At 37.4% G+C, this 71,918-nt stretch overlaps 2 protein-coding genes across 4 annotated transcripts in view; both read left to right on the forward strand.

Moving 5' to 3' along the window:
- The first annotated feature begins 1,265 nt into the window (after window positions 1-1,265).
- Window positions 1,266-59,342, forward strand: KNDC1 (kinase non-catalytic C-lobe domain containing 1). 3 transcript variants are annotated; one of them, XM_086901202.1, is made up of 31 exons: window positions 1,302-1,528; window positions 6,218-6,416; window positions 8,790-8,852; window positions 9,635-9,693; window positions 24,687-24,833; window positions 26,958-27,075; window positions 27,412-28,433; window positions 35,785-35,899; window positions 38,635-38,706; window positions 38,809-38,870; window positions 41,036-41,194; window positions 41,522-41,599; window positions 42,250-42,340; window positions 42,504-42,666; window positions 42,767-43,611; window positions 43,720-43,864; window positions 45,446-45,537; window positions 46,961-47,358; window positions 49,162-49,255; window positions 49,366-49,463; window positions 49,744-49,955; window positions 51,258-51,371; window positions 51,768-51,915; window positions 52,183-52,362; window positions 53,422-53,637; window positions 53,939-54,021; window positions 55,279-55,429; window positions 55,831-55,953; window positions 56,051-56,110; window positions 56,728-56,885; window positions 57,148-59,342. In XM_086901202.1, the coding sequence occupies exons 5-31, from the start codon at window positions 24,795-24,797 to the stop codon at window positions 57,377-57,379; spliced, it is 5,268 nt and encodes a 1,755-aa protein (XP_086757328.1). In that variant the 5' UTR covers window positions 1,302-1,528; window positions 6,218-6,416; window positions 8,790-8,852; window positions 9,635-9,693; window positions 24,687-24,794; the 3' UTR covers window positions 57,380-59,342. The 3 variants fall into 3 exon arrangements, with proteins under 3 accessions (XP_086757327.1, XP_086757328.1, XP_086757329.1); XM_086901201.1 differs by lacking the exon at window positions 8,790-8,852 and having other exon boundaries at window positions 1,266-1,528; XM_086901203.1 differs by lacking the exons at window positions 1,302-1,528; window positions 6,218-6,416; window positions 8,790-8,852; window positions 9,635-9,693 and adding an exon at window positions 18,328-18,429.
- An 11,865-nt stretch (window positions 59,343-71,207) lies between these two features.
- LOC111922158 (uncharacterized) overlaps window positions 71,208-71,918 on the forward strand; it is a 1,420-nt gene continuing 709 nt past the window's right edge. Inside the window, exons 1-2 of the mRNA XM_086901204.1 lie at window positions 71,208-71,477; window positions 71,743-71,918. The exon at window positions 71,743-71,918 is cut by the window's right edge and continues 39 nt beyond it. Of these exons, the coding sequence (XP_086757330.1) occupies window positions 71,285-71,477; window positions 71,743-71,918 (369 nt within the window). The 5' untranslated portion in view covers window positions 71,208-71,284. The remainder of the gene's footprint in view (window positions 71,478-71,742) is intronic.

Consider the following 71,918-nt stretch of genomic DNA (forward strand, 5'->3'; position numbering starts at 1 on the left):
GGCTTTTATGTCAGTACCATGCCATGACTGTGGAATGTATCCAAATAACATTTAATTGGGAGAAATCTTACAACTGAAAGATGACTTTTGTGGGGCAGTTAATCAACGTACCTTTGTTTACTTCACAGAGTTTGTTAATGTATATTATGTATATTTTAATACAGTAGTAATCTTTTCCATAGAATACTATACACAAAAAAAACTCCAAAACCAACAAACCTCTTGCTTTGCTTGATGCACTATGCACAGATAAATTAACATACTTCATTTTGACACAGAATTACAGATTTAAAGGATAACAGAATAATGAAATTGGCACCATTATTTTCCAGTAGCTCTAAAATTTAATTACAAGAGAAAAGACTATTCTCTCCATCCACCATGCTTTAAAAGATTGTGATAAAAGATTGTGATGTGGTTTAAAGTTAAATCAAGAGACGCCTGCCCAGGGGTTACTTGTCCATTACTGAATGCCGACTCCCATTCCCAGGTTACGGCCTGTTTACTCAAAACAATCTGAGCTTTCCAATGGAGTTTACTTGAATTAAAAACTGGCTTCTGTAGTGGTTTTGAAGGAATCCTTGATCCTGAACCTTCGATTTCAAGGGGTTTTAATGAAGTTACTTGAGGCACCCTAAGCCCCGTGGATAGCAAAAATGGGCCGGTGCTAATGAACGTAAAGCTGGTGACAGCGCCTTGGTTTTTCTTTGTGGTTGTTATGGCTCGAACTGCGTCAAGAGTTATGGCATGAGCGTGCAAATACTTGGCCTCCTCTGTTAATTCTGAACACCGGTTTATCCCGTAAATCCAGCGGTTTGGAGAGCCGGTGGCGGTAACGGGAGCCCGAGGGCTCGGCCAGGCAGGGCGGGGATCATCGGCGGCAGCGCCGGTCCCACTCGGGCACCCTCTCACCAGCCCTCCCTCCGTCCCCGCCGCTCCCGTTCGCCCGCAGAGCGCAGCCGAGAGGGGACCGGCCCCGGCTCCCGCGGGGCCCCGGCGGCCGCAGCTCGCACTGCGGCGGGCGCGCTCCTCAGGGCGCAGGGCCGCGGCACCGCCGCCCCACGGCGGCGAGCGGGAGCCGCGGGGCGCAGGGCACGGGGCGCGGCCGCCGGTGCCGCCCGGGGCGCGGCGGGGGCGGGCGGCGCCGCAGGAGGGCGGGAGCCGCCGCAGTGAGGCCGCGCGGGGAGGCGGCGGCCGTTGCCATGGCAGCGCTGCCCCGGGCCCGGGCCTGAGCGGAGGGGCGGGGGCGCCCCGGGCCGGGCCCGGCAGGGGAGGGGGTTAAAGCGGGCGGGCGGCGCCGCGGGGGTCGCCGCCGGGGGCAGCCCGCAGGCGGGTGTGAGGATGAGCCGCGGCGGGGGCCGAGGGCCGTGCTCCGAGCGCACACGGAGGCTGCGGAGGTGAAGCCTCTGCTCCCTCGCCGGGCGGGATGGACACTCTTGGCGCTGCAGAGGACGTGTTTTATGAGGAGGAGGAGGAGGAGGTGAACGGCTACGACTTTGAGCCCCTGCCGACGCTGCTGGAGGATGAGGTGAGTGAGGCAGGTGCGAGCATGGAGCCGCCGCCCTTGCGCTCACCTGTAGTGTAGCGGCCTCAGGGGCCGCCCGCGGGAGGCGGCCGGGCCGGGGGTGCACCCGCCCCCGGGAGCGGCCAGGCCGCGGCCCCAGCACCGCTCGCTTTCCGTGTGTGCTCCGGCCGCTCCTCGCTGCCTTCTGCCCCGCGGTACCAGCCACCGACTTGGGCTTAGCCCGTTCCCGTGGACCTTCGCCTCACAACAGCAAAGTCATGGTCCTCGAGTGCGGGGTGTCTCGTCACTGCTGTCGTAGCCGTGGGTTAATGCTGCAGTCGGCAAGTACGTGTCCTTGTCGCACCCGATCAGGGGAGTTTTACATGGGCAAAACAGTTTCCCGAAGCTGCCAAACACTTTTTTTTCGTATAACGGTATATTGGTGCCCTGTGCTAAAAGGCCTTTGACACTGGGAAATAAGAACCAAAATATCAAAGTGTTAAATCTGTTTGATTTAGTTGTTGTGCCAAATAACCTGTAGCTAAACCCAGTTCTTGTCATCACATCCGTCTGGCTCCATTATTGATTTTGCCATTGCTTTTTGTTGTTGTTGCTCATCTTTATATCTTTTCACGTGAAGTATGTTTCTTACCCCTTTGTGAATGTTGGGGCCAAATGTTTGAAGAGTTTTTCCTTTTTTAAGTAAAGGTTTGGTGAGCCATATGTGAGCTGCTCATTCCTTGAACAAAATCTTGCAAACTTTCTAACTTACTATGTCAAGAATCCATATTGAATCGGGAGTTAAGTGCAAGTTTGAAAACGCAAAGCTCCTTTGAGTTTTCCTAAGTCACCCAGTGGATTGTCAGTTTGGCTCTTCCACTGTCTGTAGTGTTCAATTGCTGAAGGCCCTCTCAGAGTGGTCCATGCAAAATCTAGGAGGAAGGTGGTAATGGCCTTATTTTTCACATGTTTGACTTAAATACTTAGAGTATTTTCTCAGAATGGAGAAGGCTAAGGGTAAACTTTTCTATACAAGAAAGAGCTGGGCCCAATTTTCATGCCTGCTCAGTGTATACTTTGATTGTGTCAACAAACAAGTCCCGTCTATTTAGTTATTACAGAAACATAAAGAGTTTCCATATTTTTCTTGGGAGAATGAGCATGACCTATCACCTGGTGATTAGATAAGTTAATGAAAAGAGCTGTTTTGAAGAGTATTCAGGGAGCTTACTAAGGCAATCCAGTGTTTTTCTTCAGATGTGATGAATGTAATGGATGGCATTTGCCACATTGTCTGTGATTCTGGAATAGATTGCTTTGAAGGTTGTGTGAATTATCATGGCAAAAAGGTGTCAGAAGGCTGTGAGTGCTGTTGTACTGAACTCTGAGTTGCTTAGTCATTTAGTGGAGTCTGCTCTTCTCATCGCTTTACCAAGTATAAAGAATCACGTTGGTGTCTGATGCAGGTGTTTTTTTGCCAATATGTGAAGCAGGAATCTGCCTGAGCTGAAGAGTAGAAAATGCTAAGGATGAGGGTGTGTTTCAATTTTTTCTCTTTACTAGAACTTTCTTCATTTTATACTCCTTAATATTCAATTTCAAAAAATTTAAGGAATGGTTTGTGTCGACTTAATTTTTTATTTCTACTCTATGTTAATTATCTCTGCTTAATTATATGTTCCTGAACTGTTTTGTACTTGCTGAAGAAAATACAAGGGAAAGCTGATAACTAAAGTGAACAGTTAAACATGATTGCCTGACAGGTTTACTTTTTGTAGTTCTTAGTGTTAAAACCAGACACTTCCAAATTAAAACCAGACACGAGTGTCTTTTACTGAAAGAGACAAAAAAAGAGGCATCAGCATCTCTGATGTTTACCACAGTTGAATGAAACAACTTCCAGTGGTCCACAGTACTGAAGCAGCTGCCCACCAGAAGCTTCAGCTTGCCACAACTTCCTTGTGTTCCAGTGTTAGAAGGATGTTTTTTTCCGCAGTTTTTCAGTAACACAACTTTTGGTCTGTGTTGCTTTGGTGATACAAGCTAGTCAAATGCAAGTCTCGGTGTTTTCAATGCTTCCTTCTCTTCCTTCTCTACAAAGGCCTTGCTTAGTTGCAAATAGTAGCTTGAATAACTAAGGTCAAGGAAGTGTGATCATTTGGGAAATACGTGGTTTCTGTGAAGTAAATAACTTACTGCCCTGGAGCACTGGAAATAGAAAGGCCTGCAACTTGGTGGTGGTATTTTGCTTTATCTTTTTTTAAGTTAGTTTTATCTTTACCTTGCCATCCACTTCTGATGGAAGCCATGGAACATTCAGAGGACTTTCCTTTTTTTTTTTTTTTTCTGTATGACATAACTTTCTCATCCCTGGGAAGGAAGATAAACTAAGCTTATCTGACATTAGATCACTGCCTTTTGTTTACTTCCCAAATAACCACAGGACAAAGATGTTTTGTACATTTGTGCTGTAGATATCATTGCTGATGATTATTATCTGCAGTTGGGTCAGCCTCAAAGCTTAACTCCAAAGTTCTCTCAAGTTCTTATTGTGGCTGGAATGTGATATTGAGGCTGTCTGAAAGAATGCAGGTTTAATTTTTTCATGTACATTCTAAATTGATCCTCTTTTGTCCATATGCACAGGTGAAGCTCATCATTTTGCATCTTGATTAGCGAAGCATTCTTTTATTTCTCTGTTGTGGCAAATGCCATCATGTTACCAAGCTGAAGGGTTCTAGGAGAGTTAATAATTACTCATTCATTGTCTTGATAATAGAACTATTTTTTTAAACTCTTTTTGCTGGCCATAGAATTAGCCATGAGTCTCTTCTTTCTAAGCCTATTCTCATTCCACCTCTCAGTTTGGTCAGTTTGAAAGCCTGATGTTTGTAGGAGAGTTTCAAGCCATGTGGTTTTATTTGGAGATAGAGGAACCTCTGTGCTGCTCTTCATGCTTGGAACAGCTTCCCTATGGAGATGGGCAAAACCTCCTTCTCCACTGTCCTGGGGTAGCTGGAGTTCTGTTTTCTGGAGGGACCCCATTTGGAGGTTCTCTCCCATATTTACCCTAAACCAGGACCTCAAACTCTGTTGGCAGCATTACACAATTGTACTGAGCACAGTACAGAGAAAACAAGATTTTGTGCAGAGATTTTTTGCTGTTCATTATTCTGTAGGACTGAATTTGATGAGACCAGGATCCATGATTAGTGCTAGAAGGCACTGTAGTAGTTCTTCCATTAGTAAATCAATCCGTGACTATGAAAAATAAGACCATTGAAAAGAGAAGTGAAGTTTGCCAAATACCAGTAAGTGTGCTTTATTTCCTACCTCATATTTATTTATTAAGCATTATACTTTAGACTAAAAAGCACAGTACACTTTTGGACTGAGGTTTGGTTCTTACTTGAAGGATATTATGAAAGCAATGCTTAATTCTCTGAAAGACATGTTAATGAACTGTTAACCCCTTCTGTATATGGTAATCCAGATATCATTGATGTTCTCCAGTGCTGGAGTAGGTAAAGAAATTTATAACTGCTCTCCAAGGGATTAAGAGTTTAAACAACAGTTTTCTGAGCTGTAAGTTATTTCACATCCTCTTTTGCTGATAATGACATACTTCATTTTTTCTCTATGCTAAGCAATGTGTATCTATATCTTCCATTCAGGGTATATTTAACATCACAGAGAAGAATGGTCTTTAGTTTTAACTACATAAAAATAAGAAAATACTGTGTAATTATTAGTAATTATAGCTCTAATACAAAGTAACTTCTATAGGTACCTTCCATTTTTGTTACCTTATTTTTCTTTATAGATCAAATTGATGTTTTGTTTGTTTCCCTCATTCCTTGGAAGTTCGTGAAAATTTGACTTCTGTAGCTGTGGGTAATGTATTAGGATTGTATTCCAAAAATATCCATAGAGAGTTTGGTTGCTTTGAGTCAAGCAATGTTTCTGAACATCTTGACCAGGAAAGCTACATCAGAAACACATTTGTCTGGGACCCGACTCGTAACCTTACTGTGACAGAGGGTCAGAGCAAGTTCAGTACAGTTTAGGACAGCAACTTAGAAACTTAAGTCCATGAGCTGTTTTGATCACTAAAGTCCCTGGAGGTAACGGGGAGGCCGTGATAACCAAAGGGTTTGGTTTTAAGTCCAAGTATTAAAACACTTTTCCTATGGTATGTTTGACTTTTCAATGTTTATTAAATGGTCTATACTACTAAACTTCACAATAGCATCATTCTTAAGACAGGCTAATCTAAAGGGCACTTTTTCCCAGATCACAAATGGTAGGGAGAAGTGCTGTGAAGAGAATTTTTAAGTAGTTTATATAAAGACACCTGGGAGAGCTTGAAAGGCACTGGTGAAACAAAATGTTTTCATTTAGTCTCTCTGCTTTTACCTCCAAGTGGTCTCTTTCCTTTGATGCGGTGTTTATGTAACTTACATATCCCCCATAGTATTTTTTTATGTTGGTATACTGTGATATCTTTGTTCAAGTTAACTGTGGTTCTTAAAACATCTCTGTGTAAAGAGCAAAGTCATGCACTTGGTGTTTCTTGGGGTGTTAATCAGTGTCCTAGAAAGTCTGAGAACTTGCTGGAAACATTACTTGTAGGCAATTGTGTCAAATGTAATCTATGATACAGAAAGTAGTGTCATGAAATCCAGGATAATTTATTAATTCCTATCTTGGCAGGAGAATGTGTCCCTTGCTGATATTTTGTCACTGCGGGATAGCTGTCTTACTGAGCAAGATATTTGGGCAATTTGCCTGGAGTGTTGCCATTCTTTGAAGAGCATTGCCCATTCTGCAATCTTCCAGACACTCTGCATCACTCCTGACACTTTGGCTTTTAACACCAATGGCAATGTATGCTTCATGGAACAGCTCAGTGGTGAGTATTTGTGTTTCCAGGCTGTTTGTTTTAGAGCTGTAGAAACTCATAGTGAGAAACTGCAGTAAAACATTACATTCTGTTTTTAAGACTTACAATTAAAATAAAGATAAAATAAAACTTATTTGGGAAGGATGTGTATCTGTACATGTGAAACTGTGTTCAGTTTTTACTTGATGAACAAAGGCTGTTCTGCTTAGAACATTCCTCCTAGTTATTTTAAGACTTATCCAAGTTGATAGGTCTTCTTTATGTCCATTGGAAACACACAGATTGAGCACCTGTGTGCATGAGTCTCTCCCTTTGTAAAGCATGTCTTTCACCTCTTACAGATCTTCTGATTTCATGGGTATGTTCTGTTTCTAGAGACATCTGATATTCAATGTATCTTGGTGATTGTGGCCATAAAAAATGGAGCAATTCTATTGCATATTTGCCATTAAAAAGGAAAGTTCTCTCAAATAAAGGCCTTGGGGTTTTTTTAGAGCTCTCTATTGAATAAAAAAAGATTTTCAGACTTGCCATTTATTGGGACTGATTGAGAAATTAATTTAATATGTTAAAAAACAGTATGTAGTAGCATGGAAGATGCTCAGGTTTCATAGCAGATGAACAGGGAGATGCTTGACTTGAAACAAGTAGGTTTTTTAACCTTAGACAAAAAACCATATTATGGTTGCTGTTCCTTTCTCATGTGATGCGTCTCAAGATGATAAATCTTAAGTCTCTTAATGATTTTACAGAGGAAGAATAAAGAAAACAAATCAGCTTCTACTCTATGGTACTTTTAAAGTTATCTTGGCTCAACTAGGAGAACCATTCTACTTTAGATAGACACTAGTCAAATTTTTGTTGTGATTTCTTCAACCTAATTTATTTTTAACTCTCTATCAGGATAAGTGTTTATTCTTTTTGGCAAAATCTAGACCATGGTATTTAGAAAAAATGCTAGAATAAAAATGAGAAGATAACATTGCAACAAATGAAGATTTGTTGCCTCTTTAGAATTAAAGATAGTTTTTCATATAGAAGGATCATAAAATATAATTAATAAAGAACTAGATCTTCATAATTGTTGTTATATTTGTTTTTCATTAAATTCCTTAAATAGACACGAGACAACTTTTAGTTTAATTTTAATAGGGCAATGTGGAATAAATTTTCTTTATTTTAAGGAGCTTGTTATACCTAGAAATTAAAAAAAGAAAAAGAAGCTGGCTTTGTATAAGCCAAGGGTATATGAAAGACTTGTTGAAGAGCATAAGTCTAGTGGATGAAAAATGCCCCTCAGCTAAGATCTTTACTTCTAGCTGGGAAAGAAAAAAATCAATTTCTTCTTAAATGTTTTAGTTAATTGAATAGCTGGCAAACAATTGATCCAGGAATGCTGTATTCAAGTACTTAAAATGTGGGATAACAAATTCCTGTGCAGAGCAAATGTACCAAGATTTAGTTCCCTGAAGTCATGTTAGTCTCTAAGGAAAAGATTTTGCATTTGTTTTCCATAGGAATGCAAATGAGTTATGCCTATGTTCTGTTTCTCTCACGCTCCACTGTCTTTGGCTCTTTCAGATTTTGTTACAGTTTGGTTAAAATACAGTTTGTTAGGTGGGCACTTGAGGAGGTTGTCCTTTTTGCTTCCCTGCAGTTGTTGCCTATGGATTTATTCTTCCAGAAGAAAATGATAACCTCTGGATTTGCTTTCCAGTGAGAGCAAATGAACAGCCTGTCATCTCTGCTTTAGCAGCAAGCTCTGCTTCCTGCAGTTTCTGTAGTGCTAAAGTGACAAACATTCAATAGGATGTTCTGCCAAGCGGTCTGATACCTTCTTGTCTCTTCACACAAATTCCATTGTAAACATTATAGTAAAAGAATACAGTGAGCTGTACCAGTGAAAGTTAAATACTTGTACAGCCTTTAAAGTGTTCTATGGGAAGAAAGGGGAAAGGTAGTGGGGAGATAAAAAGGAATAGTAGTCTGCAGGTAGGGGAGAGAAGAGAACAAAACATCTGTCCATTAGCTCCCTTCTGCCTCTTCCGCTCACCCCCAAAATCAGGAAAAAATGTGGTGGTGGGTAAGGAATGCAAAATTAGTTGCACAACTCTCTTTTTCAGTGGGTAAAGTACATTTGGGAATGTCCTAAGGAGCTGCAAATCAGTTATTGGTGTCTGGTTAGACAACCATGCCGCATAGCTGCAATATATGAATATGTGGAAAAAAAGTCCTCTTTAGTAGTCTCTACTATATAACTGGGTTTAATAAAAACTTTGCATTTTACTTCTAGAGTACAGGCACAAAAGTTCTAGTAAAGCTAAAGTTATGATGATTATGCTGTGCCTCTGAACATACTATTTTTTTCTTCTTGTTGAGAAGGGAAACACACTTTTTGCGTGTAAATCATCTCAATCATCCTGACTTCCCAGAAGAATAGATTAGGTGAGTTGGATATGTATGTGGAGAATAGGTTTTTCAGTTGTGCTCTTGTTTAATTCCTTGATGTTCTTTACTGGGTTCATGTGATGTAAGTGTAGTGTGATACTGTGTACCTGCTTGGATACAGAAACAGCATTGGTCTCTCTTAAGATGTTCTTTTCTTCTTTCCACCTCCTCACTCAGAATTGGCTGCTGCAGTAGCTCAGTGCTCTGCTCAGCAGAACATGTGGGGAATTTACTTCCTCTACTCTTTTATCAGAAGTAAAACAAACTAAGCAGAAAGGTCAGAGTTTTAAGCTGGCCTGTAGATGAAGAAGCGTTAGCTGTTCAGACTGACTTTGCTTCTTGAGCCCTTATCACCCAGGTCTGTAGTGGAAAGCAGTGAATGGAAGTGTCCAATTAATCAAATCAAACCTCTTAAGCCACAGCCGAGCCACACCAGCTTAGGTGATAACTGGGTCCAAACATAAATGTCTGAAGGCAAGAAGTGGTTAGACATGTTAAATGTATTTCTTTGTGGGTGTTTAATCTGTTTTGTTTCTTAGTGGGAAGTTATGATAATTTCTTGGAGAAAGTTTGAAAATAGCACTTTATTTTACTTCCAGCACTAAAAACATGGTTAACAAGTTCTTTGTACAGCGGATTGAAGGAAAATACTGCTATACAAAGTTTCTTTTGTATCAGATAGGAGTGTATCATTAAATTTGATTCATCAAGTTGGTTTGTGGTTCTTTAAAGCAGGACTACTAATTTCTAAACTGGCATGTTTCCTTTTGTTTTCAAAGATGATCCAGAAGGTGCCTTTGTTCCACCAGAATTTGATATCACCGGTAACACTTTTGAGGCAAGTATATAAATTTATCTGTTAGACAGAGGGGAAGGTTAATAGTTTTAGTACCTCTGGCAATACCAAATGCTCAACATTCTCAGTATATAATTTTAGAACTTCTGAAGATTGTGAGTAGTAAATAGTACTGTTTAGATATGTTTTGTGAAAATGAAAAGTAAACTTAAAATGCCGTATTAATTCTCAGCATAAGCATTTGTTCACCAACTAAAATGTTAAAATGTGAGAATCTGTTTTGGTTGAATAATGTGTTGTGCTAAACCACAGCTGGCCTGTATTATGTTCACTGGTACCCTTCACTGGTTACATTGGCTTGTTTGGGGAATAGCCATGAACTTTTATGACTAAATATAAAATTTGTTTGCTATCCTCTTCAATAAAATAATTCAGGGAAGGATAATCAGCAATTTTATCTTTGATTTAATGAAGAAACAGATTACTGTCTGTTGCTTTGCAATGCACAAATGCTCTACATTGTTAAATTAAATTAGATTTAAATTGTTTGTACTAATTCATTAGCCTCCCAAGCCAACCATCTCATTGCATGCTACAGGAGCACTTGCTTGCATAATATCCTTTTTCTTAATACACTACTTTTTCTGGCATGTGTTCTTAGATAATTCAAATGCTTTAATTAGCAACACATCTAATTCAAGGTATATTAAAAAAATCTGGTTCTTTATAGTTCAATACAAGGATCTTTTGCTTTTCTTAGTTATAGCATTCATAGTCATGTTTAGGTTCTCTGTGTTTCTTGATGGGGGGAGGTGGGAAGGAGGAGGAGAAGTGAACCTTGGAAGTGTGAAGTACCACATGTTAAATGAGAATGATAAGGCAGGAAGCATGGTAGAATAGAATATGACATAGTGCAGTCTTTGAAGGTTAAAGAGGCAAAATTTTAGTTGTTGCTATGCTTTATTAAGCAGAGAGCTCTAGTGATTTTGTGCTCGCTCTCCTCCTCATCTCCATGATGGTTTGTGGGAAGCCTTTCTTTATTGACAAGGATTGTTAGGAGGTGGCCTGCATTGCCTGTAAACTTGGCAACTGTAGAAGCCTTTATATTCAGATGTGGTTGAGGAAAATGAGACCCAAAGGTGGCTGGTTTTTGTTTCTTTCTTTTTGCTGTGCTTCTGAAGCTGGACTTCAGATTTTGCATAAATATGTTCTTCGTCCCTGAACAAGTTTCCAAGATGTGACACAGAAATACTTACAAGATTTGTGGAATTATTTTCTCCTTTGGCCAACTGATTTCTCCCAACCCTTTTTCCTTGTCTAGAAGTTGCTAAATGTGTCTGCATAAAGTAAATAGATGCACTGAAAGAGGTTCAAAGACCATGGAGATGGAACAAGGTGAAACAGTCTTCCCAAATTCCTAAGTGACCTGAAATTTTGGTTCCATCTGATAGACAAAGCCGTTGTATTACTTTGGCTAAAACACATCTGTGTACAGATTTGTTGTTTAACTCTTCTCTTTCAGCAGCATGTACAAGCCTGTTAAGCCCCAATGAATCTCAAGCACAGCACAAACAATTAAACAGTCAGTGAAAGCTGTTTGAGTCAGGAGTGGCTCTGAACATTGACCCTTTTACTCCTTTGGCAAAGGTCAGTGAAGATACATGAAGATACACATCTGTGTGGAAGGAAGTGGACGTGCTCTGCCTTGTGTCTTGTGAAGTGGGATAAGTTCTGAGTGCACTGATTTCTGTACATTGCTGCCCTTTCTTCATCTGGCAAGTTGGGAAGCCTTCCAAAGCAAGGAGAGCAGTGCTATGACGTCCTGTTGCCTCAGCTGCTTTTCACCAATCACCTTAGAGCAATACACAAGACTGAAAAGCAAGGGCTTTCCCCTGCATTACAACAGAAATTGTTTGATTCTGAGATTTGCGTACATTTGGTCAGACATCTGTCAAAGCTTTACCTATTACTGTGTGTAGAGTTTGGTTGAATTTTTAAGTGCTTTAGTATCAGACCAACTTCTGCCAAGGATTCCATGCTGATCTCTGCTTGCTTTTCCTTTCGCAGTTTCCAAGACCTGGAGTGGGTTAATGCTTATGTACTTGTTTCAAGGATTTTATAATATTATAATCTTTTCAAGTTAGCCATTTCCTTTGTGGTGTTAATATTTTAAGTTCTTTTCCAAAAGTATAGAGACTTCTGTCTATCCCCTCACCCCTATTGTAACCTTTGAGTATTGCAGTAGCAGGATAGTAGTGCCTTATATACGTCTCCTGGCTTGTTGTGCTTTCTCAGTATTATTAAGTTTTTTGACTACAATAAGCTGCCCTTTTTACAGGTGTCAAGTCTCTTGTAATATTGCTTGCTTCTTCTTTGGTGATGACCTGACTTGGTTTTTCCTTGTTGGAGCGTTTTTGCAGCTGCTTGGTCTGCTTTGTTTAGAACAATGGCAAGCAATGTTTGTATTGAAACTGTCCAATTTCAATATAAAGAGAAAAAATTCATTTTGTAACTACTAATTATGATCAGGATGGCCTTTGATACTTTGTTACTCCAGTGTCAAAGCTCAGCTGATTTAAAATAGTTATGTCAGCCAGAGGTTTTGGTTGATTTGAGTGCAACCTATTTTGTGGCTTCTAAAATGGATGCACACAATGAGGTTTGTATGGCTACTGAATGACTTCTTCTTTTTTAAACTGTTCTTTAAAAAATTCTTCAATTATAGCTGCAGTTATTTCAACAAGAGATGTTTTGTTTCCTGCTTGGTGAATTACTGATCCAGACCTCTAATGGTATTGTGACTCCAGCCTAATAAGTTGCTATACTTAGCTGGCGTTCACAAGCACAGGAGGGTGGGTAATAGACACAGGAAGCAGATTGAAATGCATTTCTTTCCTGGTGTATGAAACAACACTATTAAACATGTCTGTTTCTAGTTGGAATTTCAAATAGCAAGAGATCTAAAGCTTTGTCCAAAAGACAATGCACAAGACTGAAAAGTAATTGATTTCAGACTTGTTTTAGGCTTGTGCCTTCTTTCTTGACCTGCTCTCCATTTGTTAAGCAGGATTAATAGCACCAGCTTCAGTTACTGTTGAGAGTTGGAAGCAATTAGCTAGGAAAACTAGTCCTTCAGTTTCAGTATCAGGTGTAAAATAGACTTTTTAGAGACAAACATGATTAAGAAGGAATTAGCTGTGAAACGGGCTTGTGGTACTGACGGTGAAGTGCAGCTGAACTTTCCATGGTGACTGTGCTGCCACAGTTGCATCCTGTGGGCTTGGAGGAAGGATTGTAGTTTCTGAGTGTCTGAAGAGACCTTGAAGTTAACTGTGTTGCTAAGTGGTTGGAGTGGCAGTAAATAGGCCAGTTCTCCTGTTCTCTCCTGTCCTCTTCCAGGTGTTTGCATGGTTGCAGTACAAGGGCAGAAAGGCAGCCGAGCAGGTACTGCTGGGCTCCAGGACAACACTGAACTAAAATAGAGAATTTCCTGCCTATCTGTTCATGTTCATTTTTTGCCTCTGTGCTATCTCCTTACAGACTTCCATTACCATAGTGCTCTAGTAAATGTACTGTTAAGAACTGGAGAGGAGAGAGAGGAGTTTCACTTTAGAGTTATGATCCATACTGTAACTGCCAAGAAAAGGTGAATTTCTGTACAGTACACTTATTATCATTTGCACTTCTTTTCTTAATGCAGATGCAGACATGTGATGTAACTGTGCTCAGTAAGTTTTCAGATGACTGAAGGTGTTACTTGCCTGCATTGATTGAAAGATCTGTCAGTTTCTGCTTTTCCTCTAAGATGGAAGTTGTGCCTGAATTTGCTACTGCAAGCATTGATCACATCTTTGTTCTTGCTGAATCTTGAGCTAGAACTTGGAGACATCTGGACTATAAAGACTAGAACAATTTTGTAATTTTCTACTCATCATAATGTAGAAAACAGCAAAGAATGTGAATTTTTCTGTTCTTGAAAGACAGGAAGAGACTGAGATGCAAAAATATGCATTTGAGGCTGCTTTTAAAATTTGCCCTGATTTTGCCTTCTAAATAGGAAGAACTTCAGCCTTTTTCCTGATGAAAATAGTTCCTATTTCATTTTCTTGCCCTGAGCAGTACAGTGTTAGACTTCTGAAGTTTGACCAGTGGGAGGCTCAACACGAATAGTTAAATATTGTTGAGTTCATTAATAGCCTTACTTCTATCACTACAATACAAGATTGCCTCAGGTTAAAAACATTGGCTGTCTCAAACCAGTTTCAAATAGCTATTTGTCTGCATCACAAAACTGCCATTGAGTCTCACACAGAGGTTCATTGACGTGGAACACCACATTTCTAAGATATGAGCTTTCAGTGAGATGAAGGACCGATGTCCACCATGTGTGAGCTTGCATTTATAATCTTTTAATAATGTGGCTATTCAGTTTTGCTTTTTCTAGTGAACCTTTGTAATAGAAATCAGTGAATTTTCACTCTTGTCTTTTTTTTTTATCTAAAGGAGATTGGATAATACTTCTGTTAATGACCTTCATTATTTAGAGGTGATAAGATGCAGTAGCTCAGAAGCCTCAGTGTGCAGCAGGATTAACACCTTCATAAATTAAAAGAACCGAAAAAGCAATACAGAGTTAAATACTACCTTGAAGAGAAGGAGGAAATATGGGTTACTGCCTCTTTTTCTCATTTAGAGCTTGTTTTATCTATCAGGACAGGAGTGGGGTGTGCTGATCTCTCACCTGTGAGAGAATCGCAACTGGAAAAGGCTGAATGCTGTCACTGTCTTTGTTAGAATGTCATGACTGTCAACTTGCAGTTCTCAGTGGGCTGTAGTTGATTTATATTACATAAAATAAGTCCAAGTGTTTCAGCAGCCTTAAACAAATGTGCATGAAGTGATAGAACTGCTGCAAATAGAAAAGATACAAAGTAAAATGTTATTACATAGTTTTTGAATACTAAATTATTAAGATTCACATAGCTTATTCCTGTGAAATGTGACAAGGCAGTTGGAGTGATAAGTGCAGTATACTTACAAATACTTTATGTACATATAAATGCATGGGTTGAAGTGTCAAATGAAACAGTGTTCTGCAGAATAGACACGGGTTCGGGGGTGTGTGTATATCTATGTATATATATATCTATGTATATATATCTATGTCAAGCCTGCTGAAGAAAACTGAGCAGTTTCATGCTTCAGTATTTCTCAGTAGCTGATCATTACTAATGTAGTGCTCATGTCTCAGTTGTTGGTCCTTCTCTAAATGTGAAAGCCTTCATCTTTCTCCCAAATCCAAACAGCAGACAGTATAAAGAAAGTCTTGTCTTTGTGACTTTGCTAGTCTTTTAAAGCAGTAGCTTTGAATACTGTGAGATGATCTCTATTGTTCTATTTCTTTAGCTCTCAGTGCAGGATGAAAAAGAAAATTTTTATATGTTCTCTGAGAGGGGTTTTTGGTTTTGTGTTTATCTGATGGGGGAAGCAAGTCTTTTGAAACACCTAGTGCCTTTTTTGTTCAGTTCTGTTTCCCTTAGTTTCATGTAGCCTCCCCTTGAGACTAATTCTATCTAACAGCAGCAAGGCTTGTCATCAGCAAGTGGTAACTTATCTCCTCCTGTAGTCTAAACCATTCGATCTTCTGAGCGTTATTTAAAGCTGTCTGTTCCTTCAGTGACAAAAATAAATTACTTTCATTTGGTTACCTGTGCCTCTACTGTGCTATAGAAGAGAAAATGGAATCTTCCTATTCTTGCTTTTACATCACCCTCCCAACTGAGGTTCCTTTCAGAAACTTAGGACTGAGCAAACACCCTTTAGTTGCTTTACAGGAAGTTAATAAAAGGAAGAATGAGGCCAATGGGATTTTTTTTTTTTTTTTACATCAGTCTTTCGTTGTTGTTGCTTTGATGGTTTGTTTTGGGTTTGTTTTTTTTTGTTTGTTTGGGTTTTTTTTCTGCTTTTAATGTCTATGCTATCTTAAAGTTTATAATTTGTACCTCAAAAACCTACAGCTTGTTGCTTGGGCCTGAAGCTGGGGTTGCAAAGTTGTCATATTGGTCTTTGCTAGCAAACATTTTGAGCATATTGTCAGTATTTCTACAGTTTTGCCTCTAAATTTGAAACAATTTATTGTTTATTTTTATTGGAAACGGTTTGTCATCTAGGCAGAAAAATGTCTTTAGAAGAAAAATGACTGTACAGGTAACCTGGTCAATGAAAACTTACAGAATTTTAGATTTCTTGCTTATTCAGCTACAAGATTCTTATAGGAAAGCATTATTAAAATTAAGACATATTTTTTCCCCATAAGATTTCTGAAGCTTATACCCTGATGTACAAAAGAATTTTTAAATTATCTTATTTAAGAACTTCTGGTTTGTGAGGAAAAGATTGGGAGTGATGAGAAGACTTCGTGATCTGTCTTAAACAGGTGGTTCTTGTAGTTGAAACTTAATTTTTTTGAAGCCTGAAGGGCTGTGTTGGAAAAATTTATTGATAATTTCTGTCATGGGCAAAAAAACATGGAAAAGTGAAGAGATTGTGTTCTCTTGTTACACATGCACAGTGTCATAAATCTCTGGGCTTCTTAATGTTTTGGAGTAGTTGTTTGTCTCCAGCCTCTTCCATGTAAATTCTTCTCATTAGTACTGATAACGTCATCCATAGCTGAGAAAGCATCTTCTTTAGTCATCATATCATTATCTGTCAGTTTCTGGTACTGCCCATTCAAACTCATTCTTTGATGGATCCATCATCATACTGTTCTTACTTGCAGAACTTAATTTTCTCTGGTACTTTCCGCTTATTTTCATCATTTACTCCTTAGAATGGTTAACAGTGCTGTTGATATGTAAGCCTGAACCCTTAAAAGCAACATGGAATTATTCCTTATTGCTTTTTATAAAAAGATTCCTCTTTCATTAATTTTATGTCTGTTTTACGTGGATATTCAGGTCACTAAAAGATCCATGATCATTGCTACTCTGCATCTGGATAATTCATACTGTTTGAAACAATGACAATTAGTTTTTACCATTTGCATGAACTGAGAATAGAGCCACTTCACCAGTGTATGAGAACATTCATAAATACCACTATGAAAGGTGGAGGAAATGATGGACTTAGAAGTAGATGGTAAATGCCTTCCTAATCTCCAGATAAAATTTCAAGACTAGTTCAGTTTCCACTGTGAATTAGATGGTTGTAGAGGATTAGGTTGTTGAGATTTTGTCAACAGAGCCTTCAGGATTGTGACAATATGGTTGTCATTTACAGTGTCCTTAGTTACAGCATTTCAGGAGACCTTAGAAGAATAACTGCAAATGTGCTTTTGAAGCAGAGGATAGAGGGAAATGTATGGAGTACGACTTAAGTTTTCTTAGATAAGCTTGAATTAATCTCTTTGGAGATTATACGTACATATATCTGTGGTATATACATACACCAGGATCCTTGAACTTCTCAGCTCTTTCACCAAGTTTAAAAATGAAACAAACAAGCCCAAGGAAATAAAAACCAAACAAAAAACCTATCAAAACCACAAGCCAACAAAGAGCCAAAAACACCAAAACACACAAAAAAACCAAAGCAAGAAAAAACCCTGCAAAACAACCAAAAATCCCAAGCAAACTTCTTTCTCTCAACTGTAATACTGCTTCTGTGCTTGAGTAGAGAAGGAGCAAGGTTTAATTCTACAGAAAATGTTCCCATGTGAAACAATCCAGCTAAAAACATAAGTAGTCTGAAATCAGCCCCAACCCTCCCCTGCCAAATGTTAACATTCCTGTACTATACAATGAGAGCTACCTGTTCCTTGGGTGCTTCTGTCACCTCCAGCTGTTCTGTGAAAACTGGTGTTTTAAACTTTGTCATAACAAGATATTATGCAGAGGGGTAAATACAGAAGTGTCTGACCAGCTTTTTACATTTTTCTGTTCATCTTATATGTGATCCTGACAGGAAAAAAAATAGAAACCTACAAAGATTATTTTGTTGAGGAAGAGTTAACTGGTTATTGTATGGTTATGAATATTTAATGTGTCAGAGTCTGGATGTCATTGATTCATGTTATGGTAAAAGAACTGGGATGCTATTCTAGTGTATTGGCCCATAGTGTTCTTAACTGGAAGTGCTACAATTCCGGTTTTTTACCTCCAAAATGTGTAATAAGTGTCCCTCAATGCAGAATGGTATGAAAGCATTACTCAGAGTGACAGACTTTACCAGTAGGCACCGTCTCTTAGGTTTAAGATTAAAAGAATGTAGGTTTTTTTAAATAATGAACTTCATTACTATGAATAACATTGTATTAGCTATAAAATGAAAAAAAAAGTCCTCAACAGTTGTGAGAAGACAGAGCCAATCTTCTCAGCATGCATATAACTGTTTCTTAGGCTTGCTTGTTTCTATGCCTACAGGGAATAAGTTGTGTTAACTTAATTAAGTGATAAATGAATTACCTATGGCAAGTAACTTAAAAGTAAGGAGGTTAATGGCTGATAAATCATAAGGAGAGCTGTGACACATGAAACCATGTTTCAAAGGGAGTTTTTAAAAAATACCATTGTTCAAGAAGCTTTAGAGAAATATGAGTAACTTTTGCTATCTAAACCTCTCAGGTTTTCAGCAGGGGTTTTTTTGGCAGTATTCTTCCTTACCTGTCATAATTATTCTTATTCAGTCGTGCAGGAGAGGAGTCAATTGGTGTGCTACTCATCCATGTTGGGGTGCCTGATCTTCGTGATTAAGGGAGCTGAAAAGTGGGATGGAAGTGTAAGAAACCTGTTCTTAATTTGTATCTTCATTCTGCAAGTACATGAGTAATTTCCTTCAAATAGCATGGTTTAAATTTGCTCAAGATTTTGTTTATGTTCATTTTCATGTGACTTCCAAGAGGGAAATTAATCTTCACCAGGCTAACAGTCAGTGGCTTAAGATACATCTGTCTTTAGTACAGTAGTTAAGGTCGCAACAGCTTTTTGAAGCTGTATTGAGGTCCATTTGAAAAACTAAATTTTTTTTTTCTGCATTTCTGGATGTAGCTATGAATTGACAGCATTTCTTTTCAAAGTGATTACAAATTACTTTATGGACAACAATCAACGGAGTCATATGGAAAGCCAAAATCTATTGCTGTTGAAATAATGTGTGCAGGCAGCACAGAGACCATTGTAAATGTATCTTATGATATATATTTTAAAAAATATGTATCTCCTGTCAGGGAATACCTGAAAAGAAACCCCGTGAGGTTAGTCAAAAAGTATGGAAAAACCTTACAAAAGAATGAAAACCTGTCATTTTTCAAATCTCTCAAAACACAGAAATGCTACCTAAAGTTTGCAATGTTTGCAAATGAATAAGATACAAAAGAGTTTTTCAAAGAAAACCGCAGCCAAAAAGCTGTGTATTTTTTTAACATGTTTTTATCTTGTAGGCCCTCCAGTAGTTTCATACATTGCAACTCTTCTTTATGGAGAATTATCAAAAATTTGACTCAATTAAGAGTGTCAGAATAGACTAGTGACCAACGTGACAAAATTACCAGTAACATTAATTTTCAGGACCAGGTGGTGAAACAGCATTCTTGAAAGAAACATTTACTTCAAGCAATGCTTTTTAGCCTGGAAGGCAATGCCCTGAGGGAGAAGCTCTGCTAGAAATCTGTGAGGTGTGCTATGGCAGCAGCCATGGAATGAGTGTCAGCTCTTAGAAATTAAGAAGTGGGTGGCAACCATGAGATCTACATGGGTGGATTCAAGCAAAATACTGCCTTTTTATGCTGTAAAATGTGGAAATTCTTGCTGCAAAACATAGATGCAGCTGCAAAAGGCTGCATGTGGATGACACTTGGACAAATTCATGGAAATAAAACAGTTGGCATGAACTGTTACAGATAAAGAGCCTGCAGCTATGAAACTAAGATTAGGTTGAAGCCTAGGTAGTGTTTCTCAGTTCAAACTGGATGATACAAATAGAGGTCACCAGAAACCAGAAGCAGTAAAATGCAGGGACTAGGTAACAAAGCCTTGCTTGTGTCTTGGTGACCTGATGTTTGCCTAACAACATAAACAAAGCTTTCACTTAGTTTTGATAGGTTAGCTAAAAGACAATTTGAGAGTTAAAATACCTGCAGACTTTGGCTGTGAGAAAATCTGACCTGTAGATGCATTTTGGGCCCCATTTTTTGGGGAACAAGTGTTTTCAAGCAGAGTTAACTGTAGTTAGAAGGGGCAAACTGCACATTCCAGCATTTGTTAACCACTTCAAGCTAGACTATATGTTTTGTGAATAGTCTGCAGTGGCTGAGCATTTCTAGCACACTCTGCATACTAATTATCAAAGCATCCAGAGTGCCAAATGAACATAAAGCTAATATTTAATACAGCACCTTCCAGTAATTACAATTATGCAGGAAGGCATGTAGTCCATTTGTAATGAAGGAAGGTATTGAAAATAATAGGCCTATTTCCCTTTTGTTTTCTCTGTGAGGATTATTACTGACCTTCTTTTGCATAAAAATAGTTCACTTTTGAGTGACTGCATAGAAAAATTACATAGCTAAATATTAAATGTTTTCCCCCAGTAGTAATTTTCTCGAGTATTATCTTGAATTTCTTTATAAAACTTTGAGGTTTAAAATCATACTGAAGCTTTCATTTAAGGAACCCTTAAATGCTTTGAATTGTGGAAAGTGTGGAAGTATCTATATCTGTGCAATCTCCATTTAAAAATAAAGAAAAATGCACAAACTAAAATAAGGATCAGATAAGAATGTCAAAACCAAGAATTGTGTTACACAATTTATGTAACTTGTCACTTAGCCAGAAATATTTTTCAGGAAGTATTAGTTGTATTATGGGCTGTCTTTTTCTGTTCTTTGAAAGACCTACAATTCTGAACTCAGTGAAATCTCAATACAAAATATAAATGGCTATTATTCGTAATTGCTACATGCTTGTGCAGTCACTATTCAAAAGCTCTTTTGTCAGCTTTTTCCTGTAGTGTTTGTCTGCAAATGTGAGTTCCTGGAGAAGTTCAGTTCTTTAGCCCTGTGAAACAGTAATACAACAACGCCTCTGTCACTCTCTCTGAGTAGACTTGGAGCTTTTACTTTCTCTCCTGATCTTTTGATTGGCAGATTTTAAAACTAGAGCAGATCATTACTGTTCTCTGATTTCACTTCCTCTGGTGTTAAATGGTTCTAAAATGGCATGTAGCAAGGCAAGTAACTTTTGATTAGAACTTGCAGAAGCCTTTTGGAATGTATTTCAATCATGGTATAAAATTACAACATGATGGCAAAAGCTTTCCTTGCGCTTGGTAAGTGCTTCCAGTACCAATACTCATCATTTGAAAAAAATGTAGTGTCTTGACCTTTTGAATTACCTTTTTGGGATTTTCTGTTTTCTTATGTCTTTGTGTCTTGGAAATCACTCTAGTATTAAAAGTTATTTTGATTTGAAGCTACTTCTATGATTATGACCTTCAAATCTTTCTGTGAAATATGAGTTCCCTTGTTTCAGCATGTTGCTGAAGGAAGGACTTTTATTAGAAGAACTTCAAACATCTTTATTTTTGTTTTGCCATTGTTATTCTTAAAGGGCACATTATTTCCATGATGGCCTTCCCAGTAATGCATACTATAATGGTTTACCTACAATTCTTGTTATGTTTGCTGGCTTTGGGCTAAGAGGATATGTATTCTCTAGGAATAAATCTGGAGAGCTGCTTTCCAATGTGACTTCCTCCCTTTCCTCCCATCCTTTTTGAAGGTGCATCCTTACTGTGGTGCAGTCTTCTTGGCATGATCTTTATATTTTTGTAACAAGTGACATTTTGTCTTTAACTCCTGAGCTTCCTTAGGAATTTTGAAGATATTGCTTTGTGTTTGTTTGGTTTTTCTTTTGGATCTCTCTGAAATGCATGCTATTTATCAGCTATTAAATTATTACTATGTAATGAAAAATGCTTATCGTTCAAAAAGCTTTTCTCCTTATCTGCGTTTAAAACACATGGGTGCAAGGGGGTTTATTGTGAGAGTGTTTTGTTGGGTTTTTGGTTTTGGTTTTTTTTGTGGTAGTGGTTTTGTTTGGTTTTTTTTTCAGAAATTAAGGAAAAAAGCCCTCTTAATTATTTAATAGAATTCCTAACAGCCAATTCAGTCCCAATTCTGGCTGGCCTGAAGAAAAGTTGTTTGCTGTCCTTTTCTATTTGTTACTCTCCATAGGGCAGACTGAAAAGTCTTTAGCTTGCTTGTGAGATTGCTTTCATTGAGAGCAGTCACTTCTAGAAAGAATTAGGTATTTTATGCTTAAGAATTTGCATTATTTATTGCATATACCCATCTTGCTCTTCTTTCCCAAAAAGTTCAATTTTCTTCCTAAGCCCAGCTGTGCAGTTCAGTAAAAGCATTTTGATGCATTAACTTGGGGAACGCCCCACCTAGTGGATAATCACAAACCCATTTTCTCGTTGCTCCAGTTTGAACAAGACTTCAGGTTATGGTGGATTAACTTAAATATTACCCATGTTCACTGCCAGCTCAGGAAATTGGTTAAATAGCTGGATTTTCTTTCCCCTTTGTCTTGTGGGGTGAGGGTGGTGGTGTTTAGGGAACTGGGAAAGGTAAAAAGGGGATTTACATGAAAGTAAGTCTGAAGTTGAAAAAGGCGTCCAATTCCCTAAATGTTTTAACACATAAATTAGTTACAAGGTATGGTGCTTAAAATGGCCAGCTACTAAACTAGTTTTCCTGCATGTCAGGAAATTCTTTCCTTTTTTTTTTTTTAATTTATGTTCAGTTTTCTTTTATATCATCCACTGAGTAATGGAAAATGACATCGCTTACTGAAAAAAAATGTTTAATATCAAAATTAAGGAATAAGTTCTATACTGTACACTTCTTTACTGTTCAGAAGTTTATGAAACAGAAAAAAACCCTTAAAAACATAAGTTCCTATTCTGGAAGGAATTTTGGTTAAATTAAATTCTGGTTAAATATCTTCCACCAAGTGAAATATACTAAAGTTTATAAATCTAGATTTATTTTTTTTAATCATTTTTTTGTCAGTTCCAGTTACCTTTTCAGGCCTTCAGTCTTGGGCAGGCTTAGAGTAATGCTAGTTTTACCTAGTTAATTTTATATTAAGTTAACTTATGTGTACTGTAAACCATCAAGCTTTAAGCATTTACTTAGAGGAACTGTACTTTCTTTGTGAATAGTTCTCTTAGTCTAGGTGGGGTGCAGTTTCTGCAGCTGAAATTAGTATGAGTAAAGGTAGTGGTGTGTATGAAGAAAATCTTTTTTTCCATCACCTTTTTCCCATATTTTCTCGGGCTTCATGGTTTTGTATCGCTTAGCCAACATGGTCTGTTTCATCTTAGTAAAAAAAAAACCCCAAAAACATTCTGATCCATCAAGGGTGTGTGGTTCAATAAGGCTGCTGCCACTGGGTGGGTTAGGGTAGTTTATGTGGCACAAGCAGAAGGGGCCAGGGGAAAAGTAACCCTTAGTTTTGGAACAGATGAATGGCCTTCATTCTTCTGCTAAATGAAAATAAAAATCATAGCAGTTCCTGTCTTACTTCCTCTGAGATTCTCAAAACTCTTCAGTTACCTCTTCTGCTTAATGATGAAGCTGTATAACAGTGAAGAACTTGAGACTGAAATTACTGCTTTGGAAAAATATTTTTCTATCTAAATTTGATGGCATATAGTCTGCTTTTCTGATGCTTGTCCTAATCTTGAGGTGTCCCAAAAATAAATCAAGGCTTCAGAACCCGCAGTCAGCAGTGGTTTATGTGTTCTTGGTTTGGGGATGGCATGGAGGGGAGAGGGGAAGAGAGGAACTGTCCAATCTCACCTCGCACACACAGCTCTTCCTGATAGGTGTTGTTACACTTCCCTTCATGGAGGTGTCCTGCCTGACTGGAAAGTAAATCTAAAAGCATACCTGTGGAAGAAGTACAATTCATACAATTTAGAGACAAAAACACACCCTAATGAGAAAGTTTGGGGTGAACAAAGGAAATTCCTTTTGACCTTTGAGTCAGTCACCTTTCTAAGATAAGAGGTGGTAAAGCGTATAGCAAATGCATTAAAACCAATTTAATGACAAGTGCAGTCATTATTTTATTTATGCATGTATCTGTAAACTTCAGAGGGCAGTGTGTTCAGTACAATTGAATTCCTGGCTATGCTGAAATGTTTATTCAAACTTGCATTTATATTTGCTTATAAATTTTACTGAAATGTGTTGTATGAATGGAATATAAAATACAGGCCATCATGGATAAAATGCCATTACTTAAGCAGATCTGAAAAGGTATCTTTTAATTATTTTTTTGTGTGTGTTTTTTTCCCCAAGAAGCAAGATATTTCTAAAATTTAGAGGTTGCTATGTTGTGTGAGAAATCTACTGCATTAGCATTAGATTTTAGAAAGTTGCTGGTTCACCTAACTAACCCATCAAGAGGTTGTGGGCTTTAAGAGAAGCAGAGGTGGAAAACATGGAGTATTTTTAAAAATGCTTCATAAGCCTCTTCAATGACAAGTGGTATTATGCTATATTTTTTCTGCTCCTTTTCTTTGTGCATGATAGCACTCATAAATATTGCTATATATAAAAGGGTTTTTTTCAAATTAATATTTTATTTCCTTGCTTAGACAAATGTCAATCCTTCAATCTCCTAGCATGCTTCTAACTTAAACAATACTTACACAAATACAGCGTTCTCAATTTTGTTTAATTGTAGCCTGGTTGTAATACTTGTAATAGTGATTATTGACAAGGGAATAAAAGAGTTCAAGTTGGACCCCACAAGATTTCTTTTTGTTTGCAGCAAGTGTATTCTCCCAAAGCAGGTCTGAAGCTGGTTTGGTTCATCATGTTTAAATTAAACAGCCTTTCCAATAAACCGTTACCTTAAAATTGAAAATGCTGTAAGCTTGTGTGTGGTTTTGAAATACTGGTGGCAGAAGGGATAGAATTTGTAAGATTTTTAATGTCTTTTTTTTTAATCTTCGTGCAGGCACACATCTATTCTTTGGGTGCAACACTGAAAGCAGCAATAGAATATATTGTAGAACCTGAGACAGAATCAGAATTTGGACAAGATCTGCACACTCTGCTGGAACAAATGCAAGAAGAGAATCCTGAAAATAGGCCGGATATTGAGGTAAAACTGCCCTACAGAGGTTTTTGTTCTTGAAGAAATGATACTAATATTTCTATATGTGTGCTAGAATAACATTTCTATTCATCTCATTAATCTCTGTAATTCTCAAGATGGTCTTGATAAGCAGTATGCTCAGGTTCTGCAAAAAAGCTGAGGTCTTCTCTGATTCTGCAGAAATTCATTCTTTTTCCCACTCTAATGGATATACCTCCTAAAAAGTAGATGTAGATGTTAGTGCTTGGATTTTTAAGAAGGTTGGGTGAATACATTGATGGATCTAAATTTTCTCATTAACTGTTTTCTTCCCATTTAATATTTGGTTTACAGAGAGACAGAGTGTCATTAGAAATACAAGCACAGGTATTATGCTGTGAAATTTGTGTGATAATTGGATTGCATTTAAGGGGGATGTTTGGACCCTGCCCCAGGGGGTCTCTGTTCCTTGGCATGTTCAAAGCATTACTGCTAACTAGTTTTTCTGTAAATACATAAAGGCTTAGCTATCTCTCTTGGATTTTGTATTTTATTCCATGTAGCCTCTTACTTTACCTTTAGCTGTTAGAAAGAATTTGAAACTATATAGGATTTTTCAAGCTGATGTTTTAAAATAATTTACATTCTTTAATTCAAATGTTAGTTAACTGATAGTTATTTGATATTAATGTGCCAAAGTTTAACTTCAATGTTTTTGCAGAGTGTGAGAATGTAACCAGAGAATAACAGTTGTGCAATGTGATTTTTCTTGGCTTCAGTTCTTCTACTTCAGAGTAGTGCTATATACTTTTTTTTTTTTTTTTTTTTTTTTTGTTGGGGGGGGGGTGGGTGGGTAGGGCACAGGTGTTTCATTTTCCTGAGCTGATAGTGTATATCCTAAATGGTATAGCACCTATGATCACTACTTTGCAGAAAGACTGCTGCAACAGAAGAATTAACGGCTTCATTTTTATAAAGTAAAAAATACTGAGGACTGCCCAAGCAGGAGAGACCATACCTATTACAGAGCCTTCTTGGTCAGCTGCTCTGTTTCTGTTCAGTTACTTTTGTCAGAGGAGGGAGTGTATAGCACTCTGTCATCTCCAGGTGGTCTGTAGACCCTGAAAGCTGTTGCTGACTATTTAAATCATCCCAAAAAATAATAGGTTTTGGGTAATATATAAGGGTCACTCTGTGTGTTTTTTTCCTGTTCCTTTTCCACTGGACACTTTCTTGGGTGAATAGTTGTGAGAGCTATTTGGAGGGAAAACCTCTAGACTTTTCTAGGCATTTTTTGAGACTTCAGCATGGCTGAATACCTGTCTCCCTTTTTCCTCTCCTTCCTCAATCCCATAAATGAACCAACAGGGCCAATTCCTTCCTTCAATGCACAACAGCAGAGGAGCAGTTGAGTGGGTTAATGGGGAAGTGAGAGCATCTCCTAAGAGCTGTATGAGGTCTCATCAGTTTATCCAGGAATAGTTACTGAGGAAATGGTGGGATTTATTTGGAAAGGCAGCTCTCTTCCATATCCTGCCCAAAGGGACAGGTTTTTAAATGTGTGAATATCTGTAGTTAATTATGTGTGAGACCAATGCTAATGCCATCAAATGGTGCTCAGGCTGCAGATTAGAGATACAAAGTACTGCTTCTTGTGATCTGATAATGATTGCTTTCTCTAACTGGGAATATTGATTATTAGATACTTGTATTTTGCACATTTTTAAAGATTCAGGGTTTAATTTTAATGTAATTTCAGTAATAAAAGCATTCATCATCCTGCTTGTGTCACTAAATTCAAGCAAAGCATTGGCTGCTTTAAAAAGTAGTCAACGCTCTATTTTTTTTCATTTTCACTATGTTACTCATAAAGGATAACATTTAAGATAATTTTTATCAGTATTTCTTGATGTTCTAACTGTAGGCTAAAACTTGAATTGTATTAAATGACTTCATAATAGCCCGTGGTAAAAACAAGAAATTAATTCAACCACATAATAGAAACACGCAGTATAAAGAATTAGAGAAAAAGATTGCCTTTGTAGCATCATATAAATTCAGATGTACTGTGGGAGTTAACATCATTCATGTTAGTCAAAATTCACAAATCTATTCATTATTAAATAAGTATTTAACATTAATTTTCTCTAGAGCATTTTGTCATTATGTGAGGAAAAAATGAAGATTGCTTCATCAAGTAATATTTGTCGAAGCTTGTCTGCTGTTGGAAGAAGAGTTCTTTCAATTGAATCATTCGGTGCTTCTCAAGGTAACCTTAAAATGTATTTAGTCTAAAACTTTAGATTGCCTGACATATCTAATGCTTTTTCAAAGACAGTGTTTGTATGATCTCCTGTTATAGGTGCCTTTCTAGATTACATCATTATTAAATATTTGTAGATTGGTGATGGGGAAACAGGAGCAAGCAACTCTTAATTAACATAACATGTTTAAATTGTCTCTTATGATTCAAAGTGTTTTGTTCAGAAATTGAGAATTTGTGTAACATACTAAAGATATGTAACAGCAATGACAGAAAAAGCAGCAGAAAGATTTACAACGAGAGATTAGAAGGTTTAAATACACATTTTGTTTTTGTATCTAGATGTCTGTGATAACATGTGGAAGGGAAGAATGTGTCAGAGAAGTTTGGGATCTAAATTATATTCAAATGAGAAAAGCAACATTGTAGGTGATTCGTCTGCAGTGGAAGAGGTGACGACTGCCTGTCATAACAACTCTTCTGTAGTTACCATGGTGACTGGCAGAGAAAGTCGTTTAAAGGAAATGCAAATTGATCTGGATAATGAGAAAACTCAACATTCTCAACTTGCAACTCAAACTGAAAAGAGCAAAGAAGAGGACAAACACGCAGTGTATACTGACAGTTTTGCTAGTGTTGCTTTGGACATAAAATCATGTGTTATTGACCTGGAGAGAGATGGTCTTTTTAAGAAAGGTTCTTTGAGAAAAATGAAAACCTTTCCAAAGCTACCGCTGGAACTTACAGATACAAATAACTTTTTTACTTCTGTATCCAACAGTGGACCACTAGATAGGAAAAATCACTTTGTAACACAAGAGTCACTACCTCTAGACAATAATAATGAGGTTGCTTTTTCAAAGGGAAATCTCAATTCATTGGCTGTCAGTAGTCCACCAGAAACAGAATCAAAGAATCACCAAGTTGATGATCATCATTTAGAAGCGCCATGTGTATGCACACAAGTGTCTGGCTTGAATCTAGACGGACATATGTCACTTATCAATGGTAAAAAGATGAATTTTTCTTCATCTGGTCACAAAGAAGACTCTTCTGGTGCTACCTCTGAAGTGCTGAAACTAGGTGATATGCTAAAAGGCCCAAATCAGTCAATTGCTGGAGCAAAAATGTTAGACAACTACATGGTGTTGGAAGACTGTTCTGAAACTTTTCAGGGGTCAAATGAAAATTATGTACCACATTTTAACAAGATGGATTCAGTGTTAACAACAAAACCCAGTGGGACCAGACATGGATCAAACCTAATTAGGCCACCAGAATTAAGCAACGGTGTGATGAGTGCAAATAATAATGAAGATAACCTTTGTGGAGGCAGAGGTTCAGAAATCAAAAGTAATGAGCAGGTAGTAAAAATAAAGTCTTCATTATATAGTTGCTGTAGTCACTTATGTGGAGATGAGATGACTTAAATGCTGTGTGATTTATCCCCCTTGTTCCCTTTAGCATCCCAGAAACTGGAATTTTGCTAGTCTGCACACTTTAAGAGTTAATATTGGAAACATGGTGATCCTTTACTCCTCTTAAATTAAAATGCTACAGTGAAATTTATGCTGTTTCAAGATCAACTTCCATTTTAATTCATTTTTTTTACAAATGGAGTCTACTTGCTAGTGTGTTAGAGCAGCATCCCTTAATAGGATTTTACATTTGTAAAAGAACATGACCAAAGCATACCTGCATTTTTAACTCTTCATGTTACTCTCAATGCATAAATTTCACTACCTTGCCATGAGCCTCCCAGGTGCTTATGAAAATTGCAGAATTCCTGAATGTAAACCTGACCTCATTGAAATCAATGCAATATCCCATCAGCTTCAGGAGGATAGAGTCCATATTTTTTTTTAATCTTACATGTACATTTAAGTTTTTGGAAACTGTACCTATGCTATATTCGTTCTGTGTTCTTAAATTGCCGTCTCTGTTTGTTATGTATGTTCCACTATAGAATTTAAATATGTGCACAATATGATGGATATGTTGTCTCATGCGTTAAGTCTTTATGAATAGCCAAATAAGAGAGGGAGAATCTACCAGAATTTGTTGCTAGATAACTGTAATATGGTCTCTTCTCTGCTCAAATTACATATCTCAGGGTGGACAAGTTTGGTCTCTGACTAGATGGTTTTCTCTTGTGCCACACTCAGAGGTGTAAACAATCCCTGTGGTAGGAGAGCTGCTGGCTAAAACTGCAGGGTTGCTTATCCTTCTCCTGCTTTGTTATGGCAGGATAAAAATGAGCAGCACAAACTTCACACATTCTGTTTCCAGAAATTATTCTTAGTTGAAGATGTTGGATTTTTTTCCTTGTCTACTGGCAAGTCAGCCTTGCTCTCCTTGCCTACCAGCCCATCTTCCAGCCAACCCCTGCAGTGGCACTTAGGGTTACATTCAGTCTCTGTCCCTCTTTTTACCTTACCCAAACACCTCCACTGGAGCACTAACCTAGAATTATCAGTTGTATAAAGAGCCTTTGGTTCATCATAGCTCAAAAACTAGAGCAAATTGAGGAATCTGTCCCTTTTTCCTTTTCCTATCTCTTCTTCCTCAACAGGTGTGCTTATTAAATTCCTAGTTCAGGAGGATAATAAATGTGGTTAAATACCACATGGCATGGTTTTGCTGTCCAAGGGGGTTATTTGTTGTATGCATATTGAATCCTTTATTTAGTTTTTATATCCTGCAAGTGCATTCTTCAGACTCTGAGAAATAATTCATTTATTGTACACACATCCTTTTTTTTTTTTCTATTCCTGCCATCACTTATGGAACATAAGGAGGAAAAAAACCAATTTAAATAAGACCTACATCCTCTCCTTACCGGATTACCAGGGCAAAAGTTTAAGTCTGGGTGCATAAAGGTGGTTTTAGGAAAATAATTTTCCCCAGAATTATAGTTGTCCAAAATTCTTCCATAAAATTAAAAGCTGTTACGAATCTTATTTGATTTTTTGCAGCAGCATTTGAGACTGACATACAGAAAAGTAAACCAAAACACATTTTCAGGTTGTTCTGCCATTCTTCTGAAATCTTTTTCTTCAAATATTTCATCAGCAATTTAAATAAAGTGTCCTTTCAGCCTGAACAGAATTTCATTCTTGCAAACAAGTAGGCTCTTATTAACAGTGATATTATCCTGCTCCCACTGAATTCATAGGACAATCACTGTGAATTAAACAAGGTAACTCTTATTCCAGGTACCCTAATAAGCAGTGTCATAATACATAGCATCTGAAATGAAGACAGCAGGATAGTGGCTCTTTGTTATATCTGAGGTTTATAGCTGTCTTTTCAATAGAAGAAATGTTAGATAGATTCATGCTGTATATTCTCTTTTTTTAGTAAATGATTCCAGCAAATGTTTGGGCTCTGTCACATAAAAATGTTCTATTTAGAAAAGTCTTGTTGGTCTTAAACAAAAAAAAGCAAACATAATAAAATCTTTGATTATTTAACTGCTGTAGGGAGAAAAAAACCCCTTAAAATATATTCACACCTAGGCTTCTGAAATGGCTTCCTGAAATACTGAATTTCTAGCCTTGGAATCCTTTGTTTTCTGAAGGAAGGTCATTCATAGTTAGTAGTCATTGAACTGAATAGCAGACTATATTGCTGGTCTTCTTAGAGAAATCCAGTGGGTTAATGTTTTCATCTTTTTTTTTTTCTTTTGGAAAAGAGATTTTATTCCTCAGGCTTCCAAAATATAGCAGTTTTTGCCTCTGTGTCACCTCCTTCCTGAGGGAAAAAAAGGCTATACTGTGCTATCCCTTACATGCCAAAAGTACAGCTGCTTTCTGCTGTCTGTCTTTCAAGTTCCCATTGGCCAGAATTTTACCAAATACCTTTTTTTTTTTTAAGAAAGCCCAAATCTGAGTTTGTTCATTTACTGCAAAAGCACAAGAAGTGTGAAGCCCCAACAAATGTGATTTCTGCCTTGTGGGGTAAATAGAAAACACCTCAGAGGATTTGCAGTGCTGCTTTTTGCTGCGTTCTCTATAACAGATCAGCATGATTGCAGCAAGTAGAGCTTTTAGAATGGTATCTCCAGCTTCCCTTTCAATATTTCACGTTGCTTAGAGAAGGTGCAATACCAGCCCCATCCGGTTGAAGATCAACCTTGTCTACTCTGGAGAACAGACAGTTTTTCTTGCCTGTCAGTACTTCTCCAGTGGACAATATTTTTCTAATACTCAAACACTGCTTCTTATTGTTGTGTGCTTTACTGCTAGTAAGCATTACTAAAAATATTTGCTTGCTTTTGTCTGGCTACTGCAATGTATCTTGTGAGGATTTTCCTAGTAATTTTTATAGTTTTGCATGCCATAAATAAATATTTTTCACTTCAAGTTTGAGTGGGGATCTTTTATTTCTCTAACCAGTTTCATTCCAATCAGGTGTGTCTCATCTCTAATCCTTTTAAATGTTTCTCTGTGATTTAAATGCTATGGCCTTTGCTTGGGAAGGGTTAATGGGAGCCTGGCAAATGCAAGTTTGTTTTCTGTTGGTCATTCATACCCTGTCAAGCATGAGAGAAGTAAAAAGCCATGTAGCTAGAGGCTGACACTTTAACACTGGGGAAATAACATGAAGGAAAGAAAAGTTGTCAGTTCCCAGAATAATACTTGCTAAGAAAAGAATGATGAAAATCTTGTTTTGGCTATTTAAAACATGTCAGCGTTATGTTCATAAAATAGATTATGTTTGCATAGTTGGAATGCATTACTAAATTTGGGGTCTACAATTCTGGTACCAAAAATTAAGTAGAAGATCTGTTAAACAATCTTTACAGCACTGCAAAAAAACCATAGCTTTTCCAACAAGAAAGGTTTAAAATGCAATCTTTGGGCATCAACCAAAATGGCACTAGGATGTGGATATAGGCAGTAATAACTCATTTGGCTTTTTTTGTATTTTCTGACAAAATTTCTATGCTGTGAAAAACATTTTCTTACTTGAAAAAATGGGTAATATAATTTCTGTTATGAAAAGGTTCGGTTTAGAACATAAAAAAACTTGGAAAGAGACATTATAATTTTGTTTCCTCTTTAGTGCAGTTTCACTGATGATAGTATATTAATGAAAGTTTAATAGCAATATTAAAATAATGTTAATGGTTTAAATGAAGTGGACTTAAAAATGCTGAAGAGTTGTCTTGAGCTTGCTTTGCTAAAATATGTGAATAGATAAGTAACAATGCATGCTACAGATGGTTTGACTAAAAGCAATTAATCATACATTTTCCAGTACTTCTGATTTTTTTTCTTGATGGTTGAGTGGGGATTTTAGTTTTAAGTTTTAGGAAATAGTAATAGCCATGAATCAGAGACTTGCACATTACAAACCAAAACAGCCAAACCTGAGACATGCCTAAATAAGGAGTTTTACACTTATATGTTTACTAAACCAAGGTTCAGTGGAGTTAGATCGTGCATTGTGTTAAAATACCACAGAGGTAAGGTACCAGGAGCATTGCATTAAATTCCTTTTTTTAAGGATTGAGGCTTAAATAAAAGTTGCCTCATAGCCATAGGTTGAGAAAACTCTTTGAACCAGACTGCATGCATTTTTCACCACAAATGCAAAGGTGTGATGAAACATGGCTTGTCACATACCTTGACCACAAGGGGTAACTTCTGCAAGGTGTTAGAGGCACAAGTGCCCAGCAGGTCTGAGCCCTCAGTTTTCATCTGAAGTCTTCCACATTACTCTTTCTGGAGAAGGAAGATGGAATTTGGATTAGGACACTAGAAGAATGACCTTCTCATGTATTTCATTCAGGCATAATTAATATGATCAAGGTGAGGAGAGATGTGAATTATAGTAAGAGACAATAGTAGTGGAGGTATTTATTAGCATGACAGACGACCAACTAACACACAAATACCAGCTAACAATATTATATTTGAGGTTTCTTATTTCTTTAGAATGACTGCCAGAGAAACAACTAGCATATACATTTGAATAAAGTTCACCAACCTGTAACCAGACTGCATTCTTTTTTTTCCTGACTCAGTTTGATTTGGCCATCCCGTAGATGGCAGTGGTTCTCATTTATGCTATGATTTGCTTTCCCTGCATAGTTTTTTCTTCCAAAATAGAGTTTTTCTGGTGCATCTTCATCCTCTATTTTCTAATCTATCATTGACACTTCTGTCTTATCATAAACTTTTGCTGCTGCTCTTAGGATTTATTCTTACTCTCCTGCTATGCCTAAATTTCTTTATCATTTCTTTCTTACTCTAAAGAGCTTGGATATCTCAGAGGTGATGAGAAATACATTGCAGCATTCTGCTGTATAACAAACTTCAGCCTCCAGTTTACTGAGAGATTCTTCTTTCCCTTGCTAGCCATTCATCACCTTCTCCTGGAGTGAAAGGTGATTTGTATATGCAGTAAAGGAAGTCCATCTTTGCTGCAGCTTTTAGAGCCTCTAGAGATGCAAGCTTCAAGAGGAGGGATTCTCTTACAGAAATACATTTGGCATTAGGGTGTACTTACTAGAAAAAAATTCCTAAATCCCAAAACCTTCTTAATGTTGTAGTCTGAAATTCCTCTTATGGTTTCTCTTGTGCAGGGTTAACCTCTGTGCAGGGTTAATTTGAAGGTTTGACTGTTCCTTTCTTTGTACAGTGTCAGTGAGCAGAGACACTTGAGGCACATGAGAACCACAGTGCTCTGGAGGGGGAAGCAGTGTGCTGCTCAGGGGTACTAATCTACCAACAGTATGAAGCTCTATCCTATATGCTCTCTAATTCATTCTTTTGACTGTCTGTCCTTTTCCTTCCTGCTGTGTGATTGATGGCTTTTTATCAGATAGTTCAAGAGCTTACTTTTCTAGATAGAGTGAAAGAACACACGGGTGAAAGAATTTTGCACTCCAGGGTGCTTGTGATAGCAAAATTGGAGAATGAAACTGAATCTTATCTGGCTTCAAATCTGGCTTTGCTGAAGTTACGGATTTTTGCAGCGTGCCACAATGTAGGATAGGCAAATAATAGCACCAAGTTCATTTTTGTCTGTTGGGGTAGGCAGAATATGGAACATTTTCAGTAAATCAAAAAGTGTGTTTCCTGACACACCTTTCCTGATATTTTGTTTTAAAAATGTAGTTTGTCTGTTTCATCTTCAAAGAATATTTAAACAATATGAGCCTAAAGTATTGTGTTCTTTGAGAAGGTGTTCTGGTTAAAATTATTAACAAAGTTTCAGCTACAGAAATTAATGTCCTTCTTTTCTCCATAGATTGCACTGAAGGTATTTCTGTTTGTTGAGCTTTATGAAATTCAATGCAGTAGTCAGCTCATTATGTATTTTATGATAAAATCCAAAGAGCATCTCAGTAAAAGGATGAAAAATTGACTTCAGTAAATGACAGTGCAGAGGCTGATTTGTCAAAGTTAATGATGTACTGCCATTGTGTGTGGGAGAGACCCTTAGTCTGTGTAGATTTTACAAATACTGATTGGGATATAAAGGTGTCTGAGCACCTTTATATAAAAGCAGCAAAACAGTTCAGAGGGGTTTTTGTTTGTCTCCTGTGCTTTAGTTCTGTGTTTGGGTTTTATTGGGTTGGTTTGGTTGTTTTTTTCTTTAATTTTTTTTTTTTTTTTTTTTGGGGGGGTGTATTTTTTGAGGGCAGAATGTTTGGTTTTTTCCAGGGTTAATCCTGAATTACTTGTGGTAGTTCTCTTCCCTAACTCAGCCTGAAATTGACTCTCTCAGGACTTCAAATGCAAGAGAAAATGTGCTGTGCTCTTTTTAAAGAGAGTTCTTTGGGTCTGCTCTCACTCAGAGGTTTCTGCCTACAATGAATTTTTTTGTGTTCCTTTGGTAGATGAACCATAAAGTGGAGCTGATGTCAAGAGCCACTACTAGACATGACCTTTTCCATTAGCACAGTTTGATCAGGAAGGTGTGTGTGCACTACTGTAAATCTCCAATTCTTAGATTTACACAAACACACACCATTCCCCAAAAATAAAATAATACATAATAAATAAAAAAACCACAAAATGTAAAGCATGTCTCTTGTGACACTGTGAAGAACAGTAAGCTTCCATGGAGCAATAAGGTGTTATGCCAGATATCAAAAGCTAAATTGATAGTCAGAAAAACAAATGCTGTTGCTACAAATTGAGCAGCCAGTGATTAAAAACAAAACAACATGTGGGGATTTCAAATAAACCTGTCATTAATTCTATCAGTATTGTTAACATCTTTCACAGAAGAACAAGAGATGTTGATGAAATCTTTAAGGTAAGACTTGTAATGCAACTGTCAGGGTAAATCAGGTTTTGAATGTGGGACTGTTTTGTTGATGGCAATCATTTGAATTTTTTGTTTTTCAGTCTAGGTGTTGTCCCTATAATTATGTAGTTGTTTCATCATAAAATATGTCTATTACACAGTGGATATTCTATGAGTCTTTCCTTAGTATGGTAAGAAAGACCTTCCAGACAGCTCACTTTTCCTGAAGCAATTAAGAAACAATTATTTCATTTATAGTTAGCTGACTGTGCCATGCTTTTTTAATAAATAGTATTAATTCATTACTGGTAAGTGCAATAAATTTATTTGCTTGTTACTTTTTAAGTTGAGTATGTTTTATATTAGGATTTACTTTTTTTATTGTATTAGTAAATGTTTTTAATTGTGATAATTTTTATAACTTTCTGCATCCTCACTGTTTTTTTTCAGTGGATCTCTCTAAAACTCCTGTTGTCCTGGTATGGTAGGCCTCTGAAAGACTATGAGCTCTGGGCATTATGTCATGAGTGTTTATGTACTCTGCAGACTTGCGTAGATCGTCCAGGTATAGTCTTAATTATCATGAAGTATTTTCCCTAGTTATTTATATTCACTGTGTTAATGTTTCCTTTATTCTGTTGATTGAAAGGATCTCGATTTTCATTTTGTGTGCAGAAAATAATAGGCAATATATCTATTTTGACTCTTGAATTGTGACAAAACTCAGTTTGGTGTTTTCTTCCATATAAAGATGAATGTCTTTTTTTTCTCTTTGTTCTGGGTTTTGATGGCTTTTGCAGCAGAAATGAGTCTCTGGCTTCAAGCAGTGAAACAAAATTGAGACCTTTTGGGAATGGAGAATCTATACTTTGACTTTCAAAAAAACACTTGTGACTTGTATAAAGCAGGAGGAAATAAGTTTTACATATATATATATATGTAAAGAAAAAACTTCCACTTTTGCCTGGATTTCTTTGTGACAAATGGCTCCTGATATATTTTCTGAAGTACAGGGCTTTGTCATTTTAAGTTGGATCTCGTCATGGCGTTACTCCTTCCACATCCCCTGTGCTTCAGTTTACAGAAGTAAACTTCTGAGAGAGGGAGTGGGAGCTGTCTGTTGACAAAACTGGAATATGTTGTGTGTGACTCAGGAGAAGACCATCTAGATTTTCTTGGACATTCTGAATAATAATTTAGCTTATACTAATGATAAACTTTTAGCAGTTCTGATAAACAGAGCAGAGGCTTCGGTTATTTGATTTCTATGATATAAAACTGCTTAAGAGGAAATAAGCCATAAATGCAGATTCTGAGTAGTTTAAGAATTGTTACCCATAAAACTACATATTTAATATATCCTGTAACAGAAGGATTATTTCAGCTTCATAGCATGTTCCTAATGTTTCTGAAGGTTTCAGATAACTGCACATGATGGCTCAGATTCTAATGTAATATGCTTAGCCATCCTCTGTTACTGCACTCACATGCATCCGAATGCATGTCTTAAAAACACTGAAAGTTGTCATCTGAACCTTATGTACTCTGTAGAAGGGAACATAATGATACAAACCACCAAATGGAAGACATCTTATATAAATTCTGTATTTGACAAATAAAGCTGCCTTGAAGTTGAATATTGGTTTCAGATTTAGAATGTTTCTGCAAGAGGATTCTCTGCCTGTTCTGAGGAGAGTGATGCATTGTGGAAAGGTTTATAGTGGTATTACTACTTCAGTGCATACACACACATATAAAGTTCTCTCAGCATTCCTTTTGAATAATACTAAAGGTGAAGCTGATATGTATTTTGAATATATCTTGTAAAAATATTCTTTGTCTTGACAGTGGTAGAGTAAGACAGCTGATGAGTCATGGTTAAATATATGATGATGGATTACTTTTTATTTATTCACATGGACAGCCTTTTCCTCCAAATCCTTCCTTGATTACACTTTTTTCATTATCCTAAGCAGGAATTACCTGGCTAAGAAAACATATCCCAAAGCTAGCCTCTTCTTCACGTATTTGTTCATTCAGCTCTGCTACAGAAGTTGTTTGTAACCTCCACTGGGACTTGACTTAATTCCTCTCCTCTTATCAGGGGATGTTGCTTACATGTTGCTCATGGGTGATTCAGGGAGCCCAGGTGAAGATTCTTATTTTACTGAACAAACTGAGATCTGGTTTGTGTGAGCAGGGCCAGGGGCATTTACTGCTGACAAAGACAAGTGAGTGTGAAACTGCCTCTGCAGAAATAACCAGCAAAACTTCTCATTTGGGAAGCTTTGCTTTTCAAGATATATACTTCAGGTCCTGATTAAATATTATTGAAGATAGTAGACAAGCCTTTACTTACGTTAAGCATAGTGAATAATTTAATTTTAGATGTGGTTTATACAGGTAACTAAAAAAAGCTAAAGTGTTACTGCCTTTTTGTCTTCCTTTATTTCTTTCCTCTTAGACCTTGTCAATTAATTATTTATTAAGAAATTAATATTTGGGTGTATCTTAGACATCTTTAATATTTTATAATTAATACATTTAATGTTTTAATCTTTTACTCAGTTTAAGAGTCTATTCTTCCAGTACTCTGTTTTTAATAAGAAAACAGTGCATTTGATGGTACTTGAGAAATAGAGGACTACATTATTGGCCAGTTGGCTTAGTATATTAAAACACATTAAATTAAAACGTGCTTTGAAGTTAGCAAACAGATAGACACTGTTTTGCCACAAGATTTTCAACACCCAATTTATATGATATGATCTCATTACCTTAATGTTAAGTTCCTGAAGACCTTAGATCATTTAAAATAGTTTTAGAAGTCCATTACTTCTTTTTTAACAATGGAAAATTTCATGGCCTTGCAAATACCAACCTCTGTAACATTACTTCCCTGAGGAAGTGTGATTATAACTATTTGTGAAAAACTGGACTTCATATCCTGTTGCACCTAGAGTAGTTTTGGATCTGTCCACGTGTGTGTCAGCTTTCTCCAGACTATGACCCCCTTTTTTTGTGGAGTTGTAGGAGAAGAGAGACTTAAATTCTTATGATAAATTTACCATCTTTTATTGGTACTTTGTGAGAAGACTAGAGTATATCTACCTATTATATTTTTGTTTGTTTTGTTTGTTTCTTGACCTTTCAGTGCTGCATTATTTAAAGCATCAGTTATTGTAGGGTAATTTCTGACACCGTAAATTCCTTGTTAAAATTATTTATTTTTATTAGTGCTTAATAGCTATAAGAAAGGATACTTATTATGCCTTGCCCTTTTGTGGGTTTTTTTTGCAGTGGTCTTATGTTTGGACTCTGTGCTGATTGACTGCCATGGAAGGATCCTCTTTGCTGCTCCAAAAGCTGAAGGTAAAATAAGACATTACATGCTCAGCTTTCATTGCATTGCAGGGGAAGTGGAGAGGAAAGCCAACATCTTACCTTTTGTTTCTGATTTCTTTTCTCATTTAGAATCTTATGATGTATTTTATTTAGCTCCTGAAATTGAAGAAGAGGATGTGGATACTGAGAAGGTAATGTGGTAGGTTACTTTGTATTTTATCAAAGGACAGTTTTATCCCTGTGCTAGTTGAAGAAGAAAGCTAAACTCTTCTAAGGCTGCATTAATGTTTCTCATTTCTCCTGATATTTCTTGGTTATCCATGGGGATGTTTTAAATATATTGATCTCTCATAAAATTAGTTGCTTCTGTAATTTTGCCTTCCAGAATTCTTGGAGTAACTGCTGAAAATCTGTTATTCAATGGTTTTCCATAAGACTTAGTTTCTTCAGTTTGTTAGCAGTAAGACTTTGAAGTCATGTTTTCACATTCTGAAGGTCACAGTAAGATCAGTGTTTTAGATTGTCTGGGCAAAAGCCCAAACTTTATTCACATTCAGAAAACTGAATAAAAATATTATTACCAGTATGTTTTTACTGTGGAAACATTATGAATGATGTCTTTTTCCAAAATAGTTTTCTTAGAGCTTTTTTCCCTATAGATAAAAACCATAAGGAGCTTTTAGAGCAAAGATAATAAAAATGTCAAATAGCAGGTGAATGTGTCTCCACTTTTGAATTGCAAACTATACCACAGTGATCTTAAAAGTTAGGGGAACAGAATTTACAGTACGTTTTTGTTATGTACCAAGAAAAGAGATTAGCTAATATGTACCTTGTGTCACATGAGTTCTTTGGAATTAGACATAATAATCATGAATCAGAAAATAAAAGTTCATAAAAATCTACTAAAATCATTCAATTTTCTGTAAAGCTGTCTGTAACTAGAAAATATTTTTATATCTTTCCTGAAATTGCTTAAACTGCTTTGATCCAATGTGCAAGTTTTTCAAAGGCTTCAGAAGCTTAAACTAACCCTGAAATATAATACAGCAGTTTCACCAGACAGTAGAAATTAATAATCCTAAAGTCTTCGTGCTTTGTTCATTTTCTATAGAATATCTAAAGTAATCTGTTTCCTTGGTTTTTTTCTACAACATTACATATAGAAAAAGTTGATGGGATTTTTTGCCTTTTTCCTGATGACTGTATAACTTTCTAGTCATGAACATCCAGTTCAATTTATGGTATGGGACTAAAGACTGCTTAGTGCCAGTCAAAATAACAGGAAAAAGAACTTTCTTTGGAGGATCTGATGGCTTGGATAGCAAGCTTTTCCTAAATAAATAAATTTAGCATGCTCTTGGAGTTCTAAACATAAGGTGAAGGAAATTATTTGTATTTTGATTGAGCTGTTTTATCCATTTTTTACCTATTAGTAGCTTTTGTTCAACTTCAAATTGAACTATTTATAAGATTATTTTGTTTGTAGTGAACTTACTTGCTTTGTTTTGTTTATTGCTGTTCACTTTTCTCAAGAGAGTGCCAGAAAACATAGTTTTATGGGAACACATTATTTACTACTGTGCTTAGGGCACTGAGCCTTTGTAATATCTTTCAGAGGCAACATAAAGTGTGGTGCTTTAGATTTCTTGAAATGGCATTTATAGTACATGCTAACATATGAAAACTAAGCATTAAGTGGACTAAATCTGACTCTGAAAATTGTAATTCTTCAAACAAAACAAGAAAGCTGGTAAATACCAGTCCTTTTCAAGGTCCCTCATTGGGGCAACTTCAATTGGTGTAGCTGCAGGTAGCACAATAATTCCTAAAATAAATATTCAGTGCCTTATTCTTCTGACAGGTGTAATCTTCTCTATAAAATATGACTTGTGCTGGGTAGCTTGTAATTACTTTGTGCCACTTACTTGCTGAATTATCATGACCTTTTTTAAGTAAATTGCAGCTGGCCAGGTTTTATGATAGAACTCTGAGGCTTGCAGCCATCTTTTTACATGAGAAAGGAATTCTTCAAAATGGTTCTTTAATACTTTTTTTCTGAATAATTTCCCTAGATAAAGAATAAGACAATAAATTTCTGTTGTTCCAACAGTAGAAAAATAGCTACTGTTATTGGCCCTACATGCATAACAACTAGATTTTGAAATAGGCTGGGATTTTCATCAGCACCCTCAAAACCCAAATGTAATCTGTATTTTAAAAGCTCTAGTAATTATTTTTTTCTTTTTTTTTTGGCAGGAAATGGGGGAAATTTTTTGATAATTTGCTGAAATTGTTTTTGAAGTGGAGGCTATTTTTAGTCTGTTTAAATCTTTCTTGTGTCTTATACCAATAGGTCTGTGTTTATGGTGTTGCTGCAGTTCTGTGGATGGCTGCAAAATACAGTGTTCCACTGAGTCACAAACTAGTATTGCCAAGAAAATTTAAAAAACTACTTCTGGATATGGCAAGAAAAAACCCTGAAGAAAGACCTTCTCTAACTGCTGCAATTAAGGTTATTAGATTAATTGTGTCTAAAGTCTCATTTTAGTGTTTTTAGAATCAAATTAATAACTTAATACTTGTAATAGACTGATATCTAATTAAATCATAACCAGTCATTTTGGGTTTTGTTTTTAGAGTTACCTCCTTAGGGACACAGAGGGGCGTGTTTTTAATTTATATTGAAATTATCAAGGTACTTGGACAAGGTTCATAAGACTTCCTAAACTTAGATTATTTCTAATTGACTATTTATCTTGACTGTCCTTGTCCAAGAGTACCTCATTTGATTGAAAACTTACTTACTGACTGAAAATTACAATTTTTTTTTTTTTTTTAGACATGCAATCATTATTTACTTGAAGAAGGTATAAACAGCAAAAATATTTTGATATTATTGGGTAAACCCATCTTTAAGGTAAGAGTGCCATCTTTCTTTAATTTTGCATGTTTTTTTAATTAATTCTGTAAATGTATTCCAGTAAGATTTTGTTGCCTGAAAGTGTAGCTAGATTTTGGGTTTTGTTTTGCTGGTGTGATTTTTTTTTGTTGTTGTTCTGGGTTTTCATAATGTGTTTTCAAGTAGTCTATAAGTATGGCCTTTTCCTAGTTCTTGCTGTTGGAGTGATCACTCCACAGATTGTGATGCTCTGACTCCACAATCTGTATGGGTGAAGGACAAGTAATTAATTTCATAATCTCTCTTTTTATTTACCACCCCACAGAAGAAATTAATATGTAATTGTTGGGTTCTGTTTGTGTTTCAATTGTGTCTGTATAATGCACACAGGATTCAATCAATCCATGGAACTGAGTTTGTTCAAAACTTTGATTACCTTAAGGTTCTGGTTTAAAACATCAAATTATCATGATTTCTAAACAGTTCTACGAGTCCTTAGACTTCTGTATGTAATTCTTTTAGTTCCTCTCCTTGGCATGGCTAGGTTATTGCTTTGTAATATTCTACATGTATATGAAGATTGGGGTGTTTTTAAGTAATATGCTGAGCAGAATTTGAACAAAGAAAATGCTAATAACACCAGTTTGGGCTTCAATGTTTATTTTTAGGCTATTGAGGAAGAAGTTTTGTCTCAAGATCACGTTGCTTTTGAATTTAAAAATGAGAAACATGAAATGGATCCTTCAACATCAAGTCTAGGTGAGCAATCAGGCTCTGGCACGTTCACTCTGGTTTAGTATTCTCTAGTTCAGTTCTCCACATAACATTTTCTCAGTTCAATATGCAATTGTTTTTCTAAATTGATTTTTACTTACTTTGCATTTATATTTTACATATTGATCATCTTTCTTTTTGCTTTTAGGATTTGTGCCTTGTACCAGTGACAGTAAACTTGTAGCAGTTAAAGGACCAGTACCGTGCCAGATTTCACTAAATTGTGAGAAAGCAACGTTCCCTGTTGCATTCACCTCTCCTGCAACTCACTTTAAGCCTATTATATTGCAACAAGATGCAAATATAACAAAGTTAGTATATCTTAAAGCAGAATAAGTTAAAGCTTAAATTTCATTGTTAAACCTATTTGAATTTTCCTTAAAAAAAATCTTGGGTTTTTTTTTTTTTCAGAGAGGTTCACACACCAGTTTCTGACCAGTTCAAGAAAGAGACAAGGAAAGAAAAGCATATGAGCCACAACAAATCAGGATATATAGAGAACTCTGAAAGCTGTGGTATTGATGATACAGGTGTTGTTGAAACTGTACCTGAAACACCTGAGTGTGATTTACAAGTTCCAAGCCACTCATCCCAGATGTCTTCAGAAGAGCAAAACTCAGGCAATACATTCACTTCTACAGTTAGGGTACCATCACCATCTGATTCCTCACATGTTCTACAAGAGAAGAGTATTTTATCTGACAATCCCTCCAGCTCTTCAGCTTGTCCTACATCTCCTAATTTTCTTCATATAAATAACATCATTCTCAAACAGAACTCAGAGAAAAGAGTTCTGACATTTGTACCAGTACATTTGGCCGTATCAGAGCAAATACCAAATAAGCCTCTTCGCTCAAGAATTGCTTATGATTGCTATCACAGTTTGCCAGTGCTACTTTCAAATACTATTGCAAGTTATAAAATGAGCATGCAAGCAGAAAATGATGCCTCCCTTTGCAGTGTGCAAAGTCATGAGACTACTAATACAGAGAACCAGTTTGATGAAAGTAGCTCAGTTATTCAAACCAGCTGCCAAGAAACTGAGTGTGCTACCAGCACAGACAGTTTTTTCACTGAACAAGAACACACACCATGTACTTCAGTGGATAAAGACAGTTATAATTTCTTTGATGATAAAGCCCTGCCCCATCAGAGCACACCAAGTGACACTTTACTACAGGAAGTGATTCATCTTATACAAGAGGAGTTTGCATTTGATGGTTATTTAGAGAATGGAACAGAAGTTTTTGATATGGGTATGTGCATTTTCTTCTGTATATTATTATCATTGATTTGTAAGAATATTCCTATTAATTCTTTTTCTCCCTCTTTTGTTTGTTTATGTTTCTTTTATTTTAAACAAGGTAACTTCATTTTAAACTTAAAGGAAATAAAGTTTGGTATGTTCTCTGATAGAATTTGTGAGAAATTTTGTGACCTCTACTGGGATGAAAAATTATTGGAGAATCTCTATCAGGCAGTAAATGGAGGAAGACCTTCACATTTATGGTACGTGTTCTTCAACTTTTTCCTTCTTACAGTTTAATTTAATGCTTTTATCCCTACTTCATAGAAGCAGGAGAGAATATATGTTTTCTCTTCAGGTATTTGTATTTGTTTCCTGTAAACTGTTAATTTCACACTTGGAGGTTTTTCAAAGCTTTTTCCATGCAAGTAGTGCTTAATGGTTCAGTCAAAAATATTTTCTACTACATTTGTCTAGCTCCATCTTAGGAGAGCTGAATAATGGAAACCAAATTCTGATCAATATTGGTTGCAGCCATTGATGGAGAACTTCATAGTCTTGTTAAGAGATTGTTTAATCAGAAGTATATTGTTCCTCCTGTTCACTTTGCTTATTCTGTTTGATATTAGTTCTTTACATATCATATAATAGAATATATATAAAGTTCTTTATATATCATTCTAATCACACCCAAGAAAAGGAAATTAATTTAGCTTTGCTAGAAATGTTTTGCTTAGCTGGCTTAATTTGACTGAGTGTTCCTCCTGGCACTGTTTTGTAAGTAGCCTGTTAAGTGACAAAAACCAGCTAAATTTATTTCTCACTTTTCTTATTTAATCTTCAATGGCATATGTATCCACCTGAAAAATAATTTTAAGATTCTTGTTTTACTGCAGCCTCCAAATGTACACTTTTATACTTTTATAAAATCTTCTTGCTGAAGACTGTTAAAAAAAGTAATCAATTTATGTCAAAGTTAATTTGGGGGTTTTTGGAACTACAAATTTGAAGTTTTGGCAAAGAAGCTTAGTAGATACAGTTTAGAAAAACTTTAGTATTGAAAGGTGTATAATCCTTACAGCAAGTTTCAGGGATCATAGATTATGACCTCCAAATACCCAACCTTGGTATGCTGGTCTATTTCCCATTTGGGCTGGAATTTCTAAGGAGATACTGAAAATTGGTAGGAAGTTAGGCCCTTGGTTCCCTAAAGTTCAATGATAGGGTAGGAGAAACCTGAGCTGCTGCAGCAGAATTACAAAGACATATGAAGGGTTATCCTGTATATGAACTTTTTGTTACAAAGCAGTTTTTGACAATGAGAGATCATAATTTGTTATCCTGAGTAAAATACAGGTCTAGCTTTCACATCACATGCAAGGCCTGTCTTAAAATATTCCTCAGACACTGCTTACTTAACATTAGTTTGACAAAGGCTGTAGCAGTTTTTCAATGTTGGCTTCTTTGATTTAAGATTATGATTCTGACTAGGGGTGACTTAGAGTCAGTTTTATCCAGAGGATGAATCCTGAGTGAAAATCCCACTACAGTAACTTGCAGTCTATAGCTGTGGCTGGAGTTAGGCCTTCTGGCTGTGTGTGCTCTGATACGAGTTTAGCCAAATGCTGCACAGGAAAGTCTCTATATTACTGTGCTTGAATAGCCATTTGAACATTTTTTTTCTCATAGAATAACAACTGAAGCTGAACATGAAAACTTTAGGAATTAGATAAATGCTATGAAGCTCTTTATGTGCATGATAGAGTCGCTTTTAAGATCTCATTTTACTGATGTAAATATAAAAGTATAGGAAATACTAATTTTTCCTAGTCTTGTATTTTCAGCATAACTGAGGCAGATGAAGCAAAATGCAACAATATATTCCAAGATGTGAAGAAATCTGAAAGCTTTCTGACAAGCAGTGATCAGACAGAGGGTGAGAAGGGACTTCATGTTTCTAGATCTTTGTGTGTGCTGAGAATATATCAGTGACTGAAGCTTTGAGACACTTTGCCTGTGTCTTCAGGAAAGCACTCTCCTTAACTATTATAGACATTTTCACTGAAACTGAACATTATCAATGCCTTAAGGACATAAATGTCTTTTATAGGAAGCTTATATATGACCAAATGTTATTTTGTGGGATGTCATTTACTTTTACTTACTTTTATTTAAACGGATGTCTCTGTTGAAAACGCTAAAGATGGTAGCTGTTGTATGTGGTTTTCTTGTGTTTGGGTAGATAATCTAGTGTCTACTATATTAGTGGATTGTTTATTTATACTTATTCAGTTTGGGTTTTACATTTCTTCTGACACACTGTGTGATTGAAAGTTTACAAAATATCTTTCAGTAACTGAACTCAAAACTGAGCTGGGACTGGTAAATCCTAATATTATAACAAAACCATTACCCTTTCTAGGCTTGGTGCATTGATGGACAGCTTCTATTTGGTTGCTGTTTTACCAGTGTGAGGTTTTTTCCAAGATAGTTCATCCAAATTTCAGCATTTAAACTTTGTTACTTCTCTGTTTTGAGCAAATTGAAAATGTGTGTGCTTTACAGCAGGGCTTATACACTTAATGTTGTTCATTTTTATAGCAAAACATAAATTTGTAATTTTACACTTGGCTGCTGTTATTCGATATGACAATTTTCCATTTTGGCTCAGAATCATTGCATATGTAGAGCTAGACTTTACTGTGGAGTGTGTGATTTCTTTGCACCAGGAATTTAGATTTGTTTGACTCCAAGGTGGCATATCTAAGCCCTGGAGCATTGCTCAAGTGAAAAGGGAGATTTCTGGCAGGTATTAATGCTCCTGTCAGCATTGTACCAACCTTTGACTGTCACCTCAGTCCCTGAGGGTTGATAGTAGTTGTTATAACTGCAAAAAAGTCCCATCATAACTCAAGGGATTGAGTCCTGTAGGAGTAGAAAGTTTAACATCTATTGGCTATATCAAGTATTCTTGCCCTCTCTGTATGGAATAAAAACTTCAAGACTTATGGATGGAAAAAACTCAAAAGCTAAGCTAAGCTATTAATGTGTGCTTAGGTTTAACTTCCAATTTAAAATTTCTATGTGTTGTTTAAATGCTTGTTGCATATGCATGGAAAATATTTTGTACTTTTCAGAAATGTATTGTTTAACAATTGCTTGATAGTTTTGAAATGTTTTTAACCTTTATCATTTTACAATGTGTAGTTGAGAAAAAAAAATGTCACAATAAGAATCTAAACCTACTGGTAGAGCACATTGGTAGTCTCATAATCATGTTTTGTATGTGCCATGTTTAAGTTCAACAAGGCATTATAGCACATGACCATTATTTCTTTTCCCCCACACACCTTCTTTAGGAAAAGGGGAAGCAAACTTTGATGTGAAGGCTGAGTCAATGATAAAAACATCATTAGTTGACATGGATTTTGATGGGTCACCTTTGGATAATATCAAAAAAGAATTGGCTCTGCAGAGTACAATCCCCATAGCGAAAGAGCAACAATATTTGCAAAGCAATGGCTGTGCTCCAGGCTTTGCAGAAGAAAGTACAAATTCAGAGGAACAAGCCATGATAAAGATAGCTGGAAACAGCTACCTGACATCTCCCAATCTACCTGACTTTTGTGGCTGCAGTCCTGGTTGGAGCAGTGCATTTTATGGAGCTGAATGTTTTGATTCAGAAGTTCATAGTTACTTGAAAAACCTTGGAAAGCAGAAATCAAGTGAGTCACAAAATATAGATGCTAAAAAAGTGGTGAGTACATTGATTTTAAATCATTAAGATACATCTTGGTGGTTAAAAGTGTGATAAAATTTGTTCAGTTATAGTGAGTCAAAACATAATTTCTTCTTTTAAATATTGACTCTTAAGCAGTTTAAAATCCTCAAGATTTGTCATGTCTTGGCAATAAACATCGGTAGAGGTGTAATAATCCAAATTAAAGCACGGTGACACAAAAGTGCAATCTCCAATCTACAACCCATTGTCTGTTCTTAAAGTTGACTGGAAAAGCACCAACCCCATGGTGGTGATATTGTAGGAAAGAGCTAAAAATGACTGACTGGAGCACATCACAGGAATAGAGCTTCATCAAAAATTTTTATACTTTAGACCTATCTGAATTGGAAAACATTGTGGAATAGACAGGGAATTTACTTCTGACTTCATTGCTACTCACCCCAGATTTTTTAGTGGACAAACCACTTTGTCCACCAGATTCCAAATGGTCACTCCTTCTGATTTCCTTTCTGTTTAGAGGCCCTTAATCACCTTTATTTTGCTTTAACTGATGAAGTAAAAGCAGACCTTGAAGTAAAAGCAAGCAGTTTCCAATTAGAATCTGGATAATAGCTTTCCTGTGCTTTCCCTGTTCTCTATGTAATGCCTCTGTAGGAGTACACCTTTTAAAAATCCAGGGGGCTTTTATGACTCTATGCTAATGAACTATGTTGTTAAACCTTTTGAGCTTTTCTGAAAAACAGTGACAGGTTTTCCTTAAGCTCAAATTAATTTCTAGCAAGTCCATCCCATTAAAGCTAACCTATTTACCAATCTGTTGTTTGATATATTAGCTCTGAGCTGTGTGTTTTCTGATCACTCTGCTTGTGGGAGTTGTCTGCTGCATTCTGTGAACTTACTGCATTTAAAATGCTGTTTCATGTAACTGGGTCACTCGTAGTTAACTTAGGACCCAAGTGCAAAAGTCACCACTTTTATAAAGCACAACCTACATCATGTTTGTTGTTTCATAATAAATCAGAAGCTGAATCCAAAGTGGATGGCCCATTTTTATTGGCTGGTAAAGTGATGAAAACTTTGATATGCAGTTATAAATGTAAATGTTTACTTCAAAATTTATATATTTTGAGGGGGCTGATATACTTTCATTTCTATTCATTGCTTACATTAAGTAATTCTATAGAAATTTAGTTTATTTTTTTAAATTTTGTGAAATACATAAATAGAAAATATGAAAGCTGAACTTTGAATTTTGTATGTCCTTTATTTCTAGAGCAGCTCTCTTGTCTGCCTTCTGACCTGGTTGTATAGTAGCATGTAATTATACTTGTTTGGAAGCCACTGATTTCAGTCAGACTTTCAGTTCTTACTGCAAATATATGTCAGCTGTTTAAAGTGTTTCTGGGGCCTGCACTAAATTCAGGACATACAGATTTTAATTCTGGATGACTTCTGATTGCAAGTTTTAAAAATGCTCATGAAAACAACCAGATAGGTGCAATTATAACTAAAGGCATATTTATGTGAACAGATTCAGACAAACTTCTTCACAGTCTCATCATACACAAACCTGCTCCAAAACTCTTAAGTTGTAGAGCTGTGACATCACTGTTTTTCTGGGAACAGGTAACTCCTGCTGTATCTTGCCTGTAAACACAGTTTGTGAAAGGTAGTTTTTCATTGTTAATATTACATTCTTGTCTGTTAAGATGTTCTTTTTTCCTTCATACAAAATAATTCTCTTCTAAAACTTTACTTTCTTACTAGGACCACCTTCCACTTACAATTCTGATCAGAATCCTATTTCTTTTTAAATAGGAACTAGAACAATTGCTAATGATTGAGACGAAAAATTACAGAAAGACCATAAACTTTTACCAGAAACTATTGCAGAAAGAAAGAAGAAGCAAAGGTATGATGATAGCAACTTGCCAGTAATAAAATGGCTGCATGGTACTTTTAAGGACCTGTTCTGATCACTGAATCACTGATGTTCTTATGCCATGTATTTTAAATCTAAAGGTCCTGAAACTAAATCTATGTTGCCCAAACTGAGAGGCCAGCTACAAGAGATGAAATCAAAAGTGCAGTTTCTTGAACTGGTAAAGAAATATGTACAGGCAAGTCAGATTTTATTTCATTTGTACTTCATTTGTCATTTCATTACTGCATCAGTGTAACTGGCTGTTCAGATCATTATATGAAATGTGAAATGGTTTGTGTCCAACTGCCACATTAAGTAAGATCCAAAAGAAATATTAAATGCAATTGCTACTAGTATTATTTAAAAAGGAAAAAAAATCAATTGTATGAAATGCAATTTGTCTTTAAATTGGTTGCATTTGTGTGAATTTTCCTCTTTAATTTCTTGTTTTATCATGGCCTTGCTTCTTTGAGCAGATGATGTATGCAGAGCAGTGGGGTGTGGAATCCTATGTGCTGCCTACAGTCATTCACAGTGGGAAGGCTGACACCATGGACATGGCACCTGTGGATGAATCATCATTGCTCCTTTACTACAACACAGAGAAACACCAGTGTAACAATCAAAATGGAGGGAGAGTTCTGCAAGCTGGTACACCCCTTGGTTTAATGGCTTATTTATATTCTAGGTATAGTATATTTTACACATAAATTGGGAGTGGGTTGAAGCATAGTTGCTAAACCAGTTGCTAAAAAACTTGTCTCTGTGATAAATCCTAGTTACTCAACATTTAATAAATTCTCCTCTCTTCTATCAAGTTTTTGTTATTTCTGTGAACACTCATTTACAGAGATGGAGATGAAAATGTGAAAAGATCATCTGTCTTTCATTAAACATATTTGATAATAAGTAAAAAACTAGCAACTTTAAACTTTTTTATCTTTTACTTATTTGAGGTTTACTCTGTTAGTTGACATGGAGTCAAGGCTTTATTTCACTGCCAGCAGTACAATTCTTCATATAATCATATAATTTCATAATTCTTATTAATAAGATCTGTATATCAAAATGTTTAGGTTCGGTTCTACAGATTTTTGCCCCAGTAATCAGTCCTTGGCACCGATCAAGATGCAGGCTTATCTCAAGGTTTAAATGGGGACAGAGGTGTCCTTCAGCTCCAGTGAGGGCAGTGTTGTTTGAAGGCACCTCAGCTGTAACAGTGTGCAGGATGGAAATTGCCAGAGGCTCCATCAGACTTGTGCCGCTGTAGAGCTGCAGAGGGAGCGGCTTCCTCCCAGCTGCTTCTCCCACTCCATCCTGACTCTGAGACCCAGTTACTTACACTGAATGCTGCTTTTCCTGCTAGTTAATATTTTGCACAAAGTGAAGAAAATGTTTTGGAATTGGACTTTCCACATTCATCAAGCCCAAACTTTCATGATTAGCTGTAAGCCAATAGGGAGAAAAGACAATTAACCTGTGTTAAGACCTTGAGAGTGTGTGTATATAAAAAAATAAAATGCTCTCATCTTTAATGTGTGTATAATAAGTGTGTTCTGTTGTTAAAGTAACCACTCCTCTAATTAGTGCTACAGGGAATATTTTTTTTGCTTAATGCATCTACTTCTTATGCTGTTAGGTAATGAAAATGTTTCAAAGCAGCATCAAGTTAGATGATAGGAAAAAAAAGAAAATGTAATATGTTCTTCCATACTATTTAGATTGCAACTTTCCTTAATAATAGAAATTTGTGATCGTTCACAAAATTGAAAGTAGAGAAACTCTTTATAAAACACATTATGCTTTCAGGGTTGGCAATCACACTATTTGATGTGTAAAATAATTTTAAAAAGAACCAAGGTTTTATGAAGAGCTTGAGAATTTAAAATGCCTATTCTTGATATTTTGAGGATTTTTTTGCTGTTGCTGTACTCAAATGCAAGTTGAAAATGTGTTCTGGCTTGTCTGAAGTTTTTCTTGTGCTTTACAGAAATGCCTTTTTAGAAGGTTATGTGCAGCAGTTTCTTTACACATTCCGCTATTTCTGCACACAAGAAGAATTTCTGAAGTTTCTTCTTGATAGAATCAGCAGCACTTTATCCAGGTATAGTAAATTCCCATGAAAAACATTATGAAAGCACAGTTGAGTTTCCCCCTAATAACAAATAGCTGTTTCTCAAAAGTGCTACTTAATTTAAATGAATTTTAAGTTTGTTTTTGTAAGACTCTTAATGAGCGAGAGCAAAATGAGAGCAAGAGCTGCATCTGACAATGTGCTTACTTCTCATTTCTGCTTTTCACTGTTACCAGCTTTCCACTAATGGGTAGTAATTACAACCTCAGCTTTGTTTCCATAGAGCCATCGACTCTAGAGACATGAAATTTAGGAATTTAAGATACTACATTAAATACCAAATAAAACTTGTGGGTTTTGTCAACACTTATTTTTACATAGGATTAGTTATCAATTTTGGCATAAGTTTCTTTTTCTTCTCACCAGTGCAAGCCTGGATCCTTCCACATCCCTTACCAAAATATGTAACCGCAGTTTCTACATCCTGCAGGCATGGATTGAAGACTGTTACAGTGTAGATTTTGCAACAAATACTGATCTTCTGGGTACCCTAAAAGAATTTATTTCTTCCAAGGTAATTCAGAATTTCAGTAGACCCTTTAAAAAAAAAAAAGTACAAACTAATTACTTTTAAGTTATGGGATACGTAACATTTCTTATTACAAAAAAGCTGCCCTAAGTACAATTAAAGTAAATAAAATAAAAATAATGCTGTATTTGACAGCTATGTTTAGTATGTCTGTTTGTTAGACTGGTGAAAATCTTGCAACTGTATTGTAATTTTCTTATAATTTCTGGGCAATTGGATGCTGTGTTCTCTTAACCTGTTTTGCATTCCCAGGTTGCTTCATTAAATGGCTATGGAGAGCGTTTGTTGTCACTGCTCGAGGACGCCTCTGCCAGGAAAAGTGGCAGTGCTGATCTTTCCTCTGGTGTGGACAAATGTGAAGAGGAAAGTCAGGAGGGCAGAAAAACATTACATTCCCTGTGTAAAAAGCTCTCAGAAGATGTTTCCAGAAAGGTGTGTTTTTTCTTCAGACTTCAGTGTATGGAGCACATTTGCATATATTATGTTCTGACAAAAACAGAAGTGTCCAACTTAATAGTCCAGACCTACTTAGTAAGAAATATGTACCTGCATTTTAAATTTTCTTTTGAAAGTATCTAAGATCCAGACAGTTCTGTAACCATGACAATAATCTTAAGTTTGAACTCCTGACAGCTGTTTCAGTAATCACAGATCAGACAATCAAAATTTTGAGAGTAGAGATCTTCATTCTTGACACTAGCATGTGACTCAAAGTTATTAGGAAACCTTTGCCTCCTTGTCAGCCATTAATGTTTTTATTAGGCATCTTTGTAAAACTATAAATACAAGAAAACAGCAGGAGCTACGAGGTTCCCTGCTAGAATTTCAAAGCTTGTAGCAAGAACTGGTCTGAACTTTTGTCTGTATTTACTATTTTATTGTGTTCTACAGCCCCAGAAACCAGGACTACTGCAGGCTTTTCCCAAAACCAGATCTCTTTACAGAGTGACGAAATAACATGTGGAAGTCAAACGTATTAATAATGTGCAAGTTGAATTAAACATCAGCCTCATGATAAAGATGCACAATTCCATGGGTATATTGGGGATTCAGCCAAAAAAGGACAAACAGAATAGAGGAACATGGACTTTTTTTATTGTCACTGCACAATAATGATAATGGAAAATGGAAGAATGGAAAAGAATGAAAAACCAAGTACTTCTTGGAAAGGGATGTTTGATTCTAAGCAAAAAGGAAAAGTAAAAGATTTTATGACAGCAAGCTTGAATACACAGAGGGTTGTTTTAAATACTGATTATTGATTGAGATCTGGCAGCCTCCTGCTTAGACTCATCCACTGTACATATTGTATTAGCTTAAAATAGCAGTGTTAAGTAAACCAGTATGTTGTGGGCTAACCTTGAAGTTTAGCTGAAGAGTTTTGCATGCACAAAGGTGTTTCTCTTAACAGCACTTTCAAGGAAGTTACATCAAGAGGAGATTTAGTGTTTGCTTTAGAGAAGTTGTAACCTTACTGTTTTTTTCCTACAGAACTTCTACTGGAAACTGTCCAAAGGTGTGGGACCAATTGCACAACATCAGAGAGAGCGGCTGCACTCAGGGTCAGCAGTTTTGCCAAAGCCCTGCTGTAGCAGTTTCACAGCAGAATCCTCGGTCTCCTTAGCTAGAGCTGATGAAGTGGGACCAGTTCTCTTGATTGAGTGCAGTGCCCAACAGCTTTGTTGGCAGCTGACACTACTGCAACAGGTACAAAGGTCTAGGTTTATTTGGAAGTACAAATAATATCTATTTTCTCACTCTTTCTCTTCTTTCTTTACCATTTCCCAACCTTGTTTCAAGCTTATTTCATACTATTTTATAAGAAGTTGAATTCAACCTTTCCTCTGGAAATCTCTACAGTGAAATTTAGAATATCTAATGCTATTCTTAGGCTGTGATCCCTCTCATAATTCATGCAGGTGGGGTGGGAGGAGGACATACTCTGTCATTTTTGTCCCCAGGCATTTTAAAAGAACTAACAGCAGATATATCTTGCTTTTTTTTTTAGGAAGTATTTAATAAATGTCATCCAGTACACTTCCTAAATTCCAGAGCGCTTGGTGTTAAAGACAAATGTGTTGCTGTGCCAAAGTAAGTTGCTTGTTTTAACTGCTTTCCAAATCTGTTGATGCACAATAACTTAGAGTGTTACACTTTTAATACAGCCAGAAACAGAGAAACAATTTAAATACTTAGCATTTTTTTACAGACTAGGTATCCTGTTTATATGGGTTATTTAATTTCAGGAGATTTCATATGTGGATATGGGTACCTACCTATGCACATGCATGTGTGTGGAAGGCCACATTTGCCAGGTGATTTCTTTGAAATCTGGAGTTGAGGCCAAAATATTTCTAAGAACTTGATTGGGGGTTGTTTGAAAGGTTTCATTTTTGGTAGAGAAAAAGTGTCATGGATTCTGAAGTAGATCCTTGGTCAGGAATGTGTGTATGTATATAAAATCTCAAAGACATTTACAGTCTTGCAGAATAGCTGAGGCTGGAAGGAATCTCTCAAGATATGTAGTCCAACCACCCTGCTGAAAGCAAGGTCAGCTGGACCAGGTTTTCCAGGGTTGTGTGCACAAAGTGGATGGAGACTCCACAGCTTCTCTGTACAACATTCCTGCTGTTTGTTAGGGAGGTGAATTTTTGGTATTCAGAGATACACAGAATTTTCTTACAGTTACTAGAGTGGTTACCAACCTATTTAAATTATTTGCTCAGCAGTAATTAATGTTTTCATCCAACCACATAGACCTAATTATTTTTATGATGGTCTACTTCTTACATACTCAGTGGATTCAATTAACTTCTAATTAGTAGTTGATAACTGAACTACCTATGGTAGATTTTTGCTTCTAAGGATAAGGAATGAAGATCTGAAGCAACTAATTTTTCACAGGTTGCTCAATGGCCAAGGCTAGATCACCTGGTTTACATAGATTTTGGAGTTCAGTCATGGGAAATGACATGTGTGGTGCCACTTGATACCAGGCTTGATTTCTCATGTGGCTGCGGTTGTTGAGTTTGGCTTTCTGGCTGTTATTTTGTGTCAGATTGGCTGGGGTTTTATTATGCATTAATGAGCGGTGAAAGTGTTTCTATGTACAGAAATGTATCCTGTATATTCTTATTTTCTATCAGATATACCTACCATGTAATTATAAGGAAGAAAATGTAACATGGCTCGCTATTTACATCATGAGGTATAAAATCAAGATAGCAAGCAATGCAGAATTATTTTAAATGGTTAGAAGTTGACATCTTCCTGATCAAGGTTTTCTTTAAAAATCCAATATCAGCCAGAATTATTTTTGCCTTTTTTTTTTTTCTGTATTTTCCTCAGGGCAGTTTCTGCTGAGACAGTTTCACTTAAAGTCTGTAATCTATTTCTGTCGAAGTGCATACAAGACCGGTACCTTCTGCAATTATTAAAAAATGCAGACAGTATCAGCACCTGGGTTGCTGCTGAAATTGTAACGTGTCACACAGCTAAGGTTTGTCATTGTTTGTTGAGCTATGAACTACAAAACAGTTATTTATTTGTCATTATCTATGACTCGCTGTGTAGCAAACCTGTAAGATTCTGAAATACACCTGTGGGTGGGCAGTTAACAATTTGGTTTGTTGTCACAAGGAAAATCTTGGATGCTTTTTAGTAGCAGGTGTCAAAACCTAACAGAATGTAAGAAATTAATTGTCTGAGGGGAATAGGGGTCAAGCTTTTATCAAGGTGACAGGAAGGGAAAAACTGTGTGAAGGGAGATGTTACTACAGTCAGCAATTTTGATAACAAATTGAGAAAGGAAATACCTCTTCTCCCTTCTCATTTCATTTTATTGTGTAGATTTACTATGTATATATATGTATGTATATAAATCTTAATTTTTTTTTTCAGAGGCAGGTGAGCTTGTTATCAAAATTTCTTCTTATAGCAAAATGCTGCTATGAACAAAGGAATTTTGCTACTGCAATGCAAATCCTAGCAGGCTTGGAAAATCTTATTGTACGACAGTTGCCAGTAAGTTGGGACTCTGTTCTCTAACCATTTTGCTTAATAGAATCTTGTTCCAATATAGACATTAATATGAAAAAAATATATTCTGTTTTATTGTAAGGCCTGGAAAATTCTACCTGCAAAAGTAGCTGAGATAATGGAGGAACTCAAGGCTGTTGAGGTAAGTATAAAATACTTAATGCAAAATTACATCTTCAGGGTTAGAGAAGGTGCAAGATCTGCTTAAATGGGTGTCTCTGCAGGATGAAAACCACAATTGTTAGTTTTAATTATGAGTTTAATTTGATTGAAGACTTTTTACTCCTAATCCAAGAGTTTACATAAATTTTAATGTCAGTATTTCTTCAACATGTGTCCTGTGTGACAAATCAGTATTACAAAAGCAAGCTAAAACATTAGATGTGCTACATTGCCTTAGAAGATTTCTGCAGAAGCTTTGCAGCTGTAATGTATTCTGAAAAATCTTAAATGCCTATTTTATTATAGGCATTCTTTCATTGATCTATACAATTTTGAAACATACAGTAACGTTTCAAAATGCAGTTTTGCCTGTGATTTAGACCAACTGAAATTATGTATGAAATGTCTTTTGATTAAAATTATTTTGTGTACTTTAAAAAGTTTGCCGCCAGATGAATCCATAGTGTTGTCTTCAGCTTCAGTGCTAAAAGTTAATATTCATGACAAATAAATAGATGGTGTTAAATACATGGAGAACTTGTAAAAACCTTCCCCAAGACTTAATGTGAGATTAATCTGTGTGTATTTTTTAACTAGGTGTTTTTAAAAAGTGACAGCTTATGTCTGATGGAAGGAGACAGATTCAAAACTCTTCCAACAATTCCATCAGCCCATGTTTTGGCTATGCATGTCCAACAGCTTGAAACTGGAGGATTCACAATGACAAATGGAGCTCACAAGTGGACTAAACTTAGGTAATTATTTTAATTATGTGTGTATATCACTTATATTTTTTATTATACTGTTGTCTAATGAGATAATGAGAGCTAATGCAGCATTTCACAATTAACAGTTAAAATAGTTTAATTTGTTTAGACATGTAACTAGAGGTACATTTACAATAGAATAAAATGCTTGATGCCTTTGAATTTCCTTTAAGGTTTGTTTTTTGGTTTATGCTTTTGTTTTTATTATCAGCAAAACAAACTAATCTTTTTTATGATATTCTCTTACAAGAAACATTGCAAAAGTTGTGAGCCAAGTTCATGCCTTTCAAGAGAATCCTTATACCTATGCACCAGATTTCAAGCTGCAGTCTTACCTCAGACAAAGAGTAACTCGTTTTAAAGATGCAGACATTTCTGCCTTGGCAGCTGACAACTGTGCCAACTTCCATCAGATACCAGCAGAAAAACATTCTCGAAAAATTCAGGACACACTACGCAGGATGAAAGCAACATTTCAGTAATTATTTATGTTTCAGCTGTTCTATTCTGGGTCTAGACTGTAAAACTGGATTAAGCTGACTCCATCTACTGGACCTATTTCCAAGCAAATACTGAAGTGAAGCAACATAAGATACTGTCTCAAGTTGAATTATTATATTTCTTAACATGGAATTATAAAATGCTGACTAATGGGATTTGAATCACTGGCAACTGGGTGGCAGATCAAAAGAAGAAAAAGAGAGAGAAAATTAGAGTATAGATGAAAAGGCTTATTAATTTTGTTACTCTTCTTTAGCATAAATAATTAATTAGCCTGAAAACCAATATCTGAAAAACACTGTGGAAGAGAAGTTAAACTTCCAGCTTCTGTTGCCAAGCTGGCCTAGGAGAGTTCAAAACCTAGTTCATTAAATGTTGAATTTATTTTTATATAAACACAGTACACTTATATCCTGTTACATTGTGCATATAATTCAGAAACATAGATCCTCTGCTATTCATTGACTGTTGGTGTGTCCTGCTTTCATGTTGTATATTATGAAAACTGTAACTGACATAAATAATTGGCTGTCTGTTTCTCCTAACAAGGAAGGAGAGGAATGCTATCCTTCAACATTTTTTTTTAGTTTGATTTTAAAGTCATCAGACTAACCTGTGTTCCAAATGAAAGTAAGATCTGAATGTAAGTATTACCAATTCATTGCCCTGCTTCTGCACTCCCAGCATTGTGAAGACAGTAAATGTGAAATTGCTTTTTTTATCTGTATTTGGCACAAGAGTCACTTTGCCAATTTATGTCTGTCTGTATGTGTGCACATTTGAGTATGGCTTTTGCTCCTGAGGCTGTTTTTGTAGATCACAGTGCTCCTGCAGCATCCAATAGAAGATAACCATGTGAAATTTGGATCTGCAACTTGTAAAACTGTGGTGCTAGCCTGTTCATAGAGCTTATATTTACAAGACCTTCTAAATGGCCATGAAATGTGTTGCTATTGCTAGAAAATGTATTGAGCTACTCAGGTTTATGCAAGGCCAGAATGTTAAGGATACAAATGAGTTAAAAATGCAAGTATTTCTACCAGAGGGAGCAATGGTAGTGTTGAAGGAGATGCAGGGTAGGGCAAGAAACATTTAAGCACTGTTCTGAAATTATTTGCTTATAACTAAAAAAAAATAATAAGAAAATTTTCTGAGAGAAGTGAAGGGCAGATGTGAACTAAGTATCTCATCAAGTGTTAGTGATGGAGAAGGATAAAGATGTATGAAATGGAAGTGTGTACATGTCTGGTGTTTTGCAGTGGTACTGTTGTGTTTGACAGAAATGCATGTGCACATGCTGAACTGTAGCTTTCTCAGTGTATAAGAGGAAGGCTTCTCCTTTTCTCTTGTCAGTAACAGCAATATTACATCTCAACCCTCTCTCATCTTCCTCAGTAAAAACAAGGTGTGTCCATACTTTCCTTTAAATACTCAGTTACTTTTTCCTACTAATACAGTACTGCTAACTTTTGGCTCTTATTGGTTTAAACACTGAAGAGCTCAGTCCCCAACAGGGTTTGCTTGCTTTTTTACTACTTCTAATATGATTTATTTTATTTACCATATGTAGGTTTAACATGTCATTAATCATAGTATTCTGACTTACCCTTAGGAAAGTAAATAAAGTTGCTATTTCTCTAAGAATTGACAAATGTGAAAACATGTAATATTTATCCCTTCTGTCTTTATGATTTAAGAATGTTAATGATAATGTTATCTTCAGACATACATTTCATGTATTTTATCTGTACGCATTTATTTTAAATAATTGGTTTTGTTAGTAGTTATTTGGGGTTTTGTCAATTAAAAATTACCATTCACTTACACCCACACCTTACCTTTGAACGACAGTAAAATTTGAAGTAGCATTAAATTTTACTAATGTAAAATAATCCACAAGAATTGCTAACCACATGATCTTAATAAATCCATTTTATACAGTTACCAATCAGACTTTGGAAATTGCTTTTGCGAACTTTCTTATCATTTGTATTTTGCACTCATGAGAATTAGCTCATGTATTTCTTAGTTCTGTGTTGTTGCATCTAGAAAATATTGCTTATTCTTTGATGATAACTGGTGCTATACAAGATTTTAAAAATCAGCTCATGTCTTCTGTAAGTGCTTCAGTGTATCAAACCTTATATTGGTATTAATTCATAGTATTGAGTTATGGTACTACTTTGGGGTGTTTCCATCAATTAGACATTTCAGATTTTGTGTTTAGGCACCGCCCCACAACAACAACAGCAACAAATGTTAACAGCTAATGAAAAAGAAAATCCAGTCCTTCACAAGGAAACTGGTTTGGTTTTGTCCATGAACACTGAGGTATGTGTATCTTATATGACACAGATTTCAGAAGAAAGTTACATCTAGCATATAACTGTGCTGCTTATTTATGACTTACAAGCAGTAAGGGTTGAGCTAAAGTTTTCTCTCTTTGTGGGGAATGTCCTTTAATAAAAAAGAAGGGACAGAAGATATCAAAGAAATATGTTCATTTTTATGAATGTTGGCAGAATACTATTGGCATCAGTAATTGTACTGCATAAGTGAGGGTCTTTGCAGTCTGGCCCTGTGCTTCTGTTTCAATACCAAACTAGAATTTTTTGGGGAAAAAAAATGAGCTTGTTCTTTAAGCCACAATTGCTACCAGCTGTCCTAGCTCTTCCTCATTTTTTCCACATTCCCCTCATCTTGCTTTTGTTTGTTTGTTTTTCAAGCAGTGACCCATAGACTTCTGAAATGAAGTCTGTTCCTTGGGAGACTTTCCAGGTGCTTTGCGTATTGGTGCCCTCAGCAGATGTTTGCTCCCAGGATCCCTGGGGTTTTCACTCCTGTTAGGAGAGAGCTGGGAAGCGTGTCCTTCCTTCTTCCACCAGCTCCGTTAGCAATCAGGTTCCCAGCTCCAACACCTCCAGAAGCCTGGAAACAGGGATGGGGTTCAATTCATCCTATGAACCACTCTGTAGAATCCCAAACCAAGGAGCTGGGACATAATTAATGAATCAACACTGGTTCGTGATTCTGACAAATTCCTTTCCTTTGAAAATTTTCAACCACTTCTAGACTTTGCTTTGTGTATTGGATTGTTTTCATAAGCATTGCTGAGACTCATCATTTCTGTGAGTAGTCAATGTGATTTGCAAAGGATTAAAACTTGAGGAAAGTTTGTAAATTAAAGAAATATATAAACTACAGTTGGAAAGGGGTGGAAGCCATCAGTTTTTTCAGTGTTAAATATGCAGCTGATTGTTTCAATCTTTGATATCATAATGGTGGAAAGAGTGCAGATAAATTAATTTTCTCCCTCATACTTGCTTAAATACCATCCAAAGCATAACCTTCTTTAAATTTCAAGTGTTCTGTTTAGAGATAGCTTTTTCTTTTTTCAGAAAGTCTTTTTTTTCCTCAAAATACGCTTTATAAATAATGAGTTTTAAATGTATGCTGAGCTTTGACAGACCCTCAAAGCGCTGGAAATACAGGTTTGAAAAATATTTGAAAACTAAAGTCCTGTGAATCAAACTTAGTTGATGAGTCATCTTTGGCATTTGACTGGTTAGGAGATTCTTCACCTATGAAAGTTTTTTTCCTTAAGTTACTATAGGTAAAAGACACTGCCCTCACTACAGTTTGGACTATAAAGGTGTTTTGGGGGATTTTTTCCCCCCAAGGGAACTTGTAATTTTTATGTACCAATAAATTACTAATTTGTGATGGAATATTCCATTGGAGAATTTTAAGGTTCATATTCTGATAGCCCTGTAAAATACATGTGAGAATGAACAATTTTACCTGTTGAATTCCTGTTTGAAAATTCCTGCAGCAACCAAGTCTGAAGAAACTTTTAATGTGGCTGTTTTTGATCTATCAATGAATGACAACAACTGTGCAATTAGATGCTTATTTGCTGTCATATGTGATAAAATTCATAAACAGTAACAGTAGTAAATTATTCACCTAAATAGCAAAATTCCAGGATAATAATCTGCACAGTCATAGATTAGGATTACAGGGTTTTCTGGGGAAAAGGGAAAATAAAATCACTTCTTCTGGGGAAAGAAGTGTCTTGATATCTCTTCAAGATAGCTCATGGTTCTCATTCTCTTGATGGAAGGAACTGAAAGGGCAAAGGACTTGAAAATAAAAGATGGAAAAGAACAGATGACTCCTGAGGTGAGAGTACAGATCCACAGATATGAGCAAACTAGCTTTTCTCCATGAAGGTAAACTGCAGGTCAAAGATTGGATAATTGTGTTAAAGACCATTGTTGGGAACACAAAATCTCCCAAATAAGTTTATTTAAATAAAAGGTAATGGACTGAAACCTGGAGAAAGATGTGGAGAACTTAACAGAGTAACAAACAACTAAGTTTTGATGTTTGATCAACTAAGCTGATGAAATATTTAATACCCTGGGCTGCATCTAAAACTTGTGAGGATGATGTATTTTGAAATGTCACCAGTAGTCTTTCATTCGTTGTTTCTCCAGACTGGAGGATGTATTGAAGTACACTGTGCTCACATCCCAACTCATGCCACCTTCTTATCCCTCTGATGACAGCCAGGACATGACTTGCTCTGAGCCCAGCGTGAGCACGCTTCAGATACAGCTTTGTGTATATAAGCTAGTGCTGGAACCATAGGGAATAATCTTACTGTTTAAGATTTTACAGTGTTTAATACATAAACTGTTGAATATCTGCATGTGGAAAGCAATCAATGAGACAACAGAGTTCATGATTCAAAGGAAAGAAAGAGATGAAAGAAGCAGAATAGTAACACTAGGCTTCAAAAAAGCAAACTTCAACAAACTCAAGGAATTGGTGCATGAGGTCCTGGGGAAGGAATTAAAACACAAAGAAAAATTCAAGAGAGCTGAAAGTTTCTAAGAAGAGTTTCTAAGGTCATATTTTAACAGTCTATCCACATGCAAAGGAAAGAAAACTCAAAGAGCACTTTGGCTGCATTAGGGGCTCATGAATTACCTGAAAAAAAACAAAAAAAGAATACTGGAAAAAAAAAAATAAGACATCTACATTACCATGAACAAATACAAAAGAACAGCGCAGCAGGTTAGGAACAAAACTGGACAGACAAAAAAAATCTGTCAGCAAGGGAAATGCAAAACAATAAAAATGGATTTTTAAGTATTTTTCTGTTATACAATAAGAGCTCTCTGGTTACCAGAAGAGGTATCAGATGGTGCAAAAGCCTGGAGTGCTTTCTGTTCCACTGCCTCCCCTCTAAACAATGCATGTCATGATCAAAGTTAACCAAGAATGCAGGTCAGAAGACATCAAACTAATTAGAGGTATCATAGCATTAACTTCTGATTAATTCTGTTCTATGATAATGAGGAAAACTGAAGTAATATTGGAATTACTGTATTTTTGATGGAGGAAGAATGAGTGAGTTCCCAGAAAATAACAGTAGTTTTTAAAAATGGGTAAATCCACAGGAATGAGTGGAAACACAAAGTAAAGAGAATGACAGAGAATCAGCCAGGAAAGCTTTGGCACTAGAAGAGTTACTGGAAAAGCTGTCTGAAAGTTGGCAAGCATAGAGACTAATTTAAAAGGCTGACATGTTTTTGTCCATTAAGTAATTTTTAAATGACCTAATGGAAACTGTCCCAAGAGATAAAAACTGCATGTTGTATGCTGAAGTCAATAAATGCCTTGGCAATAGATCCTCCTGGCCTGATTATATATTTGCTCACTATGATGCACCTCTAAGGTGAATACACAACTAGTTAATGCATTGTTTCAAAGGGTAATTAACATGTTTGTTAAATTGTGAAACTGAATTGAGTGGGGTTAGGACTATCCAGATGTTATGAGTGAAAAGCAGGTGCAGATCCCTCAGGGAGAAGGCACAAAATGAGAGAGTTTTGGCTTTATCAGAAGTGTAGCATTCCTACAGTGGGAATGCTGGAGCATCAATCAAATGAGGACCCAATGCACTGGAGCCCTCTCAGGAGTGAAGCTCCAGGGAAAGTGCTGTGGGGGTGAGTAAAGGGATCTGCACTAATTAACATTTCATACATATGCAATGTCCTCTTTTGCTCATTAGCTGCCCCATGTAATGCAGGTGCTGCTGTTTGAATTCCAAGATCTGCCGATGGCCTTCACCTTGGCAGCCGTGCAGATGGGGGGAAGCAAACTGTTCTGGCTTACAGTACTGAGGTAAAACATGCTCTGTTCTCAACACACCCGCTGGGAAGAAGGGAACTATCACAGTAACAACAAGATAAGACCTGCTTGGGACTCTGCAGACTCCAGTGAGGGAGGCAAACTCTCCAGGATTACCATAAGACAGTCTTCTCACAGCCTACACTGTATGGAATGTGTTGGAATGTCTGTGAATTTTACTTGGAAAAGCACACTTACACAAGCTTAGAGCTCACAATAAGCATGATAACAGTTGAGGTTTCAGCTTCAAGTCTTACGGTTTTGAAGGATAAATACTAAATGAAAAATAACTGTAGAGCTTCAGTAAAAATCTCTGGGGACCGTAATAGATCACAAGCTGAATATGAATCCATGTGTACAGTTTGCAAAAAGAAAAGAAGAAGGTGGGGGGAGAAGACCTGAGGTGTTAGCATGAGAGCTGCACAAGGTAATTATTTTGCTCTGTTTGGCAATAGAGAAGCATCAGCAGGAATACTTTACCATTTAGGCACTGCAGCTAGGGATGCATACACCCAAAATGAGAGTAGAGGACCACAATAAGTATATGTTTTGAAACATGAAGTGAGAAAGACTGAAAGAAGTGGATTTACATAGACAAGATTGGATTGAGCAGACCTGCGAATGTGAAATGTTGTTGTAAAAAATTGTAGTAGCTGCAGGGTGAGGGTTTTTTTTTGTGTACTGTGAAGCTTAAGCACTTGATTTTGAAACAAGGTTGGTTTTGTTTCAGTTTTTTACGTGAAAAGCTTTCTGTGAAGCACTGGAATAGATCCCTCATCTGTAACACACCTCTAAGATCTGCTTTCCTGTGAATTTTTAAGAGCAAGTGAGATAAAACTCTGTCATAAATTCACAGGTCCTCTTGTTCCTGTGAAGGGAGAGGGACTCAGTAGGGATCTTCAGGAAAGTAAATTGGACACTAATTCAGATACTTGCTGCAATCAGGGAATTGTATTGATTTGATTAGTAATTTAATTGTATTCCAGTCACTTCAATTTTCAGGGGTTTATTTGCATTCTTCCACTGATACACACCAAAAGTAGGTGATGCTGTGGCATGAGTTGCTAGAACTGATGTCAAAGATGTTATAGAGGGCGGCTGAATTTCCGTTCTATCCTTATGCTGATGCAGTGGAAAATGACTTGGTGCTAAAAGCAGCAGCAGAGGGTTAGAGGCTGAGCCTGTCGTGCTGGGTGAGTTGTTTTAGCTGCCAAAAACTGAGTGACCATCCCAGGAGTGTTCCTGTGTACATGTGGCACTCAGGGACATGGTTTAGTGATGAACTTGGATTAGGGGCTGGACTCGATGGTCTTAGAGGTTTTCTCCAACCTGAATGATGCCCTGATTCTATCACTGCCTCAGCTAAGCTTCAGCTGCTTCCCTTCCTTTCTGTAGCAGCTTTCTGGCTGTGAAGCCTCGGAGTAACCAGGAGATGGCACAAGAGCTCCTCTGCAGCGTTTCAGGTGCTGGTGCAGCGGGAGCAAAGGGAGTGAAACACGACCGGCCCTTCAGATGTCTGCACAAACCTCGCCCATTAGAAACATGCAAACACAAAATGGCAGGGTTTTTTTAATATTCCATTTCATGTATTTATATTCAGCTTTCAGCTGCACCCTTTAATCTTTTAGAGAACATGCTCACACGTCGCACACATCGTCATATTCTTAAATCCCATTTACCTCCTATCCATGTGTAATACACTGATTTCTGGCAAAAGAATTGCACTGTGCTGTCTGGAGGAAACACAGACATCGAACTGTGGGTTTCAGGGGCAGTGTTAAGCATCTTAACCTAACTGCATTCCTGTCCTCAGCCACTAAGCCCAGCTTTTCCCTTATCAGCAAACTAAGGGAATGTCAGGCCGTGTCTGTGCTCCCTGTTTGGCTTTAGTGAAGGCAGACATCCAGTGCCATTTATGCTCTGTTGCTACAGTTATATATCCTGCCAAAGTTATTCTCTTCAGGCAATAGTAACATTGGATACTAGATTGGATACTAGCAGGATACTAGATGGAAGTGACTGGAATAAGGAAAATAGGAAGAAATGGTGTATAGTGAGGAATACAGATGAAGGGGAGAAATAACTAAAAATGTGAAATGGAGAAGAGCCTTTAAGTCAGTTTAAATGGAACAAAAAAAAAAAAAAAAAAAAAGGTAAAGATTCTTTCCATTTAATTTGAAAAGATTGGATTTTGGAGCAATACAGCAATACAAAGACCTGATTTATTTTAGGTTTAAGTTAGGGGGGGGAGGAAGAGTCAGAAAACATTTTCACTGCTGAGAGCAATGCATTTCAAAGCAGCATTGTGTGGCATAGACCAGGATGGGCACAGAGCGTGATGGATGTCCCAGGGCTGCCAGCTGTGATAGCTCATTCTCCTGCTGACTGACTCATCATGCTCAAATGCTAACTCTAAACTCAAGGGGGAACATTATTCATTCTTTAATAGCCGAAAGTGAAAAGTTACTTTCAATAAAAATAAATGCTTTGGTCAGTAAAATTTCTTTCATTTCTTTCTAATTTTCTTTAGGAAGTATTTGTGGGAAATATGAATGTAATGGAAAAATTCTGATTTAATGCATTCTTTTATATGTTGCTAAATGTAACTTTAGAAGTAATCATCATGAAAAAAAATATATCTTTCAGCAAAGCCTGATAAAGAAAAAGGCCTTGATGTAAAATGTGAAGTTAGCCTCTCTGTTAGGTTTTGAATAGATTGCAAGGTGTCTAAGTGTGTCTAATTGTTTTTAAAGTCTAATTTCCAGTCTAAACAGAATTAAACCAACAACAGACTTTTGAGCAGTTTCATTTGAGCAGTGTCCACAGAGATGTCCCTCTGGCAATATGATAGCAATGAGTGCTGAAGTAGGATTTACTTTCCTGAAACTTGGATGGTTTTCCAACTGTAATAGTTTGTCTAGTAATAAATAAATAAACAAAAGACTCTGCTGCTGTACCTTGCTTCTGTAACAATAGCAGTATAGGTTCTAAATGTGGTCCTGATTCACATTGAATGTGACTTATTTTTAAATAAGCATAAATTTGGGTAAAGAGCTATTAAAACAAGTGTTTTCATTCTTAATATTTGGAGCATGTCTCTGCAGAATATATATATTTTTCAAACATTTCACTGATTCTTTTTAGCTGCTGGTGGCAGCCTTGTGTTAAGGAGCCATGGGAGCTCTTGGCATTTTGAGTGCTGTGTTGATTTAGATCGATTCCAAACATGATGAGACATTTAATTTTCATCTGTGCATTGTCACTATGTTTATATCAGGCCCTCCTGGTATTTCTGCACATACGGTCTTTAAATGCCTCATGGAAGAGTAGCTTTTATTCTGTCTAAGAGGGAAGATAATGATAATAATTGATAATTAAGAGATTGATCAGAGGCCATTTGTAATGCTTTTAAGTCCTAAGTAGTGATTACTCAGGAACTGAATGTTTGGATAAACACACCAGGACAAAGACCATGTAAATTGCATAGCAGATACCAGTGGGCCTTGCTTCCCTGCACAGACCTTCATGGCAAATCTGCTTGTCCACGGGTGAACACACGGCCCCTGTGTGGCATAAACTGCCTGGTTTTTACTCTTTGAGTTGCATCACCACCTGACTGCTCCCAAGAACCACAAACTCCCTCTACTCTAGTCTCCCAGGACCCTCCAGTGCTATGGGGTACGAAATGACCGTCCCTTCCCTCGGTCTTGTGCACCCACTGCAGCAAGGCCAGCTGGGGCAGCTCTCCCTGGCACTGTGGGGAGCCCAAGGGAATGGGCACCCTCAGCTGCTCTCTCTTCAGTTCCTCCACAGCTCCCGCAACGAGGGGATGTCTCAGCACAATCCTGCCCCTCTGCAGGGCTCTGAGCTGCCTTACTAGGGCACAGCTGGGCCGTGGGCTGCAAGATGTGGAGCCACAATTCATTCAAAAAAGGCTGGGATGTAATCCCAAAATATTTCTATTTATTATCTAATATCCAATATTTCTGAATATTATCAACTTTCTAGCAGGCAGCCAAGTAGGTAGTTCTTCAGAACCTCCACAACATGAGAGCAGTGTTGTGTGTGAAGATTTCTGCAAAGCTGAAGGGGAGGGTGCTGCCTCCCCAAAGAGGGCAGCTGTGTATTCTGCAAACATCTGCACAGAGTATTGCCGTTATCTATGGTAATGGATCTCCAGACTCCTGCTAGTGGCAATCATGTTGGTATGTCTGAGCTCTTTGTCTCTGCCCCCACCCCAAAGCAGCAGAGTAAAAGCTGCTATCTGTCCCTGCCCTACTCTGACAAATTTCATTAGCATGAGCAGGTTTTCATTCTGTTGGTAATATCCCTTGATTTCAAACATGGTATTTCTGAATCACAGTTTAGCAGGAGATTTTCAAACAAGCATTTAATGAATAATAGATAGAAACAGAAGGAAGGCAGCTTAAGAATTTTAGATAAAATTAAATTAGCAACTGTTAAATATTGTAGCAGTCATTACATTCAGAAGTCATCTGCTACCTGTCCAGGAGACTTACACATTTCATGTGTAATGGAAATGAGATTTGGTTTAATCTAGTCACACCATGATCAATTTGTGTCTCTGGGAGGTCAGTATTTGACACCATCTTTCTGCAGTGCCATTTGCTTCAATACAATGCAATTAATAAACCAGCAGTGTATAAAGATGTAATTTGCAGCTCAGATGGTAAAAAGTCTTCAAATGAGTAAAGGCAGATGTATCAGTGGATGATAATACTTTCTGTTTTTAGAGCTCCATCATAGGTCATGTATTCTTTTTGTCCTATATGACAAGCTTGCCAAGTGTCTTTATTTGTTGACATACAGCTGTAAAAAGGATTGTCATAGAAATAGGCTCTTTTATACTTTTTTAAAAAGTATTTGTATAGAGATATATAAGTATATATGTTATATATAAGAATGTAAGTAAATTGCTTATATTTACATGTAATATTCTGTAAGGACTCAGACTGGAAATAATTCTGGGCACATGGGACATATTTATCTCATTGGGATGGGACTGTGCCCCATCTGTGATGCAGAATGGTGTTACAGTGATCAGAAATACTTAAACTGAGAAGGAAGTTTGCAGAAAAGTTACACTTTCTTTTTCTGACGTTCATGAGAATTAGTCCTTGAGAATGGCATTTTGCCTGACTGCAGGGGAGGCTTGGCAGGATTCTGAAAGCAGACAGTGGCACTGATATTCCCAGTTCTGACTGGAGAGGTTGCTGCCAGCCCACGTGTTAAATGCAGCTGAGTTGAGGGACTTGTCCTTCAGTAATTCGGTGTCCTTCAGTAATTCAGTGGCAGAGCACATTCCTGTATGTCTCCTCTCCATCTCCTGCCTGCTTGGTCTGCTCTGTGAGATATGTTGCCAGCAGAACTGTCTAATGCTCAGAAGTTCTGGTATTTCAAAATTTATCCTCAGGTTTGTGGTGGGAGAAGTCTTCACATTTACCTAAAGAAAAGAATAGTTAAGAACCTGAAATATTCGAGGTGGAGTGGGGTAAGGGGGTGAGGGGGTCGGTGGGGTATGTGTTACAAAACAGGAAATTTAAAAGCAATCTTGTACGGTCTGGTCAAGTAGACTTTCTAAACTTTCCATTGTTAATCAGAAAATGCTTGGGAGGGATAAAGTGATGAGGATTCAAATAATTAGATCTCAAACAATTCCGTTTGTTTGGTGAGAAAGCACCACAAATATATATACATATGTGTATGCTTGTGTGTGTCCATCAGGCTTTGTCCATGCTAGAGGTGTTTGTGGACTTCTTTAGGTAGATAACATATATGGGAGGCATTAATGCTTGAATGTTTGTTTACACATTTTTACACCATTTTTCCTCCAGGAAGCTTGTTTAGTGGGCTCAGGCTGCAATGTCAATCCCTACCTACACAGGCCAGAAAAAAAGGGCTCCAGGAGGGCTCTGGTCATGTACGGTTGTGGTTCTAAATCAGTTATTAGACACCTTTAAAAAAAGGTGAAAATCGTGTTTGTATTTTTGTTTGGTTAGAGACAAACCCTTCAACAGTGTCACCACTGACACTGTAGAGCAAAGGCTATGCCATGAAAATGAGCAGTCAATGAGAGAGCCTAAAAGGGGTTCACCAGTCAAATTTGAATATAGTTCAATGAAAAAATTTTCTGGTGAACAAAAACTGTAGGTTTTCTTGATGAATGGATATAACAACTATATTTGCAGTGGACAAGAGGTTGAAATGTTTGGTTTAGGAAAAGATTGATAGAGGATTTTAATAAAATTTTTACTGGATTAATATAAAGAAAAATATATCTGCCTAATATGAAAATTTAATACATTGGAAGATTTAGACATTAAGTGGGAGGGTTTTCGGTCTTCAAACCTCTGCCTAAGACTGACAGTCTAAGAAATAGTTAGAACTGCAGTTACAGTAAGTGTTATCACAGAGAAAGTGAATGCTGGGAAATGCAGCCAGAGTGGCAGAGTTGGCCGAGCCACAGGGTAGACAGACAGCAGAGCACTGGGTTTGTGTGCAGGTGGTGGGTGAGTGTAAAACAGCAGGCAAGAGCAAGGACAGATAAATAGGATGTGCAATCGTGGTCTCTGGAGGCAGGCTGATACCAAGCAGGGCTGTGTAGGAATTACCAATGCAGTGGAAGTCCCGCTCTGTTCTTGCACAGGAGGGGAGGGTGAAAAGGGGAGGGAATTCATGGTTACCCTGCAGTGAGAAACTGCCCATAAAGCACCAAGAGCCTTTTGTCAATATATACAGAGGCTTTACTGCAGCAGCCAAGTGTTCCTGTCCCACACAAAAGCCAAAGATGAATGGGAACGCTTCTGAAAGACACACATAAGGTAGTAAGACGAAAAAGATAGTAAGATAGTAAGACAGAAGAGAAATCTGGATGACCTGCATAGCTGCAAGAGATCTGAGAGGGAAGATATGAGTTCTGTAACTTCAGCAGAACTCTCCGCAGAATGTTAATTCTAAGCTAATAATTGTAATTTTTTGATTCGTTCGTCCAGAACTTACTTTTATATAAACGACCAGAAGCCTGACAATTTGGAGAATCCAATGGCGTTGACATTTACCTTTTCCTGTTTCACAACATTCTCCTCCAAACCCCTCAGCCTGTTCCTGGTGCTTATAACCTGGCTCTGCAATCCCGGAGAACCCGGTGGGTGAGTTTCTCCTCTCGCCTGCCTGAGGCTGCCTCGGGAACGCAGTGCTCAGCCCAGAGAGGAGCAGGCTTGAGAAGAACAGTGGGCCTGGTGCTCGAAAAGGAATGGAAAAGCAGCTCCAGGGGAAGGGAGAGCGGAAGCAGCAGCGTCCCCTCTCCCTCCAGCGGCCGGGGATGCTGCGCTCCCCCGGGGGTACATTCCCCAGCGCCGTTTGAGGCTGCTCAGCTCCATAAATGCCATTTGCATGGGGATAGGATGGAACAAGAGCTGTAAATCACTGACGGCGGAGTGAACTCCTCAGGGGCAGACACGGCGGAGCCGAGCCTCCGCGAGCTGGGGCAACGTGTGAACGATATCTTTTGTTGGGGGGGGAGGACTGATAGCAATTAGATGATACTTATCTGGGCCTTTGATGTGTATTTACACAAACAACCTTTTCCTCCGGGAGTTGCGGTATAAAGGAGAGGCCCGTGCTCCCCGACACCCTCCTTCCCGGCATCTCCGAAACAAGGCAGGATGACTAAGGCCCCTTTCTCCGTGGAATGGTTGTCCCAGAGCAGCCAAGCTCTCAAGAGCCCCACCGAGGGCTCTCCACAGCGAGCATCGTCCGCGGGCCGGAGCGAGCGGCGGCGGGAGCAGCCGGCGGGCCCGCGGGACGGGAGCGGCGGCGGGAGCGGCAGGGAGCGTGTGGCGGCCACCCCCGCCTCAGGTACCGCCACCGCCGGGACGGCCCGGGGCTCCGGGCGGCCTGGGACATCCCCGGGCGGGCCGGGACATCCCCGGGCGGGCCTGGGACATCCCCCGGGCGGGCCTGGGACATCCCCGGGCGGGCCTGGGACATCCCCGGGCGGGCCTGGGACATCCCCGGGCACGGCCAGGCACCCCGCGCGGTGCCTCGGGGGCGGAGGAGGCGGGCGGCTCCCCACGCGGTGCCCGGGCCCGGCTGACCCTTTCCTCCTTGTCCCTGTGGCCAGGAGCCGGCGGGAGGCCAGCGGGGCAGCCCGTGGCCGAAGAGGGCCCCGAGTGGCCGTGGCCCGAGGAGCCGTGCGGGCGCGGCGGGCGGCGGCTGCGCACGGCGTTCAGCGCGGAGCAGATCAGCACCCTGGAGAGCTCCTTCCAGCGGCAGCAGTACCTGGGCGCCGCCGAGCGC

Source organism: Cyanistes caeruleus, chromosome 8, assembly GCF_971803275.1.
Source record: "Cyanistes caeruleus chromosome 8, bCyaCae1.hap1.1, whole genome shotgun sequence".
Lineage (NCBI taxonomy): Eukaryota > Metazoa > Chordata > Aves > Passeriformes > Paridae > Cyanistes > Cyanistes caeruleus.

Bases quoted from the DNA above. Each gene is read 5' to 3' on its own strand.
- KNDC1 (XM_086901201.1), top strand. From the start codon at position 1,427: ATGGACACTCTTGGCGCTGCAGAGGACGTGTTTTATGAGGAGGAGGAG. The intron at 1,529-6,217 runs GTGAGTGAGGCA...CTATCTTGGCAG, and splicing joins CGACGCTGCTGGAGGATGAG to GAGAATGTGTCCCTTGCTGA. The intron at 56,111-56,727 runs GTAAGTATAAAA...TTTTTTAACTAG, and splicing joins AGGAACTCAAGGCTGTTGAG to GTGTTTTTAAAAAGTGACAG.